Source organism: Rattus rattus, chromosome 5 (genome assembly GCF_011064425.1).
Source record: "Rattus rattus isolate New Zealand chromosome 5, Rrattus_CSIRO_v1, whole genome shotgun sequence".
Taxonomy (NCBI): Eukaryota; Metazoa; Chordata; class Mammalia; order Rodentia; family Muridae; genus Rattus; species Rattus rattus.
The window spans coordinates 61,980,481-62,042,917 of NC_046158.1; the positions used below are offsets into that span (position 1 = coordinate 61,980,481).

Here is a 62,437-nt window from a genome sequence, read left to right on the forward strand (position 1 = left end):
CGATGATTTGCAGGGTGGAGAAGTACTAGAACTTAGCCTCAGGCCCAGCCTTGGTGCTTCCTCGGCTGTTCCCTTTTATGAGTTATTACCTATACTCACTACTATTGCCAAGAGTTAGCCAGTCATTCTGGGGTCCATACGGAAAATAAGCAAGTGTCCTAGGGTTTCAAGTTAGATAGCCACCTACATTAACCATAAAACCTATGTCACTTTACAGGGATAAGATTCCTGAGACCAACTTGTGAATCAATTTCCAAAGTGAAATGCAGGAATTTATTGTGCCATAGGCAGTTAATCTACCTCAGAGATATAGGCCCATTCCAAGGGGCTACGGGAGAATTGATCTTTTTATTTTCTGAGATAAGAATCTGACAATGTAGCCCAGGATGGTGTCAAACTTGTAGCAATCCTCCTGCTTTGGCTTCCCAAATGTTACAATTACAGGCATGTTTTATTATACCCAGTTTTGGAATATATAATTTCAAACAACAGTACAGTTAATTCTTATATACTTACTCAGGCCCCTAAAAGTAGATCTACCAATTCTATAACATTTAAAAAGTACTAAGGGGGACGAGAGATACCCTAACAGTTAAGAGCACTTGCTTTCAGAAGACCCAAATTCTGTCTGAACCAGCCCATAATTCCTATGGCTCTCAGAGGCTCCCAAGGACACACACGCAACTGGCTCTCCTCTCTCTCTCTCTCTCTCTCTCTCTCTCTCTCTCTCTCTCTCTCTCTCTCTCTCACACACACACACACACACACACACACACACACACACACACACACACACAAAAAAAAAAGCTTTTTAAAAAGTAACAAGAAAAGGGAATGGAAAGACAGCTCTGCAGTTAAAAAGCACTGGATGCAACACTCTCTCCTGGTCTCTTTGGACAGTATACACATGTCCAAAGTGTGTAATGCAAGACATCCAGGCAGACGAAACACCCATAGATATAAAAATGGAAAAAAAAAAACTAACAAAAAACAGAAAAAAAAATCAAAACAAAACCTGAGAAGAGCCACTAAGAAGGAACAAATTCCAAAAGTTTCTTAATGTTAGTATGAGTAAGAAGTATCAAGAAGCCTGCTTCAAAAGCACTGTCAAGTCTGCCAAGAAACTTTCCAGAAAATCAGGCATGGGGGCACAAGCTCATAATCTCAGCGCCTGGGAAAGACTGCCACAAGCTGAAGATCAAACTGGATGGGCTACACACCGAGGCCTTGTCTTAAAAAACAAACCAACCATATTCAGCGTTTATAGAGCAATGGTTCAACATTTCATTTTAGGTATGAGCATGAATAGCTGATTCATTGACTGACTGGGACTAAGTCTTGCTATGTAACCCGGGCTGTGTCTGTCACCTGAGTGCTGGGATTAGAGTGTATACCACTAGGGCTGGCCTGCTCTAGACCTTTGAAAACTATGTCTGTAGCTGAGCATGGTTTGCACCTGTAATGTCAGCACTGAGGAGACAAGCAGGAGGCTCATGAGCTTAAAGCCAGCCCTCAGCAGGGCCTCAATCTAACTCAGTACCAGTGAGGAAAGCTTGCTGACCAATGGCCAGGTTTTTCTACAGAGCAAAGGCTCATGTTTTTGGCTTTGAATTTTATTCTTCAGGTCTAAGACTACAGGTGTTAAGTGCATTCAAGCCTTAATCTACACGGCGACACTGCGGGGGCTGCCTGGTCTCACTAGCCCCCCAAAGGTTCTTAGGATCCTGGACTATCACTGGGAACAGCCAAATAACTGCAACTGAAGATGTCACTATATAATAAGCATTTTACACAAATTCTCTGGTGGTTTTTAAATTATAAGACAGGACATAAAGGCCCTGGAAAAGCATTTTCCCATGAGCCTGAATCTTTGGTCTCTGCAGTAAAGATAACCCCAGTAGTCTGGTTTCTGTTAACCATGTACAATTTGCCAGGATGTCCTACTGAACAAGCCAACCGACTCCATAGAGCCTGAGAAGCATTGCCATGCCCTGTGATTAGTGCTCGTGTGCAGAGGACTTTGAAACTTTTCACATTTACTAAGGGAGATGTTGGGACTGCTGGCTTCTGATCGTCTAGATTTGATGTGTTGTGTTCAAAAGAGCCATGTGTTAGAGGGGCTTGATCAGTGTTGATTTTGTCAAACGACGTGACATTTCCCCAGAGAAAGGGGAAGCCAGTCTGCAATCGTCGCGTTCTAACTCTAATGGCAGTAAGCTCTCCTGCTCTACTTCAGCCACTCGTTAACTATCTTTAAGACTCGGGTGGGAGGGTGTTCCACAGAAGGTTCCTTGATAAGAGCTGGGACTGAAACTAAAGTAAGCCCATCCTGAGACAACTGCCTTCTGGCTGCTCTGCAAAGAAAACACCACTGGTACCAAGTACCTGAGAAGGAAAGGAAGGAAGGAATGAGCTGGAAGTGAAGGAACGACACAGACCTCCCACATACACACTTTAAAAACTTTTATTTATATAAAAAACTCATTTGTTTTTAAAAGCATTAACAAGAGAAAGAAAGAAAAAAGATACAGAGCAGAAGACATGCCCCTTAGTAGTATTCGGTGGGAAGGTAGGATTTTTGGTTTGCTGAAATTGAATGTTTAGTGTTTTTATAAATGAAAGAAGAACAACAAACAAACAAACAAAAAAACAGTTAAAGGTCCCCAAAGCCCATGGCTATTCTATCACCCACACCCACCGAGAAGAAAGAGCACCAGGAAGAGCAGAGGACAAGGGGAACCAAAAGCAGAGGCAGACGTGGGTGGGGGAGGGGGAGGCTCCCCTGTGCAGTGTACTCTGAGGGTCACGGAGAGCAAAAAGCTCCTTTTTGCTAGAAAAGGTAAATGGGACTCGGAAGAAATGGGAGGGAAGCAAAAGGTTAAGGGGGGAGGGGTTGTAATGCATAAGAAAAGGGGTTGGCGGGCTGTGCACTTTTCTCCTACCCCATAGCCTCAATATATTAAGGAACAGGACAAGAGGGATAAAGAATTCCAGTTGCATTGAATAGAGCTTTTAGATTAAGGAAAGAAAGCAAATAAGGAAAAAGAGTTAAAAAACTGAACCCACATAGTAGCTGCTTCTCTAGCCCAAGCTATACCCTTCACTATAACAGTAAGGGTGCAATGGAGGCAAGGCCTGATTCCCTGTAGCCTTTCAGAGATGATGGGAACTGGGGACAACTCAGGAGTCAGTCGCGGCCCTCCCTCCTAACAGCCTCACTTTGATCTTCACCCATCCCAACTGTATGCTGTTGAGCAGCATCCTGCTGTGGTACACCAGAGGCTTTAACAACCCCCAGTGAGGACTTGAAGTTCCCTAGGTTACCACTTCTCTTCTTTCCTTCAGCTACTGGGGCTCAACAGTGGGTAAGAAAATAACAAAATCTGACTTGCAAAATCATGAGAAATGAGACTGCAGAGGCAAAGAAAGGCACCTGGAAGAGAGGGAGGAGGTGCACCCCAGGCCAAAGGCACAAAGAAGAGGCAAAGCCAGGGCAACTCCTACCTTAGAAGGGCAAAGGGGGAGGAGTTATGTACAAGTCTTGTAGTTGGCCAACAAATCCAGGGAGGGGAGGAGAGGGAGGACAAGCTTATAAAGGAAGAAGAGAGATGGGGTGGGGAAGGCTGGGGAAAGCCAGCTTGGAAGCTTCCTGCCAGTTTCAGACTAACCACTTCATGTACATTCCTTCTAGTTCCTCCTAGAGGTTTATCTTCTCAATAGACAATCTTTGTTTCTTCTCAACAACCAAGGTTCCATGGCATTCTCCTTTTTACAAAGCATCTTGCAAACGGCCAGGTCAAGTTAGCAGATTTATCACAGGGTAGGAGAGGAGGGTTAGAGACAGCCTTGGTCAGGACAGCACCCCGAGGTTGTCCTGCAGCTGACAGGAGAGATGGAGTCTGTAGGTCCTTTGTGGTCCCTGCCTCGGTCGCACAGGAGGAAGAAGAGTTCTTACTCCGAGGTTGGGAGTACTTCACTTACTTGAGGCCCTTGCCAGGTGGAATGTGCCAATGTTTCCAGCCTTCATGGCTTCAAAAACAGCCACTGCATAAGGGAAGGACTCACACTTCCCCATCCACAGCAAAATAAAAATTCCCCCACACCAGAAAAAATAGTCTTGATTAAAAGTCATCAGTTTGTCAGAATGCTGAATGCTGACAGACAGCGTGTAATTTTCAGTTCTTCCCAACGCTTCCAGTAGAGAGTTCCACTCTCCCTCCCTCTCTCTATACAAGGCCAAGAGGTCCAGGGAAGGCTGGCAAAAAGAGCTGATCTGCAGCAGGTTCAAGATATGCAAATAACTGAGTCAGGTTTCTTGGGGGAAAACTGGAAGTAGGGGCTGGGAGGAGAGGACAATTAAACTTCAGTGGAAGATGTTGATAATTCACGGATGAAAGCAGCCACTTTGGGCTACAAGGGTAGGAGTCAGCCTGGCAGTTGGCACAATAGTCCAGCGAAGAAAGGAAAAAAATCATCAGTCCATTTCACCACCAAAAAATAAAAGTAATATATTATAAGCCCACATGGAGCAGGTAGAGTGGTGCTAAATCTTCTGCTGTGGGGAAAAAAAAAGAGAAGGCTGTTAATAAGGCTGAGAACAGGAGTATGGGGGACAGACACAGCTGAGCAGATCTGGAGGCAGGAAAGCACACGACAGAGAACCAGATCATCTGCCGCATCCCAGCCTTCGAAGAGGCCATGATCACAGAGGCAGAACCCTTGGCTCACACAAGTGTCTCAGGCCTAATCAGATCAGCATGATTGGCAAAGAGCAGGCACATAGGGACCTTCTTCCTCAGGGCCATTTAGGAGTGACTGGAGGACATACCATGGGGGGGTAAGACACTTGGTTCCCCTCATCATCCAAAACCAACACATCCAACTCTTCCTCCAAAGACTCGTGCCCCTCGTCCTGCTGTGAACACATGCAGTTTGTTAGTAAGAGAGCCAAGGTAAGAATTTCTAAGTATGCGCCAGACCTAAGGAAAATCCCAACACTGGTAAAGTAAACAAACACGGTCAAGAGTCCAGGGCAAATACCCTAACCAGGAGCAGGTGATGTACTAGAGAGGTTAGTTAGCGTCAGTGACATCAGCAAACAATCAATGAAAAACATCTCAAGAACCGTCAAGATGCATCAAAGCCTCTACTTTTTCCTGAAAACACCTACCAAAAAAAGATTTATCTTTCTCTCTCCCCCCCATTTTATATAATACACAGTTTCAAAATATCATTAGCCTCATACACACAGTAATATATAATAAGGATTTACCATCAAGGGTGCTCCCTTCAATGGCTCCATATCACCCAAATCCCCAGATCGGTCCAGTGTTCTGTTGTGGTCTCCTCTCTCATTCAGTGTGGAATAGTTGTTATCTAGAGAAAAAAGTACACAGAAATGAGAGATCTCTTCTAGTACACAATGCATGTGAATTAGGCACCCGATTGAGAAATGAGCTGTTTCAGATGCTCCAACAAGACATTAAACGCTGATGCTTTTTAAGACTTATACGCAGCTTGAATATAAGGGGGGAGATGATATATGAGATATGCCCAGTACTGGGCATGTACTTCAGTGGTAGAGCGGTTAGCCTAGACTCATTTCCCACCACTGCAAAAACAACAAAGCAGTAACAATGAGAAACAGTGTATCCTATGGTGGTTGATACTAAAGAGACCTGGCCTGCTTATATACAGCCCTGAAATTAAAAGAAGACAGAGAAATATGCTACAATTGGAAGGAATTGATAATGCAAAACACAACTTGAGTTTAGCCTTTGGGAATGAAAAGAATTTAGAAGAGCAAAGGGGAAGAACATTCCAGTAGAAGGCTTCATATAAAGATTTTTAAATAACTCAGTAATGTGTTGAGTGTCCTCTTGTAAACCTACAACTGCAGCAACTGGAGGTTAAGGAAGATTCACAGATATTCAAGGTCATCCTCAGCTACAGAGTAAGTTCAAGGTCAGTCTGAGATACAGGAGAACCTAATGATAACAAATAAAATAGAACGATGGGATAAAATAGCAAGTAGGAAGGAGGCAAAAGAAGTCAAGGTCATCCTCAGATAACCTGGGCTATGAAATCCTGCTTTAAAAAAAAAAAAAGACCAGTAGAGAGTAGAGAGGAAGAACAGAGAGGGACAGGGCTAATTACACGCCACACAGAAACTTTATGAGAACAAATGTGGGAAGAGAATCTATCCAGAAGTCAAGGTCAGGGGGCTGGTTCACTCCCATCACATACTTGGTGGTTCACAACTATCCCTAAGTCCAATTCTATGGATTCTGACGTATAAGAGCATGGGCCACCTGGTAAACAAACATACACGCAGGCAAAACACTCATACATACAAAATAAAATAAATTGGCTAGGCATGGCAGAGTCCCAGCACAGGAGAGGCAGAAGCAGGTGTGCCCCGGTGAGTTTAAGGCCAGTCTGATATACAAAGCAAGTTTTAGGACAGCCAGGAATATACAAAAAGATCTGTCTCAAAAAATAAATTTTTTTTCTCCTAAAACTATTTTCTTTAAAGTTCAAGTTTGTCCCATCCACAGTAACATATAAAAATGTAGAAAAGAGTAGATTGATCAAATTTTTATTATAATTTCAGATATCCTTTCAAATGGAGATAATCAATCACTATACTTCTGGGATGGTTGTTTAGGGGGTAAAAGCTACAGGGGAAAAACAAAAAGAGCCAGGTATAGTGGAGCATATTTATAATATCAGCATTGGGAAGTAGAGGCAGGAGAATCAGGAGTTCAAGAGCAGACTCAACTGTAGGGAGTTCAAGACCTGTCTATGTGACCTGAGACCCTGTCCCAAAAGAAAAGAGAGAGAGAATGCCTACTCACCCCCAATTAAACACTATTCTGCAACATTAGACAGGAATTCTTTACCTACCTAATGATTTTGTGTTTGACCCCATATTGCTCATTGGAATTTCTTCCCGGTCAGGTTTCTTATCTATATGGAATTAGAAAGTTATCCAAGTCAAAATCCAATACACCAAAATCTGTATAAAGTAGACATTTCTTTCTAGCATGCCATCTTTCCTTGCCTTTATTCAATACAGTTTTACTCAGCACATACTATGTACCAAGACTAATCACAACCTACGGTTCTAGGAAAGCCCTTGCAGAACTCTGGTCCCTTAAACATTTCAGAGGCATTTGTTGGCCTGATGGCCTTAGTCTCATCCCTGGAAACAACCTGTGAAGAAACTGAGCCCTTCAAGTTTTCCTCTGACCTCATACCCAAACTAAATAAACAAAGAAATAAATGGGGGGTGGGACTTCAACAATATGGGCCCTTACATCTCAAAGCCCCTTTAGTCTTAAAGATTGCAAGGTTCTAGGCTAAAGATGTAGTTCAACAGTAGATGAAGCGTTTGCCTAGTCTTCTCACATATGAAGTGAATGAGGGTGTAGGAAATGACTTCTATTGGTGTGGAATAAGCAGACTTTACTATATTCAGAAATGGAAACATCTATTCCACATAAAAATATTTTTCCATAATCATAAGCACTTTCAATTTAAAAAGCATTGTGTGTGGGCCGCTAAGGTGGTTAACGGGCTCGAGCACTTGCTGTGCAAGCCTGTCAGCCTGAGTTTGATCCTAGAGACCAGATATAACTACAAGAACAAGCTCCCTGGTTGCCCTCTAACCTCCACTTGAAGGCCACCATATGTGTGCCCACAACACACATCACAGACAATAATTAATTTTTAAATTAAAATAAAAATCCAAGGTTGGGAGCACTGTTGAACATTTTTATATACCTCTTTTAACTCTGGGTTAATAGAAGAGATAGAAGTAGAACTTAGTCTCATAATTTTAGCACTTAGAAGGCAGAGGTAGGGGTCACTGTAAGTTCCCAGTCCAGGCAACTGGGAGCCCATGGTAAGACTTTGCCTCGAGAAACCCACAAAAAGTAGATGGGTTAGTCTGTCTTGCCCTTGAATGGCATTTACTTATACAGATACACAGATTTTTGAAAAGTAATGGTACTGTCTCCCTGCAAAATAACAGTTTACAGAACTATGCAGATGTTGTAAAAATTAACACATTATACATGTGTATTTATCTTGACTTGTATAATCATAAAAGCCATAAAAATTGTTTTATTATTACACTTTGTGTGTGTGTGTCTGTGTGTCTGTGTGTCTGTGTGCGCGCATGGGTATGAATGTGCACATGGGAGGAAGAGAGGGAGAGGAAAGGAGAGAGAGAGGGAGAGAGAGAGCGACCATGTGCCCGTGTCCGTCCATAGCATGACACAGATACAGTGGTCTGAGGACAACTTTCAGGGGTCAGTTCTCTCTCATGAATGAACTCAGGGTGTCAGGCTTACTGGCGGGTGAATTTACTCGCTGAGCCACCTTGATGGTGGCTCTTAGAAAGCCTTCTAAGTATTGGGATGTTACTAGGCTCAGCAACTTGGGTATGATTTTCCCGATTATACTTTTCTTCTTTCGGATTTTGGGGTTTATTGAGGCTTTTTTAGGGGGCAGGGTCTTATTCTACAGCTCAGGCTGGCCTCGAACCCCCTATGTAGCCCATGCTGGCTTTAAATGAAGGGCAATCTTCCTGCCTTAGCCTTCCAAGTGCTGGGATGAGTCACTACACTCAGCCAGAATTATATTTTTCACTCAGGTAGCAAATACTGTCAGTTTTTTCAACAAAGTAATAAAGTCTCTGTGTTTATTTCTGAGGGAATGCTTGCCAAATAACCATGTTGAAATAATCATCACTTGTGTGTCAGCTACTTCATTAAGTAAAATAGTACTCTATAAAAACTGGCTAGTCTAATTAGTAATACCAGTAGTCTGCCTCAAGACAGTCACAGTGGCTCCCTGTGGCGCAGCACAAGAGCTTCACATTTCCTCATTAACACTACACATCTAGGCGATGTGTACTTAGGGTAGAAATATAATAAAGTATTACAGCTCCATCAAGGATGCTCCTAAATGGAGATGCTTTTTAACTGAGGAATGCATGGGAGTAACCCCAACTAGTTCAGGTCAGTGTCACCATCTCCATCTGTGTTGGCCCCAGCAGCACGCACTGTTTTTATGGCATCAGTGCATATGTCCAAGAATCTTGGGGCTCTCACGCCATGCTCCAAAAGCCATGGGTGGAATCAAAAGGTAAAAGCCATAAGATAAGAAAGGTTACGGTACATACTTTTAGTGAAACAAATATATAAAATACTAAATATATAATTCATCTATGATAAAGTGGTTTAAAAATCTCTACCTCAGGGAACACAAAAAAAAAAACTTGCCAAGAAAGACATGGATTCAGTTCCCAGTACCACACAACACAAAAACACAATCACACACACACAGAGCTATAACGGTGGTGTTTTCTCTAGGGACTAGAAATAATGGACTTTCTGGTTGTCAGTAGTTTTTATTTTTTCCAACTAGAAAAGCACTAATAATTAACCAAGCACATTAATAAGTAGAACAGAAATTTAAGAGAAAGATTAAACAGAAAACTGACTCACCCTCTAGTAACTTGAAGTTCGCAGGCAAATTAAAGAAGCCACCACACTTGGTGGCTGGAGGTGGTTGTCCTCTAGGACACTCTAACCAACCAGCCACCCAGCCACCCCCTTTCCTTTCCTCTTTCCCACTTCAGGTCCTTCTCTGATCACCCTGCCCCAGTTCCCTGATGAAAGTTTATTTGTGACAGAAGAAAAAAAAAAAAAAAAAAAAAAGCCACACTCACGCTACTAACTACCTTGATTTTGGTTTTACTTTCCCTTGAGACAGAGTGCCATGTAGCCAAGGTTGGCCTTGACCTATTACTGACCCTCCTTTTGCCACCTCAGAGTGCTGGCTGGGATTACAAGTGTGCACCACCACACCTCTTACTGCCCTGTTTGATTTCTAAATTCAAACCTATTCTCTTAACACAGTATAATCCGGATGCAAAGCATTACTCCCACACTCGGCATCTAGCTTTTTTTTTTTTTTTTTTTTTTCTTTTTTTTTTTTTTTTCGGGGCTGGGGACCGAACTCAGGACCTTGTGCCTCCTAGGCAAGCGCTCTACCACTGAGCCAAATCCCCAACCCCCTCGGCATCTAGCTTAATTAGAAGTAAATACATATCCTTTCTGAGTTAATAAGCCATTAAAGAATGCCAGGAGCACTAAACAGAGAAAGCTGCACCCCTTGGTTACAATACCTGATTTTTGGTTCCGGTCAATGAGGGGGAGAGTGCTATCATCATATGAATGGCTGCTCTGGCTTCTAGATGCATTGTTTAGGTTCACCTAGAGACAAATATAAAACCCAGTGTCATAGAAACCTGGAGAGATTCCTGGCCCCTCCAACTAACCATGTACCTCCCACTTCAGGAACCCTGAAAGAGCATGGGTTTCCTTCCCCATGCTCACCTGCCTTAGCCCTCACACATTCTTCCTGAAGGGCTTAGATGCTAGGTGCCTACTGACAGTAACTCCTCAGAAAAGACTGAGTGTAGGCAGTGGTGCATACCTACACTGCTAGTACTTGGAGGACAGAGCTAGAGGGAACAGAGAACAGTAAGCACATGAAGGGTCTGAGTAGACAGAAAGCTCACAGTGGCCATACATTATCACTGCTCCCTACCAGCAGCATCTACTGTATGTTCAACACTGAGAGAGAAGAACTACTTCAGCAAAAATAAACTGTGAGCACCACAGTTTATAATAAACTGGATTAAAAAGTGGTGTGGCAAGTCTTTACAATCTAACCAAAGACAGAGGCACTAGCCAAGGAGCAAAAGAGAAGAAAAGTCAAAGCTTCAGTCGAGAGTTATTGCACCTGGAAGTCTGATTTCTTCCACCCCTCTTTTTCCAGTGGCTTCCGAAGCTCCTTATAGCCCCAGATTGTCTGCAGGACAAGAGCTGCTGCCCGGACTTCTTTTTCTGAGCGATTCCTATGAAGGAAAGTAACACCATACAAAGTTTAGTTTTCAGACAAGGGATCTCAGAACTTATACTCTCTAACAAAGTGGTTTTCAACCTTCCTAATGCTGCATATAGTTCCTCACGTTATGGTGACCCCAGACATAAAATTATATTTATAGCTACTTCATAACTTGACACCCACAGGTTGAAAACTACTGCTCTAACAGCACAAGGATATAAAAATGTAAAAGTGGGTGAAGCCAAATTTCACCAACTCTTATACTGTATGAAACACTGACATAAACTACTTTGATGTAACAGTCCATACCAATTTACAGACCAACACTAAGAATGAAAATAGAGCAATACCTCTCCACATGTTACAGGAAAAAGTAATCTCACAGAATGGAAGAGAAAAGTTATTTTCTAAAAACTCTTCTTCAAACTCAAATTCTCTTAGCTGTGATTAAGAAAAAGCTCACCCTGATTTGTTGATCAACACCAGCTTCTCAATACCCTGGGTCTCTCGAAGCTTTTTGGCAGCTTCCAAGTTCTCAGCAATAACTTCGTTGATGGTGTTCAATATAGAGACCACGGTGTCTTCAGAGAAATTCCAGGAGGAGTTCTGTTGACCTCCTGGCAGATTCTTTACCAAGTTAGGAATAGCATGTTTGCCTATAGCAGTAAAACAGAAGGTCAGAAGGGGCCTCACAATACACTTGAGAGTGGTAATCAGGCCAAGTGTAAGTTCTAGTCATACAAATTAACTCCATTATTACTAAGATTATTTCAAAGGGGGCAAGAACATGAGACAGCCATAAACTCACTGCCATTCATCTATTTCCTCAAGAGCACACAGACAATGAGATGCTGGATATCAAATATAGTCTGGTCTTTTCAGACACAGTAATGAAAACAGTACATTCAGTACTATCTTATGATAATCTGTGGGGCAAAGCATTCTTTATGAATTTAAAAAATTCAACTACTTGGGCTCTGCCACTAAGTAACTAGTTTAATTCTGGGCAAATAAATGAAAAAAAAAGAAAAGAAAAGAAAAGAAAAGAAAAATTCTTAACAATGCCTAGAGATAGAGAAAACAGATATTCAACAAATAATAGTGGTTATAATGTTTTGGAAGAATCATCACTTCTTGCTTTTGTAAGAGCCACAAAACTATGAACCTTCAACACTCAGAAACATAAACTATGAAGGATTATAAGATCCTTCTCCTCAGTGATGTCAACAAATGACTAAACGTTTGCTGGATTCCGGGCACTGTGCTAGGCACTAGTTCAAATCCTTACCAATTAACTCTTTGTTCCGAGCATCCACAGCCAGATTTCTCAGTGCCCCAGAGGCAGCTTTCACTACTCGCTCGTGTTCACTGGTCAGGAGGTCAGCTATGGCAGAGAGAGCCTTCTCTTGACGAAGAGCAGAGCGGATGTATCTGCCATACTATGAAACACATGGGAAGTGGTACAAAGATTACAAATGGTAGCAAACTAGTTATCTACACTCCCTATCTCCAAACCCATGCTCTTAGAGGTACTCACTGTCCAGCGCCCAGCACACAAGTTCTGGATAGCTCCAGCCGAGGCTTCCAGGATGGCAGGTGTCTTGCTCTCCTTAAGGAGTGAAATGTATATTCGCACCACTTCTGGCTGAAATAAGAGTTCATAGCCTGCACAGGAAAGGGCAAAACAGAAATCACTAATCAATGCCTACAAAGCAGGCTCTGGCTGCCTGCAGTTCTGCTTCTCCATCATCAGGCCCCTCGAATTCCCTATCAGTCATGAGCAAACTTAGAAGCTTGATTTCATATCTGTCCTCTCGGGTTTTTGTTTTGTCTTTTGAGACGGGGCCTTGCAATGTCAAGCAGACTGGCCTCAAACTCATAATTCCTGTCTTAACCTGTGAGTACTAGGACAACAACGGATCTCTGTGAGTTTGAAGCCAGCCTGGTCTACAGACAAGTGTTCCAGGAAGCCATGGCTACATGGTGTGGTGCTGACTCACAAACAAAAAAAACTACTAGCCCATGGTAAAAAGAGAATAGACATCAACTCAATTGTATTCAATTCCTCTCTCCTTTCTCCTTGACTTGTACCTCATAGCTAACTTTAGCTTTGTTTGTTCCATAAGCAACCGGGCCTAATGATTCAACATCTGAAACAAAAAATTATTTCTAATTTAACTCAGTCATTCTCCCCATCATGAGTATGACTAAATGATAAACAGCCTGAGATAACATAATTTAATTATCAACTTTTATATTTATAGAAAGCTAGCAAGTTTATATTCATTAATATACTGGATCCAAACATCCAAGCTGAGATAAAGGCATTTCTTCTAACAGTAAGGTTCAAGATCCAAAAAGCTGCAGTGGCCATGCAGATAGCTAAGTCTCTTTTCTTATGTTTTTCTGAGGCATGCTCTCCCTGTGGATCCCAACATGGCTTTGAACTGATAGCAGTTCTCCTGCCTCAGCTACCCAAGTACTAAGGTTGCATACATGCACCATTATACCCAGCCTAGTTTCTAGCTCTAGACTAAATACTTGTGAATGAATTTTCCCAACACTTTTACTGTCACTTCAAATCTACTCAGTCAGAGAGAAATGTTCACATAGTGCATAAAACATGTTACCATATCCAAATTCTCTAGAGACAGAGAATAAGGAGGGTAGCTTACCCCGAGCAGGACTAGTTCTTTTGGGGAAATCCACTGTATCATTTGCTGGATCCTCGGTAGGCTTTTTCCCTATGAAAATGGAGAAAGGGCGGAGAGAACAGGGTAAAGAACTTTTTTTTAAAAGGAAAGATTCGACCTGACAGTTTTTCATCCTTCAGTCAGAATCTTCAGATCATAGATGCAGCATCAAAAGAGGCAAAAGAAGGGAAAGCCCACACATAACTGTCCCAACAGGGATGATGCAGAAACATGGAGGACCAAAACAGGCAGTAAACTGTATAAAAGGATGGCCACTCCGGATGCTGTGAACTCAGTTCTGATAACATGGACTGCTGTCCAGAAACAGCATCTCAAAACCACAACCCAGAAGGTTTAAACTGATTCCAATGCTTCTCCTCAACTAAATTTTCCTACATGCATCCACAGGGAAGGGTTAGACAAAGAGATATTAAGAAAGGTAAGAACCAAACCATGCAAGTTAGGAGACAAGCGCCTTAAAAGATTGCACTTACCTCTAGAGAACCACTCATCTTCCAGTGCATCACCAAGGTGGAAAGCGAGGAGAGAAATGAAGGAAGAAAACGCAGGAGAAAGATGTCAACAGGATCATGGGCAAGTACACAAGAAAGCAGAGGAGGAGGAAGTATAGGGAGGAAGGCCCCAGTTTAGCTCAGTTCTTGTCATTCACTGCCCTAGATGCCAAAACACTAGCAATCATCACCATCCTCACATCACTACCACCAACCACCACCAACCACCACCACCACCACCAACCACCACCACCACCACCACCACCACCACCACCAACCACCACCAACCACCAACTACCACCAACAACAACAACCACCACCAACCACCACCAACAACAACAACCACCACCAGAGCAAAAGGACACATCTCCATAGGGAGACTTCCACACTATTAAGTACCTATAAAGCTAAGTGCTCCTCCTGCCCCATATTAAAGAATAGGAACTAAGTAAGACTCACCTTTGCCCTTCTTGGCCCCAAAGCAACTGGCAGCATGTGGCCCAGTACTGTTAGCCACACTAGGAAGTGCCTCCTGGTAACGCTCTGCCTGTGGGATTTCACGATGAACTTGATATGATAAGTTCCGAAGGAGGCAAACACAATTCTCCACAAGCTTAGGGACATAAAACAAAAGGTTCAGTTGGAAAAGAGAATGCTTATGATGGTTTCCAAGAAAATCTAAGTCTCCATGATTTGAGTATTAAACTATCAATCCTAAATGCATGACTCAATCCGTCTTCTCTCAGATTGCCTTGTAAGAACCTCAAGATCATCAAAATCCTTATCTTCATGCAAATAGGAGGACTAATTATAGACATTTAATGGCTTTTGCAACTAGTTGATGACCCAATACTTAGGTCACTGTTTTCCCTACTAAGAAAATATGTAATCTGGAAGGCTACTAAGCAGCTTAACTATATATGGGACACACACACCTAAAGAAAACTATCTTTGGAGCTTAAGGGAAGCTCAGTCATTGACAGCACTTGCTGCCCAAGTTGGGCTGACCTTGACTGCACCTATGAACCCAGTGCTATAGGAGCAGGGTTGCTGAAGGTGTCTGCTGCCAGCCCAGCCAAACAGCAACCTCCAGGTTCAAGGTGAGACTGTGTCTCAGAAGAGTAAGAGGGAAAGTGCCTGGTAACAGAGGGAACCAGTGTTCTCCTGGCTTCTGCTCTGGGCAATTACGCACATGCACACTTCTCTTCGTCTAAACTAAACGCCCATTTCAGGGAGGGGAGGTGGCATAATAAGTATTTTACATTCTCTGATAGCCTGAAGTGGTAGGTGGACCACGGGTATCTTGGGAACAAAACTCACTTAGTCATTAACTTACCTTACTGTCTGAATCCTTCTGCCCAATTTCTGCCTGAACAATGAAAATGAGGGCATCAACTAGGCCATCACACTCCCGAAGTTTCCGCCGGGCTTCACTCCTCTCTGAGCTTACATTTCTAAGGGGAAACACAAAGTTCTGAGGATGGCTAGATTCCTGAAGTCCCCTCTTAGATATCATTATCCATTTACATCTAAAGCGCCCTTAAAACTTTTTCTAGTCAGTAAAATAAGTAGTTAATACTTACTAAAAGCAAGGTACTGCAGTTGGAAATTGACTCAAAGTCTGTCTTCTGAGCTTTCTCAAGCTTATAAAGTCAGGTTGAAAAAATACCAGGAACTAGAACAGGCCGTCAGTGTCAAAAGCACTAGCACTGGATGCTCTTCTAAGGACTTGGGTTCAACCCTCAGCACCCACACAATGGCTGAGGATCTAACATGCTCTTTCAAGCTAAGTGATAGACAGCTTACCCAAGCTTATACAAGACAATGGGTTTAATAATACCCAGCACCACAAAAAAGGGGGAAGGCACACCAACATCAGTAAATCTAGCCAGAAGTCATTTGTAAAGCAGAACAAATATAGACAATGACAAAGGTGTTTAATTTGAAATACAGATAACGTGACAGGGATGAAGAGAACACACAAGTCCACAACGAGGTCAGAACCTATGTGGGAGGTTCTAAACAGGCATTTACCTAGTTAGATGAACAGAATCAAAAAGGAATAAAAATGATGTGCATAGGAGGAAGGGAGGGGGTAAGCACACAAGCAGTAATGGTTCACACGAGAAAGAAGCAAAGGCAGGTAGGCGGAGATCAGCACACACAGGCAGAGGAAAGGCTGCCTAGTACGTGCCATGCCCTGAATGTGGTCCTCAGTACCACAAAATATCATAAAAGCAAGCAAGCAAGTAAACAAACAAACAAACAAAAACCCCAGAAACTCAACTTCTAATTTAAAAAAAAAAAGCCCCCATAAAATTCCAGCTGGGATGTGGTACTGAAGACTGAACCCAGGGACGCACTTTACCAGTAAGCTCCACTGTATCTGCTGCCAAACTCCATCCCTTTCTGAGACAGTCTTACAAAGCTAGCCTTGACTACACTGCAGTTCAGGCAGGCTACTGACTCAACCTCAGATAGGTTTACAGGCCTGCACTACCAACCCCAGCAAAAACTGAGTCTTTACAGTCTTGAAAACCTCACTTACCTAAGGCAGCCAGCTGTGTTGGTGAGCACTGACTCCCATTCAATATGCCGTGGCTTACAGTCTTCATTAGGTTCTCTCTCCCAACCAGAATGCGGAATGATAACTTCATCTGTCAAGGCGTGTAGCGCATGGTCCACAATCTCCATTTTGATTGAATCATGGGATGAGAGATTCCACAGGGTTCCTGACAGGGACAAGTCAGAGAGTTCTCTTAACACCCAAGACACTATATTGGAAGAATATCAGAGGCAGCCCTAGTCTATTTCTTCTTAGTCGCCCTCAATGACCATAGATACGTCCATTACAGAGTCTATGAATCCATGTAGTGTTAGTCAGGTTTCAGACCCATGATAATATATATGGTGATATATATTTTATACTGTAGTTTAATACAGGCACACAGTCATAAAAATAAAGCTTTACAAAACAATCTACACTAGTTTCTTTACCTCAGCAACAGTCACTTTGGCCCACATAATTCTTTGTTGTGGGAAGTTGTCCTGTCTATTGTTGGATGCTTACCAGCTAACCAGTATCCTAGCCATCGGATGCCAAGAGCATGCTCTACCTAACCTCAAGTTATGACAGCCAAAAGCAACTACAACAAAGGAGATGCCCTCTGGAGGCAAAAATATCCTGCCAATTAAGAACCATTATTTCTTTTTCTTTCTGGAATAGTGATTATGCCCCTACAAAATGGAATATCATGTATAATCTGGAAAATTATCACTCCAAATAAATGGCCATAAACTCAAACTTCTAAATGGAACAGGCAGGTTGAGTCAAGAAAGGCACACATTTAAAACAGATTATAAGGTTGGGTAAATGGCAATTGCCACCCAGCTTCTGTCTTTGGAAAACAAGTTTCTCCACCACTACGGTTGGTCAAAAATAACAGACTGTGCCAGACAAGGTGGTCCATTCGTTAATCCCAGAACTCAGGAGGCAGAGGCAAGTGTATCTCTGAATTCAAGGAGGACAGTCTATTATATAGTGAGTTCTAGTCAGCTTGCCTACATAGAGCAAAGACCCTATCTCAAAAAAAATGAGAAAACATGCAGGTACGCACAATGTGTTGGAAATTACTGTGTGTGTCATGTGCCATCCAAGGCCACTCGTTACCTCAGAACCTATAATCAAAAGGTAATGGACTGGCCAGGTATGGTGGTGCATGTTTATTACAGTACTTGGGAAGCCAAAGCAGGCAGATTACCTCACGTTGAAGTTCAACCTGCTCAACATAGTGAGCTCTATGTAGCCAGAGCTACATAATGAGACCCTGACTCAAAAAGAATTAATTATTCAGTAAATTAATGAAAAAGTAATAGACAGATTCTCGACTCATCCCTCTCTGTGGATTAATAGGGACCCCTAACCTAGCACTCACCAGTAATCACTTCAGTCAGGTCCATATCACGAGCCTTTCGGAGCAATCTGACCAGGGCAGGAACACCATCACAGTTTTTTATGGCAATCTTGTTATCTTGGTCACGTCCAAAAGAGATATTCTTGAGAGCTCCGCAGGCTCCGAGGTGCACTTCCTTTTTGGGATGGTCTAACAATCCTACCAATATCGGGATGCCCTTGAGCTTCCGCACGTCAGTCTTCACCTTGTCATTGCGGTAGCATAAGTGCTGCAGGTATGCAGCTGCATTGGACTTAACAGCATCCAAGCGGAAGCCTAGCATGGCAATCACCTCTGGCAGCTCAGGCTGTCTCCAGTTTGGAGGCGGGGGCATTCCCTTGCGCAGACTATCCAAGCTTGCTAAACTTCCCCGCTCGTGCTGAGCTAAAGGAGCCCAATAGTACTGATCAGGTGGCACCTCTTCACCAATCATGTCTTCATAGCTCCTGCAATTTTGAAAGAACAAAGAACAAAGCAGTTAAATATGGCTTCGTTGACATTCTAGTTACCCATCATCTTCAAGGTAGGATCACAGCTCTACACAGAGATCATGCATCTGTATGGTCAAGTTTAAATAATTTTGTGTGTGAGTTCAAGTCTTCTCAATGTCCTTACACTATTTTTTGAGACAAAGTTTCTTCCCAAATCTGAAGCTTGCTGATAAGCTAGACTGACTGTCCTGCAAGACCCAAGGATCCTCTTATCTCTGCTTCCCCAGTGCTGGGATCGTTAAATGAGAGCCACAAGAGAGCTTAGCTTGTTATGTAGGTATTGGCAAACTCCATGTTGTTGAGACTTAGCTTCAGTACTACCGAGGTCAAAATTGTCAAGTTCACCCCAAGGCCTCATATGCTGTTCAGTCAGACAGGTATGTTCCAAGACAGGTATGCTCCAAGAATGAGTTCCACTCTTCAACTTCTACACTTCTAACCTGCCTAAATGGTGCCTACACACCAAAACATATTGGAAAGTCCCAGCTCTTGGATCAAAAGAAACTGAAAGATATCAAATGAGAAGCAACTTTTCCTGTTTCATTACCACCAATACCCACTAGAGGGTGAGCCTGTCACATTGTTATTTATTTATAAGTACAAAGGAAGAGACCTATTATCTATGAGTTCATCTCACCCTGGGGCTCCCACTGGGGAGGGGAGAGGCTATTGTGTGGGATTCTTCAAATAAGACTGTTTGTTGCTTGTTCCATAAAACCACTCCCACTGTCACCAAACATTGAAAATTAGCCTACCTAGCATGTACCAACACTGACCATTAAACAATAAAGGATTCAGCAGAACAAATCTAAAAATAATATTATAATAATAAATATTTGTTAAAAAATAAATTAGGCTGAGCAATGGTGGCACATGCCTTTAATCTCAGCAATTGGGAAGCAGAGGCAGGGGGATCTCTATGAATTCAAGGCCAGCCTGGTCTACAGAAAAAGTTCTAGGACAGCCAGGGCTACACAGCCCTGGTCTTGAAAAACCAAGAGAGGTAGAGGGATGATAGTAAAAGCACTTTTAAACTTAAAATGTCATTGAAACAAAATAAAGTAGGTTGTTTTAAAAGCAGATTGCTAAACATTCATTGCTACATGAAAAAATATTTCCTTTTAATGAGAAAACAGGATTCATGTAAGAACACCCCATGGATACACCAAACTGTTCACAAGAGAACAGTGTTTTAGGCTGTGTGCTGAGCATATTTTACTTTTCTTGTTTTCTTGTTTCTAGTTTAAGACAAGCAACTACAAAAGTAATGGTCATTGCCAGATTTGGTTTCAGTCACCCAAGGAAATCTATCTTTATACTTCCTTCTTTCATAGGCAGCAGATCAGGATTCTTTTACAAATAATAAACTACACAAATGATCAAATAACTTGCTTAAGGCTATGTAGATAATGGCAGAGGCACAACTAGAACCAGGGTTTTCAAGTTCAGTGCTTTTGCCACTAATCACTGCCTCGCTGTGAAAGTTTGACCTTGCACTATACTTGAAGGCCTGAAACAGGAAGCGGAACTCTTCTAGTCGAGAATCTTGCTAGTCAAGCAGGATTCCAGAGTCAATGTCACCCTGGAATAAACCCAAGAACCAAGCCCCAAACGCTCTCTATGTGAACGAATGGGCACTTCAAAGGACTGCAGGGAATGGTCTGGTCATCCACACCCACCTCTGTCTAATCTCTCTTGGCTAATGAGGAAGTTCTAGCAAGCAGACTTGCACTTCAGCCCCACTCCTTGGGCAGACTGTTCCAATGATAGCTGCTATCTATCTACCCTGGCTAGCTTACACCAGCTAAGATCTGATGCCCCTTTAGGAATAAAAGGTGAGTCACATGGGAGTTGAATTTGCTAACCATGCCACCTGAAGAGTGTCAGTGACTCAAGCTTAGATAATAGGGCCTCTACTCCTGTCCCAGACAAATTCAGTTTATGGTTAGCCAATACTACCTAATACACATTCAGGAAGTGCCGAGACCTTTGCTTTGGAAGGTCATGAACCTACATACAAAGACTGAGTAACAGCCGTCCGGGCACCCTCACTATCAAGATAACAAACTATAAGCCTTCCCCTATTTCTTGACCTGGAAAATATAGACCCTGATTTTAAAGTAATGTTTGCAGCCCAAAACCAAACATGATTTTTGCACACACCCAGAAGTAAGAATTTTTAAAATAACTTTCGAAAATATGAAAGCCCAACAGGAGACATGACAAAGGTACTAACAAATAGCACACAAAGCCTAAAATAGGTCCTTTAGAAAAGGCCTACCAGCCAGAGCTAAATAGTGATACCCATCTCAGTAACAACAAGAGAAAGGGAAGGAAGAGAGAAAGCGAGGGAGGACCTTCCGACCCCACTAGAAAATATTCTTCCAAACAGTAATCATGACATTCGGCCACCAAAGGTCACCTATAGGAGTAAGTACCCTCAGAATAGACAGGTGCTTAGACATTTGGGAGTATTACTAATGCACCAGTCTAGGAGGACCACTCCCCACTCACTACCTTCACAAAACCCTAACTAAATCCAAAGTGTTAGGGTTTCTGTGAGCTCATAAGTGATTATTTATAAACATCAGGATTTGAACTACTGCAAGGACAGTTAGATTTTCAGGAACAAGAGTATAAACATTCCCAGGGCCCTGCACTTAACTCTTTGTGGTACTCCCTTCTCTATTGCCAAAAGGGAGAAGGGAGACCGATCTTATGTAGAAACCAACTCTATTTCTTAAGCTATGGTCCGATAACCATCACCAATCACTTTTTTCTTCTGAGTTTAGTTTAGAAATGGTCAACACAATAGTCCAAACCAGCTTTGCAATGATCCTGCCTTGGCCCCTTCAGCAGTGGAATTACAAGCTAAGTGATCTGGCTACAAATTATGTTCTCTCCAAATGTGATGGCACACCTATAATCCCAGAATTTGGAAGGATTAGGAGTTTAAGGTCATCCTCTACAGTTTAGCCAGATTGATGGACAGCCTGAGCTACTAAGACCCTGTCTCAAAACAAAAAACAAAAACACCAAAAACAATCGCTAGCAAACAAACATGCATGACTTAGGGTAATTATAAGAGAGAGTAAGTAAGAGGACAAAACATTTGCTGTTCCTTCCATGAAAAAGAGACAGGAGTCCAACTGTCCACAAGTGTCATAGTCCCTAAAGCTACCTCTTCCCCATCTGGGAAAAAGTCTCTTTCCCCATTCTTGCCCACCTGAGGCGCCGTCGAGGGTCCGAGGGTGTTCCTGTCCGACGGGCAGTACCATAATCAGACATCATGCCGTAATCTAGGTCATCATAGCCCATGCTGCGCTGGTCATCCTCTAGCCCATAAGGCTCTGGATGAAAACGATGCAGATCTACACTGCTCCCACCTACTCGAACCTGGGGCTGGGGCCCATAGACATCTTGTCTACTGGGTGCCCGGTAGCCCTCCATGCTGGGCCTATAGCGCTCCTCAATTCGGGTCACTCGGGACAGACTGCCATAGTTGTCACTGCCACCTGGATAACCATCTTCATAGTGTCGGCCATACCCATCTGGAGGATAGTGGAAGTTCCTAGGAAGAGTTGCAGTGCCCGCCTGCCCCACATAGGGACCAGGGCCCCCATTGCCATTCTTGCGGAAATCACGGCCCAAGGTCTGGATATAGTTATTGGAGACTGCTGAGGCATCCACAGGCAGCCCATCTGGCCCCATGGGGACAGGCTGCACTGTCCGCGTTGTCATCGTCTTCACAACTTTCTTGACCTTCAGTTAAACAAGAAAAGGAAAACCAATTATTGAAGGAAATTAACAATCTATGTTTAAATTCCACAGTACTCTAAGAAAAGAAAGAAACCCACACTAGGTCTTTACATAGATGTATTTGTCATCCATTCCTTTTCTCCATCCTACAGAAGCCCTCAATGGAGAACACTGCCCAATCACTAACATCCTCTTGGGAAGCTACTGGAACTGGCATACACTTCCTTCCTTTCTTCTCACCTCCTACACTCTTTTACCTTGTCTGTTTCCCCAGTGATCACTTTCTTTCTGGCAATCAGTGGCCTTCGCTCACTTAATTTGTTAGCTTCTCTACTAAAAGACCATAGAGGACCTATCACTCTAGGACATGAAAATCTCAGCTTACTGTGGTCTCTGTGCGCCTAGTGGTCCCATCATCTGAGGTCTCCACAGAAACAACAGACATGGCTCCTTCAGGGTCCTCCTCTGTGTAGGTTTCCACAATCTGACCTGGCTCCTGCATCCTGGGGATAGTGCTGTACAGAAGGTGGTTGTGATCCTGTAGGAGAGAGAAGAGTGAAACTACAACTAAACCTATGTAGTAACAATCCATCCTAGCAAGAAACACTGGTGCCTCTAGAGACAGAGTCTTCATGCATTTCCCACTGTCTCTAGGGGTTTTTTTAGAAAAAAATGGCTGTTATTTTTAAAACTTGTATAAAAAGGCACGTCACGGTAGTATACAACTCTAATCCCAGAACTCGAGAGGCAAAGGCATGTAGACCTGTAAATTCAAGGCTACCCTAATATACACAGCAAATTCCAGGCCAGCCAGGACCACATAGAGACCCTGCTTAATAAATAACTTATGTAAAAGAACAGCAAATAAAGCTTCCTAGTACTAGCTATCTAGCAAACAAATTTTTAAAAGGTAACTAAAACCATACTGACATTGCGTGACAGAGACAGCAGACGTGACTTCCCATTCTGGTCACCTACTTTCATATGAACTGTGTGAACTATGTTAACTGTCACATCTACAGCATCTGGAGCATTACTTCAAAAAGAAGAACTCACCCAATAAAGATAAGATTAAAAAATAAAAATCAGAGGTTTTTGCTGTGTTTTGTGAAGCCAGGTAAGCATTCCAGCTACCACCAAAAAAATCTAGAACCCTCTTCTTACTTTTACTTTGAGGTAAGGTTCCAGTAACTTCCCAGGTAGGCCTTGAAACTTTCAATCCTCCTTCCTCAACCTCCTAAGAGACTGAGATTAGACTTGCCCCACTAGACTCAACAAAAGTTATCTTTTGGCTGGTTTTATGTTATTCATCAGATTCAAGCTTTTCTACAATATAGAATTATGCTCTCCCTCGAAACAGCTGCAGTTTCTGAAGGATCAAATGAGACAGGCGTACTATGAGAAAAGCCAGTGATTTAAAAAAAAAAAAAAAAAACCAACAAAACTATAATTTGGAACAGCACCTTCTTAGTTTCCTAAATTAAAGACCTAATAAATATTTATGATGAGCACTCCAGCATACCAATATGATCATAAACACTGGAGAGGTAAAAAGATGTGAACCGAGCCATCTAGACCTTGAGTCAAAACAATTACCTGGGGTCCGTTGAGTTTCAAATCTGAAAATTTCTGTCTCTCAAGGTCAGCATCGCCCACAAACCGGCCGTTCTGAAACATAGCCCACAAGACAATTCATTTTCTGGCTGTCCTTTGTTCTGTCAAACACAACATCTTTCTTTCAAAAACGAAAGGGCTTTTGAGAAAGTATTTGTGGACTGAAATCCTTGTGTCAGTATTCCCATAAGAACCGTAATACTCCTCAATCTTAAGATAGCACTTTCCTCTAAATTGGAATGGGGCCTAGAATTCTGGCAGGCGGGGTCTCTGGAACACAAGAGCGTAAGTTCCCTGAGTACACAAAGGTTGAGTTCAGTAGTTTCAAGGCTACCGTATGCCTGATTTCTTGAACAGTGTTTGGCACATGAGAAGCATTCAAAGACCATTTGCTGAATAAATAGCATACTCAGGTAAGTTCCCTACACATAACCTTTTTAGAAAGTCCTAAGAATGTAAGTTAGAAAAGCTACAATGGGGTGGTGGGTATCCCAAAAAAGCCTTCTTCTATTATTCTAGGGATCTTCATGCTGTGGTACCATGGGAAACTCCCATGCCAGGAGACTTTTTAAAGAAGAGAATTAATTTCCGAATATGAAGGAAAGTCCTCAACAACGGCCCTCAAGAAAAAAATCTTAGCATCTTTATGAAGTTACGGCCACAGAACACATTCACAAAAGTTCTTAAATTGCTCTATTTTAAGCACCAAGGCATAACCTAATGAGACTGTATATATAAAAGCACATTTCTTGCTCCTCTCCAAATAGAATACAGTAAGACCCAACCACCTTGGGATATTCTTCCTCCGCCCATTCTCCCTTTACATACAGTGTAATGCTGCAGGGGGAGGAAGTTAAACATTGCTTTCAGGAAGAAGGAAGGGTGTGGTTTCATTGCTGAGCAGAGGTTAAAAATAAAAGGACAAGAGAAACCACTAAATCCTGGGATTCTCCACCACCTTAAGTCTGAGCACCCCCACTTTCCTTCAATGCATCTCATCCCTAACTCTCTCTGCTCAAGTTCCTGAAAAGTTCCCCGAACACTGCATACATGGTCTCTTGTTTATTTCATGGTCCTGATTATTTCAAATTATATCTACTAGTCTAAGGACTAGGCAAGCAGCTGGGCATGAGTGTAACCTAGCACCAGGGATGCAGAGGCAAGAGGATCACAAGTTTGAGGTCAACCTGAGTTATATACCAATACCTAGTCTTCAAAAACCCAAAGGTCTGGAAATGTTGTTTAGTGGCATGTACAAGAGCCAGGTTTCCATCCCTAGCTCCTCACACGTACGTTAGTAAATAGTCTAGGATATGTTCTATGGTAAAGCATTTGCCTAGCATGGTCAGGGCTCTAGGGTCAATCCCTAGCTACAAGACAAACAAACACACAAAAAACAAATAAGCAATCAAATAAGGACGAAGTGTGAGCCTTGTTCTAATGCCACTCAGACCTCTAGAGGGTCAGTCTACTCAAGCAGTGCCCAGCATGTGTGCGTGCACATTCACTCAGATACATTACAGTAAAGTCAGACATAAACCTTAGGGAACACAATATACTTCTCATTTCTAACACCAGTCCTCCCAAGTCACATCTAAGTCAGCCAACCCTGAGACCACTACTGCTCCTGTGGTTATCTGGGTTAAATAATAGCATGATACCCCCTCTCCAGCTCTAACCAGCAAAAGTAACAATGACCTCTTCTCCCAAAACATGGTTTACACACCCAACAATAAGCACACAAGGACATATGGGAAAGGAATATGAATACTGGGGATTTATGAACACTGTAACACTTTCTGAGAACAGATTGTTCGCTGGTTGAGACTGAACTGGAGCTAGGAGCTCAAGATGCCCAACTTCCCCAACCACTAAGTAGATATACTTTCCTAATTTTTCACCCTGAGAAAAAAAGATATTTCAAAGAAAACAGAAGTGACTCTGAGTGTAGCTACAAAATACAGTACCATAACTAGAAATAACTAGAACTGCATCCCTATCCAAAACAGGAAGTCACAAAGGGTTTCTAAAGTCCATCCAACTCAGATCAGTAACTAATTCCTTATTTCTTAAGCAACATTTATAATATTCCTGGAACAGTTCATCGTCAAGTGTAAACACTGGACAGCCCAGGGCCAGTAGCATCTCATTAAGGATCTGTAGGCCTCGGTTGCAACCATGCCAACGTCCTACCTGCAGGTCTGATGGAGAAAGGGTTACCTGATGCCGACGGGTGAGGGTGCCGTTGGCCATGAGTGAGTTGGCATCTTGTGGTGAGACCCGGACGCGTTCCAGTTGCGCCGACACATGGCGCCGCTCCTCCTCCAGCGCCCGGGTCAGCTTCTCAAATTGTGCCTCTTGTTCTTTCACAGAGGCCAAGATGCTGGCGGTCGACTCCACCTCTGAGTCGTCCATGAAGGTAAGGGGAGGAGCCGCCGCAGGGCAGGATAAAAAGTAAGGTGGACCACAGAGGGAGTAGAAAGAAGGGAGTAGGTCCCCTCACTTCACACTAGGGGTGGGGGGAGGGGGGTAAGAGAGAAGAGAAAAGATCACAGGTCAGAGAAGACAGAAGAATTGTTAATCCCCAGCGCCAAAGATGCCCTCTGTGTTTTTACTGCAGTGCAGAAAGCAAGCCACCACCAACCAAGCTTGGGAGCCCATCACCAAGGTCTGTTCCAATAGGAAGGACCCTTTGCCTACTTCCCTCTTTAACACTCTACGAACTCCTTCCTATTGAAAGAAAAGGTGGCAGTTTGACCAAAGTCTCTATACTGTTGGCAGGACAGAGACACCATAGCGTGGGATTAAAATTAGATTGTTTTATGGGGTTGGGGATTTAGCTCAGTGGTAGAGCGCTTGCCTAGGAAGCGCAAGGCCCTGGGTTCGGTCCCCAGCTCCGAAAAAAAGAACCAAAAAAAAAAAAAAATAGATTGTTTTTCTCCGGAAATATTTGCAGGCATCAGCTTAATAAAAGTTAACTCCCGGGTACAAGGACAAGTTACTTCTACAAGTAATGGACAACACAAATTTTACTTAACCTCTCCCAAACCTGAACACTATAAATGCAGCTGTAGTGATAAATTATAATAAATTAAAATGTCAGTTAAGAAATGGAGATATTAGCTAAGTGGTGGAGGTGCATGCTTCTAATGTTAACACTTGGGAGGCAGAGGCAGGCAGAGCTCTGTGAGTTTGAGGCCAGCCTGGTCCACAGATAAAGAGTTCCAGGACAACCAGGGCTACATACAGAGAGAAACTCTGTCTTGGAATAAAAAAAAAAGAAAAGAAAAGAAAGGAAAGGAAGGAAGGAAGGAAGGGGGAGAGAGAGAAGGAAAAGAAAAGGGAAAAAAGAAATATAGAAGAACTTCCCAGGTAGAAAGGCAAAAGAACTTAAACTTCCATGTTTCACACATGTATAAAGAGGCCTTTCTATCTCACAAAACTATACTACATGATAGAGGGCAAAACATGCTAATGGGAACAACAGTGACAGAACCTCAGACACTGTACAAAAAGGCTTTGCCTCAAGCCATCTGTGGTGCAGGCCTGTAATCCCACCTTCTCAGAAGGTGGAAGATCACAACTTCTGTGGCTAGCCTACATACATTTGTGGCCAGCCTGGGCAACTTAACAAGCTCTTGTCTCAAGTTTTTGTGGCCAGGGGTAGAAGCTCATAGCTTTAATCTCAGCACTTGGGAGGTAGATGCAGATGGCTCACTATGAGTTCAAGGCCAGCCTGGTCTACAGAGCAAGTTCCAGAACAATCAGAACTACATAGAGAAATCCTGTCTCAAAAGCAGGATAGATAGGTAGGTAGGTAGACAGACAGATAGATAGATAAGACAGACAGATAAAATGTATACTGCTAAATGGCAAACTAGGAGGAATTTTTTTCTCTCTTATTCCCTTAACTTCTCACCAAACACCTAAGGGAGAAAAAGGCACCTAAAATAACTTTTAATTCTTAATATATATTCCATACACACCTGTTAAGAGAAGGCCCGTAATTGATTGGTTTAGCACAGAGAATAGCCCAGTCTAGATTCAGATAAACCGTGGAAGCATCCCAGCCACCTCAGCAAGCAGCAAGCAGGAAGGAGAAAGCTGCAGAAATATTTGGAGGAAAAATGAGAATGGGAAGAAAATAAACTACACCCACTGCATACATATAAGAGGGTGATTGGAGTATCAGAAATGAAAGGGGGTTATTTAATAAACAACTTGGAGTTGCTTAATGAAACAAATACCCTTTAGACTTTGCTGTGTTCAGGTATCTAGGCTTTGGATGTAGGATTAATTAAAGCACAGACTGCACTGTCACTGCAGTTCCTCTACTTGTAAATCCATGCAGAACCAGACCAGGGTACAATGTAGATAAAGCCACATAGGCAACTGATTTGGGGGTGAAATTTGTTGTTAGAATGCCCTTCCCCCTCCTTCCTACCCTTAAGGCAGAAACCTCAAAGCCCAGTTCCAGCATGCCCACAAAGACATTGAGAAACCAATGTAATAGTCATGGGGGGGAAGACATGTGGGGACTAGCCTAGGCTGGGCCTTCAGCTCAGGCTCCCTTTCCCACGCTTCCCAGAGCCCCACCAAACACAAAAGCTAGGGCCTGTTTGCCTTAAATGTATCCGGCATTCAGCAGGCAAGAGTACCTAGAGGAAACTGATAAACAGGTGCCCAGTAAACTGAATTGGTTCAGTCACTAAATCCAAGAACACACTGAACTGTCCCTAAATGCGTCCCATACCCAGCCCTAGGCTCCCACAATCATTTATCAACCACTGTTCTCATTCAGCCCAATACCCAATGCCCCAGTGTCACTTTCCCATACTCCTACTCCACAGTCCAAATGGCCACTCAGAGGTCTTTCTTTAATACATTGTTTTTGGATTTTTGTTTGTTTGTGGCAGTCTCCTAGGCTGGCCTCAAACTCACTATAAAGCTGAAGCTGGCCTCGAATTCCTGATCCTCCTGTGTCTACTTCCCAAGTACTGGAGTATATAAGAATGTATCACCACTCTTGGCTTGTTCTAATCATTACCTTTTTATGCCTATTTTCTCATTTTAAACACTTGCCTTCATCTGCTATGTACAGTGACCTATGAACCTTCCACATCAAGAGTACCCAGCTTAAGAGAGACTCCTCCAGTTACTGATTTTAAACAGGGCCTGTACTGCAGTTACCACTGTGGTAGCCTCCACCCTGTAATCTTCTTGCTAATAAAAGCCCAGGCGACCACTACTACGGGGCACAGAGAAACAACACTCCCTGCCACAGATGACAGTGTTTGTCATTATGCCATAAATGGTCACTTTTTGCCGCCATAACTTTAATTTGATACAGGGAGTTACAAGGACAGTTAGGGAAAATGCTGAGGGACCTACCCAGTCTGGAGAAACTCCTAACTTACCCATCATCCTGGCTTCAAAGCTGACTAGATAGAGACAATGCAGTTAAGTGGACGAGGAGGTCACACTCCTAGGTCCTTATGTATGGACAGCTTTTCTGTTTAAGAGGAGGGAGAAGCAGTGGCAGTGTGAGGCAGGATATAATTCACAGGCTGGTCCCAGCCCTGCCTTATGTGATGGTTATTCTCATCTGCGTGATGTCAACAGCAACAGGCCATTCTAAACCTGAGCTGCTCTGAAGATGCAGTGAGATAAAGTATGTTCTACAAGGTGAGGTATTGAGTTGTTTCAGGAGTTAGATTCAATCTTCCAATTACATTACTTCATGGTAATGTCTCAGCCCCAAACTATCTTGTGAAGTAGTAGATGGAATTAATGGGATCTGGAACACAATTGAACTCTACAGAGTAGATAAGCTGGTTTCTCTACCCCAGCTCTGTGTACTAGGAGTTCCCAACTAAACCAGTGTTTCTGGGACAGACGTGTTTCTCTAGTACCCAACAGTCACTGCACCAGTACGAATCTGTTACATTAACTCTTATTTCTTTCTCAGGGCCTTACAAGTTATCTCAGATAAAGAGAACATGAAAAAATTACCAACACTGGAATGGCTTACATTTATTGCCCTAGCAATCACAGAAACCATAAGGAAGTCAAGTTTTACTGCAAATGTTAAAAAAACAGACTGATAGGTGAAAAAAATTAACCAAGTTCCTACAGCGTACGTAGATTTAGGAATTTAAACCCAGGTCTAGAATATTTTTTAAGCCAATACTCTCTTCTATGCCATGCTGTCCAAATACATGTCCAAGCTGGGTATACTGCAAATGTCTGTGATCCTTATGCTCATGAGGCTAAAGCAAGAGAATCACAGGTTCAAGCCCAGCCTGGAGCTACCTAACAAGATCTTTCCCCAAGTTATTAAAAAAAAAGAAGGAAAGAAAGAAAGAAAGAAAGAAAGAAAGAAAGAAAGAAAGAAAGAAAGAAAGAAAGAAAGAAAGAAAGAGAGAAAGAAAGAAAGAAAGGCAGGCCCGCCCTTTGGCCCATAACCTTTGAGAACTTTCTTCTAGGAAAAGAGGGAGGGGGGAAATATCTATGTCTACAGTGTGCAGAAACATAGGAAAAAGGAAAGCACATGACAAGCCATAGCAGAAGGTCTCATAACTTGATGAAGTCTCCTCTTCCTGCCACATACCATAAAGACTGCAAACCAATCTGCCGATCACTGACTGTGGCCAGCATCAAAAAAGTCCTCCAAGTCTGGTCTAACACCTTTCCAAGTTCACCACTTACTACTGTCAGACACTTTCATCAACAAAGGATCATTAGGGGTATTTAACCTTATTACTCTCCTAAGATGTTTTCTGAGAATAGTTCTGTTTACTTTTTTTTTTTTGGAGCAGGGGACCGAACCCAGGGCCTTGCGCTTGCTAGACAAGCGCTCTACCACTGAGCTAAATCCCCAACCCCAGTTCTGTTTACTTTTAACAAGCCATAAGTCTTTACAAAATAGATCCCATCCATCCTAGAAAACCTTCCAGGTCTACAGCTTATACATTTGAGCAATGATAAAGCCAGTTTCTTTCATCAGAACTTCAATGTATATTAAGTAAAATCCAATGTCTAGAAGGACCAAAGAATCAAATAGTGCCAGTCAAATAGCAGGGCAATAAAACCAGTCACCAATAAGAGCACAACCCCTGAAATAGTTTGTTTTACTATAAACTGGCTACAGAAGTCTATTTGGAGGCCGGTGAGGTGGTTCATGCTACTGCTGACTTGAGTTGGAATCCTGGGACCACAAGATAGAAGGAGAAACCTATCCTAGAAGCTGTGCTCTGACCTCCTCACAGCAGTAGCAGTACTCATGTTCCAAACACACGCACAAATAAGTAAGTGTAATAAAAACATTTGTTGGGGTTGGGGATTTAGCTCAGTAGTAGAGCGCTTTAGCAAGAGCAAGGCCCTGGGTTCGGGTCCTCAGCTGTGGGGGGGGGAGCGGGGACACAGCACTTAGGAGGCTGAGGTGGGAGAATGGATATAAATAGAAGCCAGCCTAGGTTACAGAGTAAAACCCTAGCACCAATCATCATCTTTATACTAGAACATGGGCTTTTAGAATTTGACTGTATTCAAGTCTCAGATCCAACATTTACACAATCCTGGGCAAGGTGTCTCAGTTTTCTTTTCTGTAAAATGGAAAAATAAAAATACATAAGGGTAGATATGAGAGCTAAATGAAACAATCCATATGAAATGCTTGGAGAAAGTCAGGACACATGGGAAGCCACTGTATGGGAATACATTGACAATGCAACTGTAGTAATTACTACATTTGAACACAACACACTAAGATGTCTGTGGGAGAAACCACGTGTTCTTCTTGCTCCCATGATTCCACTAGAATTCTTCACTTTTCTTAATGGCAAGGATTAAATGAAGCCCCTGACTTCAAAAGATCTAAAATCCAATTACTAGTTCTGTCAAAAAAAAAATTTAGAAAACCTGGGAGGAACTGTAATCCTGTTTAAGAATTAATTTCCATTACCATTTAATGACTACAAATTACACACACACACACAGACATACACACATACACAAACTTCCGTAAAGCGTACATAGATATACCCATATTTGGCCAGATTTGGGTGTGCACTTGCTAGAGAAAACCCCAGTTTTCCCTAAGTCAGAGCTAACTAAGCTTTGACCTTCAGGCTCTGGGGAAGAGATCACGATCCTCCCAAAGTCTTCTCCTTTCTTCCTGTTAAAACATTATAAATCAAAACTAATGGCACAGACGTATGTTCTCCCTCAAAGCAAATTCCATCTTTACATCTTCTGAGGATATAAAATAATTTTTTAAAATACCAAGCCTCTTACCAAATACGAATCAGTAACATACAGCAAACACAACCTATAATACTTCAGCGCTGTGTGATATAACTTTCAGTTAGAAAAAGTGTCCAAAACTCACAGTTCAATGTTCCTGTTCAAGAACACACAGAGAAAATTACCATTGTTTCTAAGTCTCAAACATATTCTGAGAAAAGTTTTTCTAAGACTCCATATTAGGAAGACTGCTTGTACCAGGGTCCAAAGTTTCAGCTACCGGCGCTGGAGAGATGGCCCAGCAGTTAAGAGCACTGACTGCTCTTCTGAAGTCCTAAGTTCAATTCCCAGCAACCACATGGTGGCTCACAACCATCTGTAATGAGGTCTGATGCCCTCTTCTGGTGTGTCTGAAGACAAAGCACTCATATCCATGAAATAAATAAATGAATTAATTAATGAATGAATAAAAAAGTTCCAGTTCCCAATCCATCCCTCAGGAAAGTTCTACCTTCTGAAATTGAGACTAATTATAGTAATTCTAACTTCTCTGTTGAGATTCATATCAACACTAACCCCTGTAAGACATACGTCTGAGTGAGGCATAAGAATCACAAAAGAGTTCATCGCCAAGAAGACCACCTCTTAAAAGCGATATCAAGGGCTAGTGATATTAACTCAGTAACACAGTGCTAAGTAAGTATAGTCATAAAGCCCTAGGTTTCGTCCTCTGTGACACACAAACTAAAGAAAAAATCCAAAGACAAAAGAGCATGTAGTAAGTGCCTGTTGCTTAAGCTAGTTCTGGATCAACGCAGAAGCATAGTGTAACAACAATAATGGTGATATACTATTAACAATTAATAAAAACATTATTAATCTAAGGGGGACTCTGCTCACTTCACAATTTCATCTCAGCTAAGAACTACAGAGTAACAACATGCACACTCTTGAAACAGCCCAGTGTGCAGTTTTTGCAATCCGCTGAGACTCTGACTTACTGAAAGAAGGCTGACCGATAGTGTCTGTCTTCCTGTGTTCACTCTGAGGCTCACTCAGGCAGGCAATGGGGCCTCTAGGGAAGGTAATATCACTGATTCCAGTGGCAAAGGAAAAGAACTAGAACAAGAAAAGCGTTTGTTTTTAAACGTAGACACATGGGATCCGAGAGATGGCACAGCAGTTAAGAAGGCTTGCTGTTCTTTCATAGGACCCAAGCAAGCTCAGTTCCTGACACCCTAAGTAGCTCAAGACTGCCCATAACTCTAGTCCCAAGGGATCTGATACCTTCTCCTGGCTTCCTAGGACACCCACACATATGTGTATGTATCCACAGAAATAAAAAGAGCCAGGGGGCAGTGCCACGTGTGCCTTTAATCCCAGCACATCAGGCAGGCAGATGTGAGTTTGAGGTCAGCCTGGTAGAGAAAGCGAGTTCCAGGCCAATCAGGACTACACAGAGAAACCAACACCTGTTTTGAAAAGATGAAGAAAAAAAAAACACAGAAAAAGTTTTTCTTATGCCTCTGTGGTAGCTCACACCTGCAATCTAAGTACTAAGGAGGATAAGACAGGGGGAGTCCTTGGGAGTTGATGAGTGAGGCCAACCTGGGCTATATGAGCTCCATGATACCTTGGGTTATACTGTGTGATCCTGTTCTCCCCTCCCTCCAAAACAAACAAACAAACAAACAAACAAACCACCAGGAATTTGATTCCATCTTCCCTGGGCTGGCATGACAGCATGTTTCCAGGAGCTGTGTTCTGGAGCAATGGACCTATACTGCATTAGAAGGCTCCTAGGCCCTGAGAGATGACCAGGCTTTTGGTAACCAGGGCCACAAGGGTTTCTGGGTCAGGAGCATCTGAAGGACACAAATACATAGGCCATAAGATGGCCAAGACAACAAAGCTTGGCCATCCTGGCCCGACTCAGCTCCAGGTGGCATGTAGCCTGCCACCAAGGTGAACTTGGCTTAGTGATATAGACCAAGCGAGCCTAGAACTCAGCAGTGCTCCTTGTCTCGGCTCCCTACTGATGAGACTACAGGTGTGCATTACATCCACTGCAGAATTTAATGCTTGTCTTCTTTTTCATTTTGCTTGTTTGAGACAGGGTCTCCACTCTGTAGTCTAAGCTGGCCTATAGCCATATATAGTCCAAACTGTCTTCAAACTCTTGAAGCCATCCTCCTACCTCAGGTTCCAGAATGCTAAAACTACAGATGATGGCTACTATACAAGATGAATTTGTAGCTCCTACTGTAAATTTATAATTTCAAAAAAGTATGTGAAAACATACTGAAGTACATTTCAGGGGTACAAAGCTGACTAACATCAGGAAGTCTTGTGCCACAACAAAAACTGGTCCACAGGCAGGAGATCCCTGGAGTCTAGGAGTTTAAGGAAACCACATACTGAAAGATAGCATCACAAAAGGAAGGGGGAGAACCACTTCATCAGGGCCTAAGTTCAGAAATGACGTAGAACATTATTTTTGCTCCTTTTTCCCCTCCTACATATCCTTGGAACTCCCCAAACCCTAGCGTATTAACATTGGCTAAAGTTGGACTGGCTTTGAAGCAAAAGAAAGGTGTGACTCTGTCAAGGAACCCAGGTCTGAAAGGCCATGGAAAGAAACAAAACCTGCTTCTCTTTGGAGTGTATGACACATACACAGGACTGGTCTAACAAGTCCTTCTGATCTCTCAGGCCAGGCCACCTCCCTCTCCTCCCCCATTAGCCAGGTGCCTCTCTCCAAGGCCCTCCACTGGGACAGATACTGAATTTTCCCAACAGACACTGAGACAGCTACTCATCTAGATCCCCGTGCAACCTGAGCAAAGGGACCTTGCCTAGCCTTATAAGGAAAACGCAGGGCTTGGGGAGAAGACGATAAGGAAACTGAGATAAAAGGGAGGGGTGGGGGAGGTGTCAGACTCCAGGAAGGGGAGAGGCCAAATGCCTTTCTCCTTCCTGAAAAAGGAGGGAGAAAAAAGGGAGGGCAGTAAAGTGAGAAAAATCTAGCAGAATTTGATGATACTGTGCAACTCTTCTCATTAAAAGGGAAATCCTAAAATTAACTGTGACATCTTATATGCCCCCTCCCAGGAAAAAAACAAAAACTAAAAAAAAGCTTAATCTTTGGGTTTAGGAGAGTCATCCAACTGTTGAACTCTCAATCTTAAAAGAGGCAACTTCTCACCAATCCTTTTACCTCCTATCTATGGCATCTCTTTTCCTCATCCTTTAAAAAAAAAATGGGAAAAGGTGGAAACATGTAACTGAGCCATATGCACAGAGTCCCTAAGTTCTCAAAGTCTTGACAAGGACGAAAGATAGCCCTTCTGCAAGGTTTGGGAAGCATCTGTCTTTATGGACAACAGTGCATCTATAAAGAAAGCAGGGACAGGAAGCACCAAACTACTGTAACTATATTCATGGTAACAGGATTTTCCCATCTGAATGGAAAAAAAAAAAAACAGCCCCAGAGCACAGGGTACTGCAATCACCCCATAGAAATTATCAGGAGAATCTTCTCAGTACCTCTGATCCAATACCAATCTGTCTCTAAGATGGTCTAGCTAGTATCTGTGTGATGCCCACATTCTCGGAATCCCCCGGTGGGCTCAGTGGTGCTTTGCCTCGCAGTGGGTATGTCCACTAACAGTCCTGCTATGAGTGAATGACTAATCAGAAGCAGCACTGCTGTTAAGCAGTAGAAACCTCCTCCTCAACGCCATAATACTTCTCCCATACAGTAGGTTTATGAACTTCCCATGCTTCCAGTGCTTGAGTCATTCTAAGTACAAAAGTTAAAACAAGGGATTTTTGTTGATATTTTTAAGCAGGATATAATAGTATTACATACCTGTAATCCAAATACAGAGTAGGCTGAAACAAGAGAATTTCAAGGCTAGTCTGGGCTATGTAGTGAGCTCCTAGGGTTAGACATGGGCAAGAAGGAGTGGACCAGAGACCTTTGGGTCTTACATTTGCTTTACAAGGCAAAGCATTCCTCAGTATGGGGCTTGTGTTCTATCTAATTCAGAATAAGTTTCTTTATTGTTATTTTGTTTTTAGAGACAGGAGGGAGTCTCTCATAGCCTTGGCTGTCCTTGAACTCACAGAGATTTGCCTCCCAGTGGTCCCCAAGTGCTGGGATTAAAAGCGTGAGCACCACCACCCAGCATCTAACTACATTTCTTTTTATAAGGAACAAGTACTCAAATCAAAAAAAGTAGTGGACACAAAACAGAGACTACTTTATACCAATCTACTCAATACTACTTTTCCATTGGTGAGCCTCATCTTAAAATCTAGCAAAAAACACAGTCACCCTCACCCCACCTCAATGAAGAAAATCGCATCAAAATATTTCTCTCAGTTTTTAATACAATATCTCATTAAGTCAAAAGCAAAGATCACAGTTGGGGTGGGAAAAAGAAGGAACTAGAAGCAGAGAAGACTGTGCTGGCCAGCACCAGAACAGAGCAAAGGGATTGTTCTAGCGGTATGTTAGCAATCTGCCTCTAGGGCAGCTGTCCTGGGCAATCAAAGGCTGGTGTGTGTGTGTGTGTGGGTGTGTGTGTGTGTGGGGGTGTGTGTATGTGTGTGCGTGGTTGGGGTCTGTGTCTCTTGCGTATGTGTGTGTGTGTGTATGTTTGTTTCTTGTGTGTATGTGTCTTTGTGTGTGTGTGTGCCTTGTCTGTGTGTGTCTGTGTGTGTCTGTGTCTGTGTGTCTGTGTGTGTGCCTCTGTCTGTCTGTCTGTGTCTGTGTCTGTGTGTGTGTGTGTGTGTGTGTGTGTGTGTGCGCGCGTGCGCGCGCATGCAACCTCAGGGGCTAGGCGGCTTAGCAAGAAGTTGAGGACTCAGCCACCCAAAGATGCCTATTTCACAGCTGAATAAAAAGCAGGAAAGACAAAGCCAGAAAGAAAAAGGGGCAGCAGGAGGAGGACAAGCTGTCATGGGTATACTACTTCAATCTCAGGAAACTACCAGCTATCCCCGGTTAGGAGTAAACATTGGCCACCTGCAGTAAGAGGATGCTGAAATCAAATGGGCAGGGTGGGTACTCCTGTGGGAGCAAGGTGCCAAACAGAAGGGCTCCAGGATTACCAGTTTCTTTAGCCCTTTCAGACCCCAATCAACTTCTGCAACATGTATAGTACATCAACATTATCTAACATCTATGCCCTTCTATCATTCCATTCTTAATTAAATCCAAGAGACCCATAAATAAGCATACACAAAACTCAGTAAGCTCTTCAATGCTAAGAGATCAAGGCCATTTATATAACTCAAGTGCTGAGATGTAAAAGGCCACAGTCAGATCTCACACCCTCTAATCCCTCAGAGTAGCTAGATGCTCTGAGACCCATTAGATACACAAAGGCTGCTCTCTTCTCAGTAGGGCTCTGTAGCAGAGCTGCTCTCCAGGGACAAAGAGATTTCACAGGAGAACCACAAAGACATCACCCCTCTCTGTTCCCCCACTCCCAGCTTTCTCACTTCCTGTCACAGTAGCACCAGACCACAGTCTCCCAGAAACAAACAAATACAAAGTGCTGGATTCTGGGCTGCAGGCCAACCACATTCCAGGGCATCCTGTCTACCAATCACCAGTTAGAGCTCCTACTTTGCCCTGCTCAGTTCCTTATCGTGTTCAGGAAAACAACCCTCCTCTCAGCCTCAAGCCAAGACTACATAGGGCAAAGCTCAGGCCTTTAAGAATCAGCAGAAAGATACTATATGCAAGGACCTAAGTAAGAACTAGAGATTGGGGGGAGGGGGTGTGTTTGAGGGATATTTAATATCATATTTGGCAAATTTTTTCACCTTGAGACACCGAAACAGGGATTTTAAAGCTAAAGCCGCTTGCTATTCTAGTCAGCACAGCTACAAGTGGCAACCCCCCTCCCCAAGAAAGTACCATCAAGATGATTACCAACTGTAGAACATGCCACCCATTTCCACTGCTTTTAAACTCTTCCCTACATGTGGAACTGATTCCTAAAGCAGGCCCCACCGAGAACAAACAAAGGCAGCAGACTCCACCCTACAGAAAGGCAGTTTATCAAGTTCTGAGGGCAAAGTTCCTGACTTCCCAAGAGAACGGGAGGAAGGCCATTAGGAATTGCACTGTAGCCCAGGCAGCAAAGAAGCTGACAGCAACCTTGGTTTTTTCCTGCAGCATAGTTAGAAAAAAAAAGCACTGACCAACTCTGAGAATGGACCAAACTATGTTTTTCTATTACCTTTTCTAAGCCCATTCTGTCTAAGCCTATTGGAAGTTAGCTTCCCTAGAAGTCAAACTTTAGACAGAGGTCAAACTCCCATCAACCAGAAATTCCTGAGATCCAAAGAAGTAGCACCCTTTGCCCAAGATTCCATTCACAGTACATAAGTAGTGCTCAGAAGAGTTCTGACCAGAACATTCAGAGCCAAGAACTAGTGAATGCCATCTTTCTCATCGTTTCTCTCCTTCCTCTTCCTAGCCACACCCCCCCAACTCACTAGAAACATTACCAGCTAAATCCTGATATCTGGCCATATCTCGATCTCTGCAGCACAATTTAAAAGCATTTAGTCCTTAAGTGGACCTGGCAAAAGCAGATAGAGAAGTAGGGCAGGAGTAAGCACAACAGCTCTAAGTTGACAGAAGCCTAGGACCTAGGCATTACAAATCATGTCACCGAAGCACACAAGTTTCCAGTCCTTTCTTTTTTTTTTTTTTTTTTTTTTTGGAGGGGGGCAAGATCTAAATTTATTTCAGTCTATGAAAAACTAAAATTCAAAGAAAATCCAGTCTTTTACCTAGTCACAAACTTAACTAATTCTCTTTTCCTCAAGAATGTTCAGAATTTGAAAATGTAGTTATAAATATTGGTATTCTTAATGTTTCTTTGCTCGTAGCTCAAACAAAATCAATGAGAGTTGCTGGTACACAATGAGATGGACATACAAAGTGATTTTTTTTTAAGTAAAATCTAAGGAAGTTTCCTGAAATAAAACAAACAAAATGGTTGTAAAAGACAACACACACACACACACACACACACACACACACACACACAAAATATGTTCCTATGCATGTGCTGCTGCTCTGAAAAGGTGTCTGGCAGGCAGGTCTGCATGGTGAGACAGAAAAGGAGTGTTGACTCAGTGAAATGTCGTCAGCCTGGAGTATGAGGCAGGGAAGAAGACTAGTGTAGTCAACCAATTACAGTTTAACTGAACTCCACCAGAGATCCCGAGTCTAACTGTATCTCAGGCTCTTTCCAACGTTATTGGAAAACTCAACCAAAGGGAGGTTAAATAGATCATCCCTGGAAGACCTGCTTTGCTATCTATCTTCCTATATCATGCTCCAAAGCCAAAGAATGAGAAGGAGGAGGTTGGGAGTGGTGGCTCTCATCCATAACCCCAGTCCTCAAGAGATGGGCAACAGCATGAATTCAAAAGTTCAAAGTTAGCCTGGACCACTTGAGACTTTGGCTCAATAAAACAAGCCACAGGAGCACTTGAACGGGAGAGGGAAGGGAGAAAAGAATGTGTCTCATAATGCTAGGGTACATTCCAACTAGCCAGCATCCACAGAGCATTTAGAGTATCTGAGAAGCCAGTGCCACTCCAGGTCCAATTCCTAGGCCACTCCTTACTCCAGAATAATCTTTACAAAGAATAATTGAGAGGGTTTGATAAAGACACCAGCTGTTTCCACTACTTTCCCTCCCTTCCCTCCCCCTCCTCCTCAGAGCACAGTTCAAACTCACATCAAACAGTTAATACAATTGACCGTCAGTAGGAAGGAGAAGCCTGGACTAAAATAGCAGGAAGAGTGCCAACTGGCCCCACTTGGAATGCTTGCTTGGCTCAATTTAAAAATAAGAAACTTTTGTCATCCACTCCCTCTGTCCAATTTAATTCTCTCTACAACCTACCTTTCAGTGTCAAACGGGTTTCAGTTTCTTCCTTACAAGTCTATTTTCAAATCTCAAAGAATACAGGGGAGTGTACATAAATATGGCTTAATGCAAAATAATGTCTGAGGGATGGGAAGGATTTCTGAACTGCAAAAACAGCCTCAGTACAGGACTCCCCCTGCCCCAACAACCAAGTACACCAGAAGCAAAGGAGAACACAAAATTAAACATAAACATAACGGTAACTGTTTCTCATGGCTTTGGTAACCAGGTGAGATCAGTAACAGAGACCGAATGTAGCACATCCTAAATGTTCAGGATAGAACACTTGCCTCATGCATGAAGTGTCTGCAACACTGAGGGGGTTGATGACCAGCTCCTCCCCCACCCATATTCCAAGTTAACCAGAGTTAGCCAAGAAGGAAGTTAAGGAAGCCAGCATTTCCCTTTCAGACAGGAAGTAAATTAGCCCTTCCTGTGAGTTTTAAACAAATTGTACAGCTGGGGTTCAATGCTAACATCCTCTCTTGAATTTGTTCCACAATTTCAAAATTGCAAAGGGGAAACGGAGACGTGGTCTAAAGGTTTTCCTTAACAGGCAACAAGTTCTACACGCCATGCCTTCAAATCTGTATTAACATGGAATCCAAAAACAATATTGGGTAACACTCAGGAAGATAACGTCAAATTAACTAGCTCCTACCTCATGTCTACCACCACAAGTCAGTTAGTAGTCTGCTCAGTTCAATTAAATACCCACCCACATGAGAATTCAACCCTGAGGGATCATGATCATTTGGGAATTCATATTTTCAAAAATGCTACGTTATGATTTTCACAGCCTGTAGGAAATCATGTGGTCTGTTCCTGACAATCTAACCACAACATTCCTTTGACAAAAAAGGGGCAGTAGTTAGAAAATACATTTGGGTCTATTTTACTGCCCAGTAGACAGTTCAGATCATTACTCAGTCTGAATAAAAAAACTCTGAAAGCAGGGACTTAAGTATAGGATGGCTGCAGCAGCATAATGTTAAATCCTTTGCTAGCTTGCTTGCTTGCTAGCTTGCTAGCTTGCTTGCTTGCTAGCTTGCTAGCTTGCTAGCTTGCTAGCTTGCTAGCTTGCTTGCTTGCTAGCTTGCTAGCTTGCTTGCTTAGACAAACTCTCAGTACATAGCCCAGTTTGCTTGTTGCTGGTCTCAAACTCACAATGATCCTACTGATTGCTGGGATTACAGACCTATGTCACCAAGTTCAGCTTTAAATACTATTTTTTTTTAGACTCAGTACCTTTCCAGCCCCACTGCCTGTGGACTTGTGAGCTGCTCAATGGAGTACATACCAATTTACATTGCAGACAGAAAAACACTGTAAATGTTTTAACTTCCTGCAAGGAATGAAGGTCTATGCCAACTTCTCAAAGATCTGCTCCATATTCTACTGTAAAAGAAGCCAAGTCCTATCTTCATTCAAACATTCATGACCCTAGACCTTTCTAGCCTAGTTGATAATAGATGAGGAATAACCAGAAACTGAAACAGCAAGAGCTATTGCTGACATTTTCCCAAGCAAGTCACTTTAACTTCTAGTTTGAGACCAAATGATTAGCAAAATGACCTTAAAAGCACTATGGAGAAAAGTATTTCTATAACAATTGTGTGAGTGAAGATTTAGGCTAAAAAAAAAAAAAGAAAAGAAAAGAAAAAAGAGCTGCAATATATAATATAGTCGTGACTATCGCAAGCATTTTCATCTATATATGCTGGAGAAATAAACATCAACTAGTTACCTAAAGTACCTTGAAAACCTTGCAGAAATCTGTGATTACCTAGAGTACTTCCCACATTACACTACAGTTAGGAGAAGGGAATTGGAGTGCTCTTTGGTCAACTAGTAAACATGGTATTAAGCACAGGATAACAACCAGATAATTGTCTTTAGAGAGCAGAATATTGAGTAACCAGGTCTCAAACAGAAAGAAAAGGAAAGCTGGGAACAGTAGTCCTACAGGTTAAACCCAGCCTGGGGACGCACAGGAAGGCAAACTGGACTGACCAACCCGAACTATACACGTGCACACATAGAGATCAGGGTAGTAGAGCAGTATCTCTAGCTGAAGAATCCCTAACAAACTTGCAGAAATCTTGAGAGGGAAAATAAATGTGAGTGACACAGGTCCTCTGGTAATCAGGTACTATCTGACTTTGCTATATGGGTTGCCAAAAAACACCAAATCACCAAATAGTTGGTTATTCTTCAGTTCCATCAAGATCAACCAAGCAAAGTGATTCAATATGTGTTTTGATAATCCCTAATAAATTAAACTTACACACCTAGAAAATAAAAATAGAGTCCTACCGCTACGATAATCACTACTGATATGAACAATAGAAATATGGATATAGCAACAGTGGCTGTAATTGCCCAGTCTCAGGAGGGGGAAGCCCTAAAACCTTCAAATCCCAACATTAAAAGGAGGAAGGAGGAACTTCTATCCAGGTATGGTAGTCCACGCCTTAAATCCCAGCAGAGGTAGCTGGATTTCTGTGAGTTCCAGGTTAGACTGCTCTACTCAATGAGTTCCAGAAACAGATGAAGAGAGATCCTGTCTTCTCAAAAACAAAACAAAGCAAAACTAACAACAACAAGAAATCCAGGAACTTTTGGTGAATTGAGCACAAGCAGCAGCAGCAGCAGGTAAGCGGGGGTCTAAAGCACTGAAACAAAACCAACAAATGTAGACACACACATAGACTATACCAGACCTCAGCTGCAATTTCTTCTCTTCCTAGTCAACTAAGTCGATAAGAAAATCTTTGATGTTTATGATGCATGTAAACTGATTCTAACTGCACTTGTCTTATGGTTCTCCAAGACAAGGGTCATCAACCCATACAGAGTGTGCTATTATCGAAATCACTCTCACAGAGCTTCTACAATGGGAGAAAGAGGCTGGGACAGCTGTTGGCTCAAGTTAGAAGGAACACACAAAACCCTAGTCCCAGCTGTTGTCTCCCTAGACCTAATTTTCTTTGTACTGTGTGGGGCTAAGCAGGATCCTGTACCAGTACTCTATTCTTCAGTACAAAGAAGCCCAGACAGGTAGGTCTTTGTTGACACCCACTCCCCACCATCTCTCTTGACCAGGGGCCATCCTAGGTCTGTGCCTTCTCTATTCCTCTCCTGTGTAGGACATGTAATCACTCTTTTTTCTCTTCCAAATATATGTCACATATAAGTCCTCCTTCATCACTCATATAATAATACTCAACAGTTGAGATATGGAGTCAGAAGGATCAGGAGCCAGATGGGGCTTCATGAAACCCTGTTATTTATTTACAGACAGACAGACGGACAGACAGAAACAAATACATACATACATACAAATTCCCCCCACCCCGGGCCCCATATAGATCCCATGCTATGTACTAATGCTTCAACAGAATTACATATTGTAATATATGTGCTTATATACTCATTAAGTCAATTTGGTTTACTATTATAAACTAGAGCATGGATAAAGTATTTTTGTGCATGTAGGGATCAAATCCGGGAACTTGTTTATGTCAGGCAAATGTTCTACTATTGAGCTATATCCTCAACTCTTGATTTTCTGTTTGTTTTTTTCTTTGTTTTATTTTGGTCTTTTTGGTTTTGCTTTTGGGGAAGAGTCTTGCTTTCTAGCCCAGCTAGTTCCCATCTCCTATCCTCCTGCATTAGCCTCAGGTGCTAGGACTGCATGTACACCACTATACCTGTCTTCTTCTGAGTAAAGATGTGTCACATGTTCTATGAATAGACAGGTAAATTTTAGAAAACTAAATCAACTTCATTCTGTTTTTATTTTAATACTTCTTTGTTTAGTTGGTTGCACGTCTGCTGTTTTTGAGACTAGGTTTCATGTTTCCCATGCTAACCTCAAACTCACGACTTACCAAGGATAAGGTAATTCCTGGCCCTCCATTCTCCACTTCCCAAGCATGCACCATCATGACTAGCTCCTTTTTATTATTTTACAGTAATTTTGCATATGTATGTATATGTGTGGGAACCTATGCCATGAGGCACACACATAGAAGTCATCAAGTTTGGCAGCAAGCATCTTACCCATTGAGCCAACTGACCAGTTCTACTTATCTATATTTTTGACAAAGTCTACTATGTAGCATAGGTGGCTTCAAACTCCCAATCTTCCTGCCTCAGCTTCATAAAACACTGGGATTATAGGCCTGTGCCATACCAGGTTCTCTACTTTTTCTCTAACTGTGATCCTTAGGTCTATCTGTGACTGGGGACGTCTATCCACCCACAGCCATACCTCTACCACCACCTCCTCCTCCTCCTCCTCCTCCTCCTCCTCCTCCTCCTCCTCCTCCTCCCCTCCTCCTCCTCCCCTTCTCCCCCTCCTCCCTCCTCCTCTGGCTGACCTTCTGCAGGACAGGCACTCAAGTGCCCAAACTGTGTCCTAGTTTACAAAGCCAGCAGTGGAAAGAACAACAGAAAGGTTACAGAACTCCCCCATTCCAACAAAGAAGCAGGAGAGAAATCAGATTGGCATCAATTTCCCTTTTAAAATAGACTCCTCTATTTTAAAAGTAGACTGAATATACACACCAGCTACTTTATTCAATGAGATTTACTTCACTTGCAATGAAATGGGAACTGCAGGTGCTTTGATAAAGGTAGTGAAAAGTTGACCTACTTTCTATAACAATGTCTATGTCCTCAAACATCAGAATAAATTCTGGTCTCCTAAAATATAAGCTTCTTCAAACAAACATCTTCTCATTCAACAGTAAGAAATGTGCTGCTCCATTTCAATACAAAACCAACATGGGTCACAAATATAAATGTTGTTATTTATTCTGGGGAAAGTAAATTTCTTTTGCTCTACTATTGGCTGAGCTAAGAATAAGTAATTAGGAAAGATAAATGAGATCTTAAAACAGTAAAGAATCTAGACTGAAAATATAAGAATTAGGGTAAGGGAGCTATCACAGAAGGCTAAAGAGTACGAAATAGATACTATTCGGAACTCTAGTTACATAGATTACATCATATAAAGAAACTACATAGCAAAGCTCCATCTAGAAAGGTGAGGGGTAAGATGGAGAGAAGGAAAATTCTAGACTGGAAGAAACCTACAAATTTCCTTCAAGACAGGGCACATGCATACATCCCCCAAACCCAGGTTGGCTTTTCCTCATATGAAAGCAGACTTTTCTTAGAAGCACACTTTTCACAGGAAGTACTCATTAACTCAAAATTTTTACATGTTACAATTTTACAAATGTCTATAAATATGGGCTGCAAGTGGAGTGGTTCCTGAATAAAAAGAGGGAGCACATCTCAATAAAAATAATAGCAAAAGCCTGCCTGTGTTTCTGTATGTCCATTTATATAACCCAGCATTAACTCCTGGCTGCACCAACTTGGTGTGAATAATCTGGCTCAAAATGAATTGTGACCAAACATGAGGGGCTGGTAGTGGTACATACCTGTAATCCAAGCAACTGAGGGACAGAGGTAGGAGGCTCTTCACAAGTTTGAGGACAACCTGGTCTAAATTCCAAGTCAACCATGGGTACACAGTAAAAGCCAGAGAACAAAAATCTGGTTCAAGTTGATGATGACAAACCCAATCAAAACCCTTCTCAAGCTACTCCGATCAAATTACATTTACCCGGAGTTCTATTTCCGCTGGACACCAAAGGGCGGGAATAACCTGCAGTTCTTCTAAAGTCTGAAGAAATTATGAAGCCATTCTGGCAGTCTTACCTGTTTGTCTCCTTCATTAACCTCTCCCTTTCCGGAAGAGTGACCACTGTTTTTGAGCCCCCACACCCCACCCCACCCCCACCCACAACTCCCCAAGAGTTGCTGCCCCACTATCAAAATAAACTGTTACTTAAAGGCTGCCCACTACCAAAATAAACTGTTACTTAAAGTTAACAGAACATAAGAGGTTTGAAAAGGTCTGTAACCCCATCACTTGGGAGGATATGGCAGGAGATTTTGAGTATAAGCAAGTTTGCTACACAGTGAAACTTTGTCTCCAAAAAAAATTTATAAAAGACATCTTGTCCAGCTGGAGAGATGGCTCAGTGGTTAAGAGCATTGACTGTTCTTCCAGAGTTCACATCCCAGCAACCACATGGTGGCTCACAACCATCTGTAATGGGATCTGATGCTCTCTTTTGGTGTGTCTGAAGACATTTACAGTGTACTCATATAAATAAAATAAATCTTTAAAAAAAAGACATCTTGTTCAACAGACAAATGATGTTTATTCAGTGTTTTATGGCAAACAAACACAAAATATTACTATGAGATATATATTTTATGAATTTTAAATAGCAAACCAATTATAATGACAATCTGATATAAAAAGTTAATACATTGTGTTTGTTTCTGCATTAGACTGGCAAGATAGCTCAGTGGTTAAGAGCACTGACTCCTCTCCCAGAGGAACTAAGTACAATTCCCAGCAACCACATGGTGGCTCACAACCATCTGTAAAGGGATCTGATGCCCTCTTCTGATGTGTCTGAAGATGTCAACAGTGCATTCATATAAATAAAAAAAATAATAAAGTTTTTTAAAAAGTTTAAAAAAAAAAAAAAAGAAGAAGAGATCATACTTAGGGCCTAGAGCATGCTAGGCAAGTACCCTCAAACTAAGATAAATATCCCCATAGAAATGATTAAAATTATCCCCATCTTAAGAAAAGACCAGGACAGTGACTAAGCAATTTGTTCCAGGGTAAATCAGAGCAGGACTGGAAGCCAGCATCAATTTTTTCCAACAGGACCTTCTCTTACACAGCTTCCTTTCTGTGTTTTTAAGCATCAATTGTGCTATCCTATTTTGCCTTATAACCCTGGGGGAAGTACTCAGTAGGAAATTCCTTTTTTGGTTGAATAAATTAAAAAATACTATGCAGCAGTTAAAACATCTAAAGCAAAACAGAAGTGATTGGTACTAGGTGAATGGGAATAAGGAAGAGTTAATGTGATTCTTGAGATTTTTCTTGCAAATTCTGCATGTGTGTGAAGTAAAAACTTTAAACCCCACTTTCACCATGATATGAGATACATGAAAACATTAATCAGCTTACCTAACACTGATCAGCACTTAAAAAAAAAAAAAACTCTTTATGACAAGAGGAAACAGGATGTGGTGGTATTTATCTTTACTTCCAACACAAAGAGATGAGGTAAGAGGATCTCTCTGAACCTAGGGGCTAGCCTGATCTATAGAATCCAGGACAGCCTAGCTCCAAAACAGAAAGGCCCTATGAAAAAAAAAAAAAAAAAAAGAAAAAGAAAAAAAGACTAGGGGTAGCTCAACAGACAGACTGCTTGTCCAGTATTTAGGAAGCCCTAGGGAAGGCTAAAGCCAGCCTGGGCTACTTGAGACTCTGTCTCAAAAATATAATTAAAAATAATTACACAACTAAATACAAATCAGTCATATTTTCGTTTCCCCTTTTAATTCTAAGCAGGACAGTGTACCTGCTCTATCAGTGCTCTATCGGAAACCTTGGAGGCAGCTACATCTTTTAGGTCAATCAATTCCCATTTCAGCTTCATGTAACACAGATTTGTTTATTTTTATTTATGTGTATGGGTGTTTTGCCTACATGTACGTACATGCACTATGCACACCTGATGCCCACAGAGGCCAGAAGAGGGTATCATATCCCCTGGGACTGGAGTTACACAGATGGTTGTGAGCCGCCACGTGTGTGCTATTCTGTGCTAAACACACACATACACACACACACACACACACACACACACACACACACACACACACACACCAACACAATCTCCAGCAAAAAAAAGAACACATGATATCAAGTGTAGTAGCTTAGTCCTATATATAATTCCAGCACTCTGAAAGCAGAGACAAAAATCAAGAGTTGAAGAAGATCAGCCAAGTTACAAGAGACCATGTCTCAAAATGAGACTTGTGTAGAGGGGAAAAAAATGACATCAAATGCATTTTCTTTGAAGCACTCATAATCAAAAAACTAACATCCTAAGATCTTTGTGTTTTTGGTGGTGGTGGATAAACCACTGATCCAAGCAAAGGAGAAAATGCTCTTCCTCGATGCGCTCCCTGTTTTTCTCCAGAAAATGGACAGGCTGTCTTCACTGACTGAAGGCAACAGCTGCCTAAGCTATGAAATAAATGGACCTTACTTCTTACACTGTTCTTTAGACTGACTGCCAAGAAAAGCTAAACCTTAAAGATCTTTCATTATTTCCAGACACTTTGTTTAAAAGAAGCTAAGAAGAAGGGACCACAAATTCAAGGTGATACTCAGTTACATGAGACTCCACCCCAAAGAAATGACTAGGGTTGGTGAAATGTCTCAAGAATAAAAGAACTTGACACCAAGCAAGCATAAGGACTTGAGTTCTATCTCAGAACCCACGCCATGGAAAGAGAACAGATTCTCTCCCGTGCCCTAACTGTCCTGACCTCCACACACCTGGTCTCAGCAGGAGCAGGTGCCCGCCCTTCCCCACCCCACACAAGGAAATACATGTAAACAGAAAAATAGAAAGAAAGAAAGAAAAACTCCAAACTACAGGTAACAGTGAAAGTGTCAAAATTACACAGGAATGTAACTAATTCATGTTGTACTGATTCCTGTCTCCATTTAAGCCTTCTCAGTCCCCACTAATTCCCATCAAGTACTGTAATTAAACAAGGCTTACTGAGCACCTCAGTTTGTAGCAGACACTACAATGGGTAATGAAGGAATAAGATAGTACCAACACCGAGCAGCTCCCAGTCTGGAGTGAAAGATATGATAATTTTATGATACATTTATTACATACAACTACCTCCTACAAGCTTCTCATTCAACCCAAAGAACTGAAAACTGTCTAGAAGACAAATAACAAGCAAACAAAGGTTGAAACAAATCCCAGAAGTTAACAAGACATGGTGGTGCATGCCATTAGTCCCAGCACTTGGGAGGCAGAGGCAGGTGAGTTTCAGTTCTGTGAGTTCAAGGCCAGCCTAGTCTACAGAGTTGAACCCTGTCTCAAAATAAACAAACAAATAAGAAAGCAGGACTGCTGATGAGCTCAGTGGCAGATACCTGCCTCACCTGTGTGAGACCCCAAGTTCAATGCCCAGCACTGCAAAAGGGGGGAAAAAGAGACTAATGGGACAGCAGTCGTGTGTATGTGTGATCCCTGCTTTTAGGGCTAAGACATCATCTATGCCAGCATACTCAGCTCTCACTGGCTCTAAGGAAACTGGCCTTTTACATATACTATCCGAACTTGGTCCCTATAAGGAACTACTAAAACAGTCCTGCCTAGAGCAAGGCTTCATTTATTTTAGTCCCAGCTGTTATGTCCATTCTCTTTGGGTAATAGCAATGTAACCCTGGTTAAATTCATCGACTCTGTAGTCAATCAGACCAGGGTCAATCTCGACCTCCACCGTTTAAAGAATGAGTTGTTCAGCAAACCCCAGCTTCATTGTCTCAAATTCATTGCTAAAAAAAAAAAATGGTTAGAAATTAGGTAGTCTACAAAAAATGCTTAGTACACTGTAAAATAAGACAATGACAGGGAGGGGAGGGGACGGGAAAACCCAGAAGGTACTAACAGAGGGCCGTCACCTACCACAATAGAAAGCAATAAATTATACTGAGCTAAATATTTTGCTATTACAACTGATAGTGATCTAAGCTGAATTTATCAGCCTGCATCCAGTCTCATCTACCCCTTAGGAACAATTATTTGATAAACCTACGGCTGGCATGTGATTACAGGAAGGGTCCGTCTCCTTTCTAAGATCTCAAAGAGTCCCAATTTTAGACCAGCTGAGACCATGTTGACCCCCCTGGCTGTCCATACTGGACTCCTAGGAAAGGCACTAGAACTCTAATCAACCACACACACCTGAAACACAGACCCCACTACCTTACTCACATAACAAAGAAACTAACTGAATTCCATATAAAGCAAACAAGGAAAGAAAACCTGTACATTTCATACTCATCTATCATCATTTTCACCCCAAACCCCAAATAAGAAGCACAGAAAATAAGTAGCAAAATAAAAGATTTACTTATCTGTACCCTTTCAATTCCTGGAAGAACCAGGGAAGGTGAAGTAAAAGACAAAAATCTTCCATCTTATCACCTCAAAAGGCTCTGTACTATAAGGCAGGCCAAACAATGCCTTAGTTTGTAAATTGTCCTGGACCCTAATGCTGCACAACACCGCTACACAAAGCCCAGTTTCAAAGCCGGACCCAGATCACCAGCAGTCATCCAGAACCTATTTTCAAACTGCCTTTGTACTCCTCCTTCAGACTCTCATCCCTCCCCCTAAAGGCTGAGTGAGAAACCGACACTCTGGCAGCAACAGACCGACCCTCCAAAGACACACTAAGAAATCTCCTTGGAAAAACATTTCAAAGGAAAATTGAAAAATTGGAAATCAGAACCATAGCCCAACAGACTGTACATAGTGACCTTTTTCTTTCTTTTCAATTGCCTATTTTAATCCTGAGGTCCACACGTCCAATGTTTTTCTGTAATCCTTGCCTAAATTATATGGAAAGGAAAAGAGGAACAAAACTTGTTTCCTCCAGAGGCCACAACCGCACAATGACAAAACCATCCTGCAAGGAATGTCTTCCCTGTAGAAAAATATTCAAGGAAATGTTCTAGACTAAAAAGAATGGGGGCAGGGACTATGAAATCAGAAGATTAAAGATTCCTATCAGTTTAAAGGTAATGAGGAGCTTATACTTTAAGACCCATCTTGCTACAATTAGAGCAATATCTATTCCAGCTCTAATTTCCATTCTGATTCCCATTTTAAAAGAAGAAAGTACCTATGTTCCAGCTACTGATGAGTTGGCTATATAATTATCTAGGATCTGGACATTTCCAAGATGTACGTACACAAAGCAAACCAAGCAACTCTTAAGGTCAAGTATAAAACATGAGGCAGTCACAGGCCTTTAGCTTTAACAGTGTTCTAATAAGTTAACTGAGCAAGCAAACAAAGACACCTCTAAAAGCATCTTTCCAGTGGCTTAAAAATAAAATTCCCTTTGTAAGGCGTTCTCAAATGTGCTTTGCAAACTCTAAGTTTTCATTAAGTGGTTTCTCTTCGCCTGTCTATTCACAACCTACAAATCTTTCAGAGACCAAAAGGGCTGGAAAAGACTTTCAGGTGTTCTGTGGTTTCACTCTGGTCAAGAGAAAGCATGATTAGAATTTCCTTATCCCTTTAAGGGCCAAACATTAACATATCTGCAAGTTTAACATACACTTCACAAATCTGTGGCATTAAAAGGACTTTTAGGACAAGAAAGAACAGAGAGAGAGAGAGAGAGAGAGAGAGAGAGAGAGAGAGAGAGAGAAGAAGAGAAGAGAGAGAAAAAGGAAAGTGGCAATTCAGTTAACATAGACCCATTTGTTTTCACAAGGCAAAGCAAAGAGTCTCCTAGGCAGGCGACAGCGGCTCCCACCCACCACCACACCTGGAAAAGTGAAAGAGGGATCCACCCAGGAACTGCAGCGCTGAAACCCTTCTGGGCCGTTCACGTTCAGAAGGAAAAAAACAATACCATTGAAATTCGAAAGCTTCCTGCAACTTTCCACTGCCACAAATACAAAGGTGAGGGGGCTAAAAGTTCCGAAACATGGTAGGAGCCATCTGTACGACTAGCCTCCGACCAGGACAAATTCCTTTCCCAACCCACACACAACATGCCAAAAAAACAACTTTTTGAGCTCTGAATAAAAGAGTATGTTAGCTAAATCCAGAAAAAAATATAAAAGTACACACAAAAATGTAATTTACACAACTTCTATCCCTGGTTCTAACCAGCTTCCGGTATTAGACCTAGAAGTTTGTTTCTAGGTCTTGTACGTTTTACCTTTTCCTTAAATACCAAGAAACCTCCAAAGTATTAAAAGTAGAAAAAATAATTGATTAAAACTCACCGTCAGCATTAACAGGCTTCCTCGACCTTTTAAAAGTCCCTCCAATTACCATCAAGAAAAAGATTCCACTTGAGTTATCCCTTTCCCAACTAGTTAAATACATATTTTAATAAAAGGAAAAAATTTAAAAGCACACACCTCAAATGTGGACTTCTAAAGCCAGTCCTTTTAAGAAACAAACCCAAAGCTTCACCAATGTGCTGAGAAAGACGAATCCAGCGAGGTTCGCCGCCTCTTCCTCTTCCTCGTTCCACGATCTTTCTGCCTTTCTCCTCTCCCTTCGTGTCTGTCGGCCTCTCTCGCTCTCTCGCTCTCTCTCCCTCCCTCCCTCTTGCTCGCCCTCGTTCTCTCTCTCCCTTTCCCTCTCTCTTTTTCCCCTCAGATCCAACACCTAAAATGGAAGTTGCACCCAGCCAAAGGCAAGGGAGCCTGGGTGGTGACAAACTGATCTGGCAGCCCTACCCTAGCTTTCCTAAGTGATGTCAGCCCCTGCGAGCTTCCAATAGGAACCAGGCATAAATCAGGGAGCTGACCTTATCCAATAGGAAACTTTATTATAGGAAATTAAAAAAAAAAAAGGCGAGAGAAAGACGAGGAAGTTTTATATATATATATTATATATATTTAAAGCAGAGACTATACAATCTCTGAGGAATTACTGCAGAGCTGGGGGGAGGGAGGGAGGTGCTAAATAACAAAGCTTTTTAGAACGGCACGCCTAAGCCTCAGTTCTCTTTGAGGAGGGTCTTGTTCCCTTTTCCTACCTATCTGGGTGGGAAAACAGAAAAGAGCTTACTTTACCTGCTCCGATTTGGTTTGCTGTTTTCTTCCTTTAAGCATTTCCCCAAAGGAAGCTAGGAAAGAAGGAGGGAGAAATCCCAGAAACAGGACTATGTGTTGACTGAGATGGTAGGAAATATCTAAGACAAACTCTCAATTTCATTGTTTTGATTTGATTGAATTAAAAGCTAATGAGGAAAATAAATGCTTAGACTTGTTAATATTTTGTTAGCCTCTCTGCTCTAAACTAAAAGAAAGCAGGATCCACTAAGCTGTTGAAGAACAGCACTATCTTCCATCAAAACAATGTGGGTCTGCCTGGGACAATAGGCAGAATCCAATAAACAAAGAATTCAGAATAGTTAAGGATACCGTTAAAATAACTAAAAGAGTGCTATTTTTTAATCAACTCAAAATCACCTTTTTTTAATTTGACCTAAATATTATAGGGGTTTTCATCTGAATTCCTTTAAAATTTAGGAGGGGAAGGGGGTGTGTTTGTTGTTGAGTTTTGTTTTTTCTCGGGTAGGGAGGTTGCTTTACTTTAAGACAGGATCTCACGCTACCCCAGGCTAGCCTCAAACTCAAAAGCCCTGTGCTTTTGACTTCTGAGTGATAGGGTTGAAGTTATATTACCACCTGGTAAAACTGGTATCAGTTACTTACTAATTACTAAATGAAGATGATGAATTGGAAGGTTTCTCCTTATATATTTTAATTAATTTATTTATGTGTGCATGGGTACACATGTACCACAGAAGTCATATTCAGGTCAGAGAACAATTTTCAGGAATCAGTTCTTTCCTTCCTCCATGTGGGTCCAGGGATTAAATTTTGTTCATTATTTTGGTGGTAAGTACCTTTACCTACTTCTAGTCCTATTTTTAAAATTATTTTTATTTTATTTTTTGAGACAGTCTCATTATATATCCCTGACTGGCCTAGAACTCTAGATATCTAGACGAGGTAAGCTGGCTTTGAGCTCACAGAAATTCCCATGTGTCTGCCCCCTGAGTGCTGGGACAATAGGTGTGTGTTCCTATTGGCTACTGCAAAATGTATCTTCATAAAGCTTTCATAATCTATAATGGTGATATATTGGCTAAGAAGAGAGACTGCAGTCAAACTGCTGGCTTCCAGCTATAGCTCTACAAGGACACTAGTCCAGATGTTTGCACCACTATAAGACCTTGGTCAAATTATATAGTCTCTGAACCTCAGTTTCCTTAACTAGAAAATGAAAATAACTCTTTCACACTGGAGACACGCCTCAGTGGATAAATGCTCGCTTGCTGCTCAACCATGAGGACCTGGTTCAGATGACAGCACCAATGTAAAAAGCCAGACATGACTATACACATGTCTATGGATAGGAGGTGGGGATCCCAGAGGGTCACTGCAGTTTGCTAGTTAACAGCCCAGATCCAGACTTAAAGAAGTAAGTTAGACAGTGATAGGGCAGAACACTGGATGTCCTTCTCTAGCCTGTACAACACATATCACATACCCACATCTGTTGTAAGAATAAAAGTACACATAAAAGTCACTTGTGCTTTCCAATCAGACCTTGTTACAATTCCTACCAATGTGAAACTCCCTACATAGCCCAAGATGGCCTTGAACTTCCAGTAACCCTATGGTTTCAACCTACAAAGTACTGGGTTTACAGAGATGGGCTACATTACCTGACAACATAAATGCCTTCTAAAATGTCTAGCAAGCATACAGTATAAACTCATTAAGAATAAACTATCGGGGGGCTGGTGAGATGGCTCAGTGGTTAGGAGCACTGACTGCTCTTCCAGAGGTCCCGAGTTCTACTCCCAGCAACCACATGGTGGCTCACAACCATCTGTAATGGGATCCAATGCCCTCTTCTGGTGTCTGAAGACAGCAGTAGTGTACTTACCAATAAAAAAATAAATAAATAAATCTTTAAAAAAAAAAAAAAAGAATAAACTATTGGCCTGGGGACATGGCTCATCAGTTAAGAGCACTGGCTACTCTTGCAGAGGACCAATTTCCAGCACTCACACGGTGGTGGCTCAAAGTCATTCAGAACTCCAGTTCCAGGGGATGCTGTTACTCACTTCCTTGGGTATTGAAAGCATATGGCTCAGGTACACACACACACACACACACACACACACACACACACACACACACAAATAAATAAAATGTTTTTTACATGAGATGGCTCAGTGGGTAGGGTACTTGTCACCATACCTGGCAATTTGATTTTGATTCCCAAGCCCCACGGTAGAAGAAGAAAAGTGACTCTCACATGTCCTTTGGTTGTAACACACTCACATTGGCATGTACATACACACACAAAAACTAATTAAAATGTAATTTAAAAAAACAAAGCAAAATGGATTATTAAAATGAGCATTATAGGGCTGGAGAGATGGTTCAGTGGTTAAAAGTATTGACTGCTCTTCCAGAAGTCCTGAGATCAATTCCCAGCAACAACATGGTGACTCACAACCATTTGTAATGGGATCTAATGCCCTCTTCTGGTTTGTCTGAAAACAGCTACAGTGTACTCATTTAAAATAAATCTTTAAAAAAAAATGAGCATTGTAGTGCATGTGCCTGTAATCCTAGCATTTAGAAGGTGGCGGAGGAAGGAGGATAAGGAGTTCAAGACCATCCTCAGCTACATAGTACATTTGACGTCAGACTGAGCTACAGGAGACTTTATCAAAAGAATTTTTCAATTTTTTTCTTTGAGATAGGGTTTCTCTGTATAGCCATGACTGTCCTGGAACTTGCTCTGTAGACCAGGTTGGCCTCGCACTCAGAGATCCACCTGCCCCTGCCTCCCAAGTGCTTACAGGCATGTACCACCACCACTCAGCATCGAAAGAGATTTTTAAAGAATGAACTGTGGGTTAGATATGTACCTGTTGCTAGTGTTTGTTTGCCTAACATGAATAAAACTTTGAATTCCATTCCCAACACCTCATAAAACAGGTTTGTGGCAAATACCTATCATCCCAGAAGGAAGATCAGAAGTTCAATGTCTTCCTTAGCTACTTTGCAAATTCAAGGTCTGGACTACATGAGATCCTGTCTCTCAAAATAAAAATAATAGTAATAGTAGTAGTAGTAGTAATAATAATAATAATAATAATAATAATAATAATAATAATAAAACAATGGGACTGGAGAGATGATTCAGCATCTAAGAGCACTAGTTCTCTTCTAGAGCACCTGGGTTCGATTCCCAGCATCTACATGGTGGCTAATAACCATCTGTAACTACAGTTCAAAGGGATCTAAGTCCCTCTTCTGGCATCCAAAGGTACCAGACACACGTATAATACACAGATATATCAGGCAAAACACCCATACACATAAAAACATAATAAAATCATTTTAAAAAACACAAAAGGAGACCAAGGTGTGGTGGCAGAACTCTGGAGGTGGAGGCAAATATATGTCTGTATGCTCAAAGCCAGTCTGATTTACATAGCAAGTTCCAGGACAGCAGAGTTCAAAACCAAACCAAACCAACGAAACTAACCAAACAAGTAAACAAAAACAAAAGGGAGGCTAGAGAGGATAGCTCAGTATTAAGAGAACTTCTTGCTCTTCCACAGTTCAGTTCCCAGACCCACAACTGATGATTCACAACTGCCTGTTGTTCTAGTTCCAGAGAACTAAACACCCTCTTTTGGCCTCTGTGAGCACCTGCACATGCATGGCGTATACACAGAGACATATACACACATGTTTTTAAATTTTAGTTTTTTTGTTCATCCTGACATCCCCTCAAAGTTTTCAGTGGTTCACCACTGCCAAGTAATGTAACCAAGGAAGCATCTGCCAAGTGAAATACACTTTGAACTCTATATTTCTGTCTTCTGAAGTGGCGCTATGGAAAGAATACCACCATTCTACAGATGAGAAAATGAAACCTCGCCAAGGTGGCAGATTCCGTCCCTTTCAAGGTACCAGATTTAACTTTTTTTTTTTAAAGATGTATTCATTTATTATGTATAAGTACACTGTAGCTGTCTTCAGATACACCAGAAGAGGGCATCAGATCTCTTTACAGATGGTTGTGAGCCACCATGTGGTTGCTGGGAATTGAACTCAGGACCTCTGGAAGAGTAGTTGGGTGCTTTTAACCGCTGAGCCATCTCTCCAGCCCAAGGTACCAGATTTATACACTTTACATATGAAATGTATACCCATTAACTATAATCAGACCTTCTTTATCTGTCTAGCCTGGAATTCCATCCCAGCTCACTTAATCAGGCTGGCATAGTCATTACCTACCCTCCTGAATTTAGTTCACCTTCATGAAGACCCTCATATTTACTCTATAGTGGCCAAAGACCAAAGTGCATTACATTTGTTTGATCTAGTTTTTAACTAAAGTAGAAAAGGAAAAAATATATTGTCCAGAATTATCTCATTATCTATTCAATACTCAGGATATCATCTTCTTTTAAATATTTTACCCCAAATCCGGGTCTTTTTTCTAAGATTGATTGATTATAAGTACACTATAGCTGACTTCAGACACACCAGAAGAGGGCATCAGATCTCAATACAGATGTGGTTGCTGGGATTTGAACTCAGGACCTCTGGAAGAGCAGTCAGTGCTCTTAACCACTGAGCCATCTCTCCAGCCCTCAGGATATCTTGTATATCTGGACTTCATCCCTGCCAAGTTCAAAAGCCAAAGATAATTTCTAGAGGCAAACACTACTAGGGAAGCAGAAACAGGACACCTAGTCTGGACCATATGAAGTCCAGCTAGGACTAAATAGTCAAACACTGGCTCAAATACATGCATGCATGCATGCATGCATACATACATACATATATACATACATACATACAAAAATAAGTTAATGAATTGAAGTACATTTTAAACATACATGGTTGTTTTTTCTCTTTTATTTTTTCTGTTTCTCTTTTGTTTTTGATCCATAGATTATATTCAGTGTTCAATAACATTTAAAAATTTAACTTCCACACCTATAACCAAAAAAGAAAGATATCATAAAATGATGAAAAGATTAGTGAACGGCTGGGAGAGAAATTGGGCATGGTGTAAATGCCCGTAATCACAACATTTAGAAGACAGGGCAGGCAGATCTCTGAGGTCTAGGCCAACCTGGTCTACACAGTAAAACCAACAACAAAAAAAGTGAAGTTGGGCATAGTGGTGAAATCCTATAACCACACCTATTGGGGAAGCTGAGGCAAGAGAATTGCTAATTTGAGGAAGTCCTAGGCAGCATTATGAGTTCCTGTTATGTTTAAAAAAAAAAAAAAGATGAAAAGAGAAATGTGGTTGAGGCTGAGATTTAAATAACTCAGTGCATTAAAGTACATGCTCAGCCTGTATAAAGAAGGACTGTGTTTCAATAATTAGCAACAAAAGAAGGAAATTAAAATCAGCAGGTAGGGCATAGTGTACAGTGCCATGCATTATAATCAATCTAGTTCTATTTATTCATTTTTTAGATTGATCGCATACATTTGTTTATTTGTTTGTTTGTTTATGAGCTAGTAGATGTCAGAGGATAACTTCCCAGAATCTGTTCTCCTTTTCCAACTTGTGAGTCCCTGGGATAAAGCTCAGGTCAGCAAACTTAGCAGCAGGCATCTTTACCTGTTAAAGCATCTTATCAAGCAAATCCATCACCATCACCATCACCATCACCATCACCACCATCTTAGGCTTTGAGACTGTCTCATGTGACCCAGATGGGTCTCATCCTGCCTATGTAGCTAAGGATGACCTTGAAGTTCTGATCCTTCTGCTTCCTCGCCAACGTTTTGGATTACCAGGGTATACCTCACCCACTTCTTATTGGGTACTAGAAAGTTAAACCCAGGTGTCCATACATGCTAAGTAAGCACTCTACTGAGATACATCTCTAACCCCCCTTATCTTCAGCCCATTTCTCCTCCTCCTTCCTTTTTCCTTCTTCTATTCCTTATTTCTCTTTCCTCCTTTTTTGAGACAGCTCAAGCTGGCCTCTCTCAGTTCGTGTGAGGGTAGATGTGCAGGCCACCACACCCAGCCTTGATTCTAGTCTAAAACATACTGAAACTATAAATGACGTGATGAAATAAAAAAAAATCATCTTTCTAAACACTGGCTATCTGTACAAAGGAGAAACAAAGCATTATATTCCTTTCTACCCTCTGGTGGTTATGTATCCAGCATTAGTTATTTTTGAAGCCTTGGATAGGATGGTCATGTATCATTCCCTTTACAAGTTTACTACCACAAACTGGGTGTGGTGGTACAAGCCTTTAGTCTCAAAACTTGGGAGACAGAGGTAGGTGGATCTCTGAGTTAGAGGCCAGCCTGGTCTACAAATTGAGTTCCAGGACATTCAGAACTACACAGAGAAAGCTATTTTGAACCAGCACCACCTAGAGGAGGGTGGATTCTATTACCACAAAGATAGCACTTGATAAAAAACAAAAAAAAAACAAAAAAAAATAATAAAAATAAACATACAAAAAACAAGCCAACCAACCAACAAGATCTATTTCTTAAAAATTATTTTAGCCTTGATAAAAATATATTAATAAGGGGATAAAATATTTTCTTTACACTTCCACAGAAAATCCACAATGTAATTGTACCTGCTCATTCAATTCTAATGTTTTTGTTTGTTTGTTTGTTTTGGGTTTTGGGGTTTTTGTTTGTTTGTTTGTTTGTTTGTTTGTTTTGTGAAAGAGTTTGTCTGTGTAACAGAGCCCTGGCTGTCCTGGAATCACTTTGTAGACCGGGGGGGGGGGGCAAACCCACAGACATCTTCTTCAGCTTCTGCTGGAACTTATAGTGTGCACCACCAAGCCCAGCTAGTAGTGGTTTTGTTGTTTGTTTTGTTGTTTTGAGACAGGTTCTCTCTACATAGCTCTGGCTATCCTAGAACTCATTATGGAGGACAGGATGGCCTGGAACTCAGAGATCTACCTGCCTCCGCCTTCCAAGAGCTGGGATTAAAGGCGTGTGCTATCATTCCTAGACTCATTCTCTGAAAAGAAAAAAAAACTTTTATTTTATTTATTTTTTTAAAGATTTATTCATGTATTATATATAAGTACACTGTAGCTGTCTTCAGACACACCAGAAGAGGGCATCAGATCTCTTTACAGATGGTTGTGAGCCACCATGTAGTTGCTGGGAATTGAACTCAGGACCTCTGGAAGAGCAGTCGGGTGCTCTTAACCGCTAAGCCATCTCTCCAGCCCTTTTATTTTATTTTTAAATCAGTTTTTAGTATCATCCCTGAAAAGTTTCTAGTTAGAAACTTAGCTAAATGGTTTGTAGAAGGCTACAGGTACTCGCTGTAAGAAAGTGTTCCCACAACTTGAGTCACCACTTCTCTGAGATTCAGGACTGAAACTGAATCCATGGGGGATGAGGGGAGGGGCAGAATCCAGTCCAGTGATTTTTTTTCCTGAACCTCTCTAGTCTTAGAAAATATCTATCTTAATAGCAATATTGCAAGCAGAAACATATGTATGTTTGTTTGTTTTTTCTCCAAAAAGTCTAGAAGGATCTAGCCAGGACAAAGATTATTTGCAGCCTCTTCAACAACAACAAAAATGTACCTCGACCTCTCAGAGCCCTCCCTATTTGAGCGGAAGTCTTGGCCCTGTCCCTCTATGTGCTCCGGAACAAGGTAGATTCCAGAAGAACCCTCCCATGCAGGCCCGTGCCCCCTACCTCTCGCAGCCCAGACATCTTCCCTCAGCCTCAACTCCCTCGATACTTCGTCTCCCGCCAAAGCGCCCCTCCTCCTCTGATTGGCTCTCCCAGCAGCGGCCGTCCAATGGGGATGACGTATTCTGGCGCGCGGAGGTACTGCGGGCAGAGGAAGGAAGTAGTCAGGAACCCTCGACGCCCGGAGCGCGAGGATGGCAGCGCGCGGTGTGTAGCCTGGGCCGCGTGGCCTCAGACCCTCGTCGTCATCACTGCCCAGTGCATGTGGGTGCTGGAGACCCACAGCGGCCTGGGGGCACCAAGGAGAAACTACAAAACCCTGTGGGCAAAGCCAGTGAAGTCCGTGAGGGCCAACCCTGATTTCAGGCCTCGGCTAGCTCCTTGCTCCATTCCCAGAAACCCTCGCGCCGAGGATCCCTCTTCAAAGGAGTTGGGCCTGGGGGCCCAAGGTGTGCGGGGTGACCTGCTTTGCAGGGCCTTCTGTGCCACCGTTTTCTCCACTAACCCTCGTTTTCTTGTTTCTGGATTGGGAGAGGATCACTTAGGCTGTTGGCCTACCTGTGCTGCTTTGCGCAACCTTTCGACTTGAGGCTGGACATTAGAAGGAAACAAAGCAAGTGGACAAGAGGACCATAGGAAACAGAGGACAACAGGAACAAATTCAATTGCAAAACAATTCCAGGTTGGGTCTGAGGAAAAGGCTAGGCATTGATGTTTTGGAAATCCTCCCGGCACCCTTGCAACAGGCACCTCGCTCATGTACATTTCCTATGGCTGAGATGAAAATTAGTTGTCTTTCCCACCCTGCCCCTCTCACCTCCACCCCCATCCTCTTTCATAGTATAAGGCCTCACCCTCACACATGCCAGGCAAGACTTCTATCCCTGAACTATACCATCAGTCCTTTTTAAATTCTATTTTGAAAAAAAAAATTCTACTTTGAGAATGGAGCTCACTAAATTGCCCATGCCGGTCTGAAACATAATACTCCTGCCTTGGCCTCCTGAACAATAGCTAAGATTTCAGACATAGGGTCACCAAGCCCAGCCAATGCTTCTTTTTCTTAATTTGCTTACTCTGTCTTTTCTTTCCTGACAGTTTTGACGTAAACTATTTGGACTCTTCAGTGCTTCCTGACAGAAAACTGCATAACCGTACCAGAAAAAGGCAGCTATACGGTGAGTAGGGGTGGGGAAGTGGTCAAGGCACATGCACACACCCACAAACTAGAAGTGTAAGTCAGAATATTCATTTTATTTGGGTGGAAAAGAGTCAACTGCTTATCTCGCCTTGCCCCATTGTTAGCCAGGCAGTTAGCCAGGGGGACAAGTCCATATTTTTGCAAATGGATGAGGTCAGTCTGTCTCACTTTGGTCAATCAACAGTGGTCTTGTTTCTATGCAAGACCTCCCAAATCCTGTCTTGCCTTGATTGTGCACCCTCTACTGGTGATAAGTGAAAGTAAAGTGCACATGGCTTCCCAGAGTCACTTTTATAGCTAGCAGTATTGTCTTTAAAAGTGTAAAATTCAGAGTATAATAAGATGTGGTGCTCAGGAAGGATGCAAGTAGTTGGCACTACTGTAGGAGTTGGGTCTTGGCTAATATGAATGAGAAAAATAATAACAATCTTGGACATTTGGGGAGGACAGTTACTTTGTGCTAGGCACACACTGTACTAAACAATTTTACTTGTATTGACTCATTTAATTTTATTTTGAGTCAGTCTCTCTGTGCAGCCCATGCTGGCTGGCCTCAAACTCACAGTTCTCTCACCTTTTCCTCTCAGTTGCTTCAATTACAGACATGTTACCCCACACCCCATTCCCTCACTTGTT

At 42.1% G+C, this 62,437-nt stretch overlaps 1 protein-coding gene across 10 annotated transcripts; it reads right to left on the reverse strand.

The window, feature by feature from the left end:
• Positions 1-2,448: 2,448 nt before the first annotated feature.
• Ctnnd1 (catenin delta 1) lies at positions 2,449-52,566 on the reverse strand. Of its 10 annotated transcripts, XM_032903585.1 has the most exons (21): positions 52,248-52,565; positions 27,932-28,049; positions 26,166-26,454; positions 23,928-23,999; positions 22,717-22,869; positions 21,799-22,334; positions 18,064-18,527; positions 16,677-16,860; positions 15,465-15,582; positions 14,588-14,741; positions 14,111-14,128; positions 13,599-13,667; positions 12,461-12,588; positions 12,212-12,362; positions 11,387-11,579; positions 10,819-10,933; positions 10,199-10,286; positions 6,907-6,969; positions 5,273-5,376; positions 4,829-4,915; positions 4,328-4,555 (listed from the first exon to the last, which is right to left on the reverse strand). In XM_032903585.1, the coding sequence occupies exons 3-21, from the start codon at positions 26,358-26,360 to the stop codon at positions 4,544-4,546; spliced, it is 2,904 nt and encodes a 967-aa protein (XP_032759476.1). In that variant the 5' UTR covers positions 26,361-26,454; positions 27,932-28,049; positions 52,248-52,565; the 3' UTR covers positions 4,328-4,543. The 10 variants fall into 10 exon arrangements, with proteins under 10 accessions (XP_032759478.1, XP_032759477.1, XP_032759475.1 ...); XM_032903587.1 differs by lacking the exon at positions 27,932-28,049 and having other exon boundaries at positions 2,449-4,555; positions 4,829-4,912; positions 52,248-52,566; XM_032903586.1 differs by lacking the exon at positions 27,932-28,049 and having other exon boundaries at positions 2,449-4,552.
• Positions 52,567-62,437: the final 9,871 nt, after the last annotated feature.

Excerpts from the sequence above, each read along its gene's own strand:
- Ctnnd1 (XM_032903584.1), bottom strand. The coding sequence starts at position 26,360 with ATGGACGACTCAGAGGTGGAGTCGACCGCCAGCATCTTGGCCTCTGTG. Across the intron at positions 22,870-23,927 it reads TGAAACTCAACGGACCCCAG|GATCACAACCACCTTCTGTA; the intron begins GTAATTGTTTTG and ends TCTCTCCTACAG. Across the intron at positions 18,528-21,798 it reads GACCCTCGACGGCGCCTCAG|GAGCTATGAAGACATGATTG; the intron begins GTGGGCAAGAAT and ends TCAAAATTGCAG.